The 72,089-nt window shown below is 37.1% G+C and overlaps 2 protein-coding genes across 5 annotated transcripts; one reads left to right on the top strand and one right to left on the bottom strand.

Moving 5' to 3' along the window:
• Positions 1–1,197: 1,197 nt before the first annotated feature.
• LOC145051875 (transcription factor ORG2-like) lies at positions 1,198–3,075 on the top strand. Its single transcript, XM_078999707.1, has 3 exons — positions 1,198–1,608; positions 1,768–2,172; positions 2,415–3,075. Exons 1-3 carry the CDS (start codon positions 1,267–1,269, stop codon positions 2,499–2,501), a joined length of 834 nt encoding a protein of 277 aa, XP_078855833.1. The 5' UTR covers positions 1,198–1,266; the 3' UTR covers positions 2,502–3,075.
• Positions 3,076–29,224: 26,149 nt separating this feature from the next.
• On the bottom strand, positions 29,225–32,883 carry THIC (thiaminC). 4 transcript variants are annotated; one of them, XR_013685065.1, is made up of 5 exons: positions 32,743–32,883; positions 30,663–31,949; positions 29,894–30,576; positions 29,700–29,804; positions 29,225–29,500 (listed from the first exon to the last, which is right to left on the bottom strand). XR_013685065.1 is itself a non-coding variant. In XM_079003312.1 (4 exons), exons 2-3 carry the CDS (start codon positions 31,935–31,937, stop codon positions 29,896–29,898), a joined length of 1,956 nt encoding a protein of 651 aa, XP_078859438.1. In that variant the 5' UTR covers positions 31,938–31,949; positions 32,743–32,883; the 3' UTR covers positions 29,548–29,804; positions 29,894–29,895. The 4 variants fall into 4 exon arrangements, 2 of the variants coding, with proteins under 2 accessions (XP_078859438.1, XP_078859439.1); XR_013685064.1 differs by having other exon boundaries at positions 29,225–29,495; XM_079003312.1 differs by lacking the exon at positions 29,225–29,500 and having other exon boundaries at positions 29,548–29,804.
• Between the last annotated feature and the right edge of the window lie 39,206 nt (positions 32,884–72,089).

The raw sequence follows: 72,089 nt of genomic DNA, 5'->3' as shown, positions 1-72,089 counted from the left end.
TAAAAGAATATAAAATTAAAGTCAAAATCGAGTGTTGGGTTTGGTTGCTCTCACACAGTTGAAAATTTTTATTAAAATAAAATATAATAGATATGAGAGCAGTCAGCGTATATACTTGAAAATAATTAAATACTTAAACTAATAATAGATGGCATCAACTTCGCATAAACAAGTGTCAGGTCGAAACAAAACGCCAGAAGAAGAAAGGGGATGGATGCACTCCGAGAGTGAGGGTGAGTGTGGGAAAGCGAGGATACCACGTGCCATGCGAAACGTGGAGCGGAATCATGAATGGGAAGCCTACTTTGAGCGTGGGCATGGCACGAGCTCCACGGGAATCCTTTCGCTAATAGTGAACTCAAATATACTAATATTATTTCTGTCGATCGTAAACACATATATACAGAACTTGCGCACAAATAGCAATGTTTTGACTATTTTGTATTGTAATTGACCTTATCTCTTCTAAAACAAGAATCTAATACAGCTAGATTTTTTTGTAAAATAGCCTTAAAGCTACGAATATTATATGCAAATTAATGCTAATATTTTATGCTTATAAAAAACTTTAAAAAAAAATGAGCTAAAGGTTAGGATTAAATGAACAAATTGATTACTAACGAAGATTACACATATTGTTCGTTAATTACCCTAGCCTTGACCTTTTGATTTTGGGAAATATGGTTAGTACTACTTAACTGTTTCTATGCACTATACTCCTTAAATCGGAAAATTGAGATTACTTATTAGCTTATTGTATTTTTCTTTAAAATTAAGAAACTTAGAGCTTATTATGGTTTGCAAGAAGGTAAGAAGTAAATATTCAATTGCAAACACCCCATACATTTAGAGGTTAATTTGATTGGTTAAAAAAAAGTTAAAGAGTATTATTTTATGTATTATTCTAACTAGATTGGTTTTACCCAAAGAGTTATACCTTTTACAGTATCAATTAATATTAGATCTGTAATTTTTCCAATTGCAAACCTCTTTTGAAAAAAAGAAAGAAAGAAAGAAAGAATATACTTTCATTACACAGATTCTTCTTTTTTTAGAACAGCATTTGTTATTCATCTAACTTACACCGATTCTTCTAATAATATGTGGACAACTTTGATTCTTAGATGATGTCAAACTAGTTTTATAATGAAAAAAGAATTCACAGTACCATTGTATATATACGAAAATCCATCATCCTCTCCTTTTCATCAAACTTTCTGCACACAAGAAATATCCTTGAGATACAGAAGAAAGAAAGAAAGGAAAATGCTGGCAGTATCCCCTTCTTTGTTTTCACCAACCTATGGATGGCCATTGGAGGATCTCTTTGCCCAAAATCTTCAACATGATTTCCATGATATTTCTAGAGAAGTTGAAACAAATTCATATCATTCCCTTCTTGATATTCGTAGAGATGATCAAAACCAGTATGATTTTGCACCAGAAAATTCCATTTCTTCACAAGGAGGTGTAAATTGCAGTATTCGTGATCCTATGAAGGTCACCAAAAAGCTCAACCATAATGCAAATGAAAGAGATCGTCGTCAGAAGATTAATAACTTGTATGCATTTCTTCGTTCAGTGCTCCCCATGTCAAGTGATCAAAAGGTACTTAAACCACTTAGGTGTTTTTTTTTAAACATGGAAATGTTCAAAAGTCATAATTTTCTGCTTTTTTTCGTTTGAGTACAAATATATTAGTATGATGTTCCCAATATTTTTAAGTACTTCCTGTCATAATGGAAATACACTTGTCATGTGCAACAGAAAAAGGTGAGCATCCCTGGCACTGTATCATGTGCGCTGAAATACTTACCTAAACTACAAACGGAAGTGGAGGCATTGAGAAGAAAAAAAGACAAGCTTTTGTCTTGTTCCTCATCTACCAATCTTATTCGAGGAGATCATCTACAGATCAAAAACCAATGTCCTAAAGAAGCTACAATTCAAAAAATATGTTCAGTGGTTGTGTCTGTGTGTGTCCTTGATGAGAAAGAAGTTGTGATCCAGTTGATTTCTTCAAATGTTCATATGAATAAGAACACTGGGATTGCCTTCTTGTCTATGGTTTTGGAATACTTAGAGGAGGAAGAAGATGGGATTTTTATGCTAAATGCAACTACCTCCAAGTGTCTTGGAGAAGAAAGGTTCTTAAACACTCTTTACCTTCAGGTACATTCCCTTCTTCTATTTTACAAATTCACTTTAACGTGAGTGTACTATAGTAGTGAAGTTCGTAATTTAGTGCTAAGAGTGTACTACTTGGATGAGGCATACTGTATATATATATATATATATATATATATATATATATATATATATATATATATATATATATATATATATATATATATCATATTTGCAATTCTAGTATTGAATGGAAATGATAACAATCATCATATTGTGTTGAACAGGTGCAAAGCGATCTTCAAATAGAAGCTGAAAAGTTGAAGGAGAAGATCTGCTCTCTCTACCAACAATCACGTGAAGTTTTACTCTAACTATCATGTGTACGTTGCAAAAATATCTAACCAGAAATTCGAAGCCTGCAGTTATTTGTAACTTAATCTGTGGTCAAGAAGACACTAAGAGTGTAATGTTATTCATGTAGATACTAGTATCAATGAGGAATGATAGATAGCAAGAACTTTTGTTACTTGAATTGTTTTGTAAACAGCATGCAGAACGTCGGTGATCCATAAGCAAATATTATGGATAAGCGCGATCTGAATCATATATCTGCATAATGATTGAGACTTCAAAGTGGATTTCACTCTAATGGTTGAAACATGATTTTTTCAAAAGAAATTATTTTTTATCTTTAGACAGTATCATTTTTTAGAGAAATGAAGGACAAGAGTGGAATTGTGGAAACGTTTAGGGGATTTAATTGAGTTTTTTTGGATAAACAGAACAAACTCTCCTTAATTATGTTATTTTATATGGTTGTTTTCCAAAAATTAATATTGTACGTGCAAAAAATGCACATATGGCAGATTTCATTAGGGTTTTGGTTCTGTCTAAAGTGAGGACCGAGTAACTTGCCCTTTTCATATATATTATATATATTTACTATTTTTTCATTTATTATATATTATATATATATTTATTATTTTTTCATTTATTTTTAATAATTTATTATTATTAAATAAGACGTGGAGCACACCCCATCGCACCCTATCCCCTTGATAATCTTCTTCGTCTCTCCTCCCTTATAGCATAAATACCCAAACTCCTTAGCCTCTTGGAATCCCAGATAATATCTGATCAATACTTAGCTATAATTTAACTCACAGCACCACTTTAGTGGCAACTCAATCATACTATGACTGGAATTTTTAGTGAAAAATAAACAAAAGCAGTTTGAACGACTCCATGTTGATGCTATATATAGGTTGTCCCGACAACATGTTGAATGTCTTGCTGACATTTTTCTTCGCTTGAGGTTCTTTTTCTTGTAGTGTTTGCATTATTTTGTAATATTCATTTTTCGAATATTCATTGTATTTTTTATGAAAATTCACTTAAGCAATGAGACACCAAATTTCAAAGTCATTATTCATGTCGAGCATACCTAGTTTAGATCAAAAGGACTTGTGTTCCTCTCAGTCATTCATTAATTTCAACGTGTGTTTGTGCTTTCAGCTATGGTTGCAAAAGTTAAAGTCATTGTTGCTACTAATTCACATACGTGATAGAAGGTTGGTGATAACCTCCTCTAATGAGCACTCCGGATTACACGTTGTAAAAGAGAGATGAACACTAGGTTAGAAAGTTATACCGAAGGATGGACGTATTACTCTCTCATGCCTACATAGTTGTCAGTTTGAATCTCATGAGAATAAACTGTAGAAGCTCCATGTTTAGAAAAATGTTACCTTATCATCGTGCCTTCAAAGGCTTTTATAGCATCTTTAATTTCCCTGATACAAGGTTTTACCCGGTAACTTGCATTGACCGGGTAAAGGCAACTAGGTTGTATATACTGCTCTATATTTTTTATTGTCAGGATCTTGTACTTGTGTGACTTCTTGGTATGTCTCATTTCCATCTTTTGTTCGTTGTGCATTGTTGTTGCCCTGCAGGTCAATTGGTTTGAACAGTTGTGTTTTGTAGTTCATTCATCGAACTGCTTATGGCCGGGTCGATGATAATATGATCGGTAAGACAGTTGTGCTTTGTTACTTATAAGTCGTCCTGGTGTGACCAAGTCGTGTTAACCTGATGGGCCAGCTTGAGTACATCATTAGTAATTTTTTTATGAAGTCATAATAATTCTATCGTTTAATTAAGCATGGTACTTTGGTTTTTTATTGGTTTTTTATTTTGTCAAACTATAACCATTTGAAACATAAGATATGATCGCATGATCTCTATAGATTTGACATTGTTAATCCTTTCTACTTTAGCTTAGCGAGGCTATTTTTATTGTACAGAGAATCAAGGCCGGTCCACAAGCATGGACAAGCTGGGCGCCCCGGGCCCCCAAATGTCAGAGAGCCCCATATTTATACCTGTTATGGGGTTATATTAGTGACAACCCATATTCTTTAAGCCTTATGGACTATTTTTGGCCTAATATTATCACTTATCAGGTACCTAAATTTAAGAAGTGGGAGTGACATACTGCTTTCTGAGTTCCGATTTCCAAGGCGCAAACTGCAATTTAACTTCTTCAATCTTCGGCTTCTCTTCAGCTTCGCTTCCACGGAAAATCCAAACAACACCATCCTTCATCTATTCCGATGCCAACACCCTAACGGTTAGTTCTCGATTCTCCTTCTTCTATTTCTATTTCTAGTTCAAGTTAATCAGTTAGACAAATCTTCAATCTCCTCTTTTTTGAATTCTGATTTTCTGAATTCGCGGATTACACAATACTCGTTCTTTCTCTTTTAATTTCTGATTTCATTTTTATGAAATAGTTGATTCTCTTTCAATTTTTCTGAATTGTTTTTGTGATTTCGTCTGTAGTTTGAAATAGAGTACAGTACTTTTTCAGAATCGGAAGTTTTTATCCGTGTAAGTCTAATTTTTTGAATACGTAAACTCGTTTTGTTAGGAATCTGCAATGGAATATGATTTAGCTTAAATAAACTTCTATGATGTCGATTTTGTTATGAATCATTGTTCATTGAAATAAATTTTGTGATTTTTATTTTTGTATGATGCATTGCTTAATTCGATTTCTCTTTTTAACTGTTTTTTATCTTCAGATTTGAGATTTCTTATTTCTGTTTTAGGCTGCTCAAGGATCATTAACAACCAAGACTAAGGTGTTGTTTGTTTTTCCGAAGTGAAATTGTCTTAAGTCTGCGGACCACCTCTGCAGCCCTCTGCAGCAGAAGAGGTGGACCAAAGTGCTGCAGACTTTAATGAGAAGCATGTTTGGTTTTTTAACATCTGCAGACTGCTGCAGATATTAAAATTTTTAAAATAAAGTAATTTAATAAACTGAATAGTTTAAAATAAACATAAACTTGATCTCCATTCAAGAAATACAAGTGATAACAGCAACCAATGAATAACAGCAATCATAGCAACACAACCATTACAATGAATATTTGAATAAAAACGTTTACATCTGTTTGTAACTCAGTTTGAAATACATCCAATGGTTTTGCAAAATAAAAACTTAAAAACTCTAAATGCTTCGGTTCCTCGAAAATTCGGCAAGTACCTGTCTACTGATTTCCTAAGAATACAAGAAGTTTGAATATCAGCATAAAGCTGGTGAGTTCATAAGCAGTAATTTGTAATGAAAACTTATTGATGAGCGAGCCGAAATGATTATGTAGTTTCAAGAAAATCTGATATTTTCTTTAGTGAAAAACGTAGTGTGATCGATTTCGTATACAACCATGAATGTTCGTTTCTGAAAACCGTAGAGATATGCAAAATACTACTTCATGTGACTGGCTAAAGCTAATAATGAAGTATACGTATTTAAATGTAAAACCATAGCATAAATGATTCGGTTTTGAAAACCCTGGCTCGGCCAGTATGCATAGTGTGTTTAGTTCTATTTTGTATAAATAAAACTACTGAAGAAAACCAGGTTGGTAAACTATCGGTGATTTATACATAATGTGAGTCGTATAACCATGCTTGATATGACTAGTGACCTTTCCAACATTCTTCAGGCGTTGATGTTAAAAGACATTTGTACATCTCAGGCATGCCCGCCTAACTGTAGCTAGCAGTCCAGATGTGGGATTGTCAGTCCCGAATAGATCTATTCACAAACCTCACGCTCTCCTTCCAGGGGACTCTGGTTATACAGTGGTAGGATTTATCCCTATACACCTAAGGGTACAATAGTGAAGTAGCACCTCACAGTATCGTACACTCTAGTTTACATGTAATGCAGCAGCGTTCTACCGTAGTAAAAATCCGAATGTATACCGCGTATAGTGATAAGTTACAGTTATGAAAATCATGATAAAATAGTGATATAAACTGTAAACGGTTTCTATTCCAGTGCATATGTTTAGTAGAGAAGTTTCTATGCTTGATAAGTTTTTAGAGAAATCCCGAATTATACCAATTATAGTTTGCCTGTATAACGTAGTGAATAGCGTATCCGTAAAAACTATGCAATTTTTGTGAAAACGTCCCTTATGCTCAACATAGTACAAAAGGGAAATAAAGTATGAAATTTGCATAATTTTTATGTATATTCCTGAAAACATTTATGTTTAGCTTATAAGAAAACATTTGTGTTTAGCTTGTATTCCCCCCTTGAAAACCTTAAAAATACGGAAAAATGTAGGGGTATGAACTCACAGTTGTTGCGTGGAGTTGTTGACTGAAAAGAAGGTTCCCGAGTTGTTGCACGTGACACTTAACGAAATCCTATTATCAAATAAATACGTATATGTACCTAAATTAGCGATTTCGATAAATAAAGTGTCGGAAAAACACTTGAATTTGGTTGAGGAATGTTACCGAGACTTGCTTGAATCGAAGAAATGAGTTTTCAGCCAAAAGTACCACCAAAAAGGGGTGTTTACGGTTTCTGAAGGCTTGATGAGTTTACGGCCGTAAACTCAAGAACAGAGTTTACGGTCTTTGAAGGTTGGACCGTAAACTCAAGAACAGGGTTTACGGTTCTTGAAGGTTGGACCGTAAACTCGTAAAAATGGTGTTTGGATGCTGATTTCGACGGGATGAGTGATTTCAGGCGATCCAAAAGGCTCCAAACGGTATTTTTCAACGTTTCCCGGAGTTTTAAAATGCATTTTTGAGTGTTTACGGTTTGAGATTCTTAGAGAGAGGAGGAGAGAGTGTGGCCAGAAAACGTCCTAATAAAGTCGAAGACATCGTATTTATAGGGTGAGGTGAGTGGTCCACACATCACTGACCGTAAACAGGTTTACGGTCGTAAACGAGTTTACAGCCGTAAACACGTTTACGGTCGTAAACGAGTTTACAGCCGTAAACACGTTTACGGTCGTAAACGAGTTTACGGCTGTAAACACGTTTATGGTCGTAATCCCATTTAGACCAAAAATGTTGATTTTTCGAGATATTCGGGTTTCCACGCGATTTTTGGTTCCGACTTGCAAATAATTTAATTAAATTTGACAAGATTATTTTCTAATCCAAAAAGTTTAACGGAAAGGTTAACGGATCTGAGATTTCATTAACGAAAATACGTAACAGAAACGGAAAAAGTTTCGGGTTGTTACATGTGTGGAGAAGAGGACGGGAAGAGGTTTTTGAGCCCGAAGTCTGTAGAAAAACAAATTGTTGCGAACCTAAAAGTGTTGCGCGTGTGCTGCGCCACGCAGCACTAAGAGGTTAGAAGAGTTTTTTAAAAAAAACAAACACAACCTAAGAGAGCAGCTAAGCATGTTAAAGGTACTCATTTCAAAAAAAAATATTAATCTTTTTTTTGTGATTTTGCTTAATTTAAAATTTATGAATGAAAAAGATGATTTTGTTTTAATTTGATCTCTCTATTTTTTACTCTTCAAATTTCTCATTGTTTTGGGCTCAAACAATTGGGGATATAAACAACCAAGACAAAGCTATTGTTGAGCAGCCACATCAGGTAGTCTCTTTTCCTTTTATTTTGTTAATCTGTAATTTTATGGATATGTGTGATTGAATGTTGATATATTATCTTGATTGTTATTTGTTAAAGATGTCTCCTAGAAAATATGTCTCGGAGTGAAAAACAAAAAACAAAATAAAAAAAAATTGAATAATTTAATGATGCTAAAAAATGATCTATGAATAAGTTTGTAAAAAAGTTAAATTCTTCTAATGTACAAGATAATGTTACACATGAAAATGTTTTAGATGATAAAGTCATACATGAAAATGTTTCAAATGAAAATATCGATATTAATGATGAAATTATTAATGTAAAGATGTTAATGTCACTCATGAACATGTTAATATTACAACGGAGAATGAAAATGAAAATTCCATGAATGATAACAATGAGCAATTTATTACGCCTTTGGATATATATGATCCTAGTAATTGGGATAATCTTGATAATAACTTTAAATATATTTTGATTGAAAATACGCCACTAAGATAATCAAATTTTGTGTTTCTTAAAGATAATCCATCTAGACAATTTTATTATGCTTCTTATACTAAAAAGTTACGTAATAATGAGAAAAGTGACCGAAAATGGCTAATTTACTCAAAACAAGTTGATAGAGTGTTTTGTATTGTTGTAAATTGTTTAAACCCAATAATTATGTTAATAATATTTCTTTAGCGAATAATGGATTTAATGATTGTAAACATCTATTTGATAGACTTAAAAAACATGAAATAGTTTCCAACATCTTTTTTTGTATAGATTCTTGGGATGAACTAAAAGTAAGATTGGATAATAATAAAACATTGATGTTTGATGAGGTGGTGGTTGCAACTATCAAAGAGGCCATACTAGAGATGTTTGAGTCTATTAAGACCACGCTGATTGAGATGTTTGATGAGCGATATGTTGTTGTCACGGAGACTGCTGTTGTCGCAGCCACCGCGGCCATAGTTGTTGCTAGGCCACAGGGAGGCGACTCATTGTTGTTTCGGGAGTTCAGCTACACGAAGCCACCAGAGTTTGATGGGACACAGGACCCGATTGCTGCCATGAGATAGATCTCCGACATTGAGGGGTGTTTTTATACGTGTTCATGTCCGGAGCATCTGAGAGTTCGGTTTGTGTTGAACCAGCTTCGCTTGGGAGCGAAGGAATGGTGGAAGTTTGTGACGACTGAATTTACTCGTGCAGATCATGTCGTAGTGACTTAGGAGAGGTTTACCCAACTGTTCAGAAATGAGTATGTTCCCCCGGTGGAGAGGGAACATTTGGCCCAAGAGTTTCTGTCTCTCAAGCAGAAGACATAATCAATGAAAGAGATTACGAGGATGTTTCATGAGAGGACATTGTTCTGCCCTGAGCACGTGTCTACTGAGCAGGCATGTGTGAGCCGGTATTTGAGCATCTTGAGGAGAGATATACGAGAGTTCGTGGTGAACTCGTCTTATCGGACATTGGCTGAGTTGCAGACCAATGCCAGGAGGAGAGAGATTGAGCTGGAGATTCAGACTAAGGAGGAGGGAGAACATCAGAGGAGGGACAGGAGACCAGTGCAGTCGCATCTGGTGATGAAGCGGGCTAAGATCGCTGATTCGAGAGCATGAGGCCAGAAGAGACACACTTATGGAAAGTACGGCAAGAGCTACGAGGGATCTTGACGAGCAGGGATTTGCTACAAATATGGCAAGGAGGGGCATACGGCGAGGGACTACCCCAAGGGATTTTTGGTTTGCTTTCACTGAAACCAGACGGGCCATCAGAAGGTTAAGTGTCCTTAGCTCACTCAAGGATCAGCCCAGGCTTCTGCTCCTGCTGCTTTACGTGTTACTGATGGTCGGCCAGGGAAGGCAGAGGCTCCGAGAGCTCGTAGGAGAGCATTCCAGTTGATTGCGGAGGAGGTCCGCGCAGCGTCTGATGTTGTAGCTGGTATGTATCTCCTTATTTATGTTATTTTGAGATTTTTTTATGCTTATACTGTGTTGCATATAGGTACTTTTCTTGTGATTTTTGTGCCTGCCTTGGTGTTATTTGACTCAGGTGTGAGTCGATCTTTCGTGTCTTTATCCTTTAGTCGTCACATTAGTATTAGACGTGAGGCGATGAGTCGACCACTGAGGGTTTCTATAGCTGATGAGCATGCGTTTTTTTCCATTGATGTATACCGGGGATGTGTATTAGAGATTTTCGATGTTGTGTTTTCGGTAGATCCGGTGCCGATAGCGATGGGTAAGGTCTGTGTCATAGTGGGCATGGATTGGTTGAGCCTGTTTGGAGCTGTGATTAAATGTGAGCTTTAGATGGTGACCATACGAGACCCTAGTGAGGGAGTACTTACTGTGTATGGAGAGGGGGGCAGATTTGGATCATCTTTCTGCTTTGTCACCAGGGCGAGGCAGAGTCTATAGCAAGGGTGCATGGGCTTTTTAGCTTATGTGATGGATACGGGAGTTGCCACTGAGAGGACGATTTCTATCTCCGATGCTCCACTAGTGTGTGTGAGTTCCCAAATGTTTTCCCTGAGGAATTGTCGGGTGTGCCTCCCGAGAGGCAGGTGGAGTTCCGGATCGATTAGATTCGGGGTACGACGCCTATTGCCAAGGCACCTTCTCGCTTTGCGCCACCCAAGATGCAGGAGTTATCCTCGCAGCTCCAGGAGCTGTTGGGGAAGGGTTTTATTAGACCGAGTAGCTCACCGTGAGGAGCACCGATCCTTTTTTCAAGAAAAATGATGGTTCAGACCAGATGTGCATCGACTACCAGGAGTTGAACAAGTTGACGGTCAAGAACCGTTAACCACTACCTAGGATCGACGATTTATTCGATCAGTTGTAGGAGAGTCTTTCTTGAGTTATTGACTGAATGACCTTATGTGCTTATACTAAGTTCTGTGATATCATGCATTTTGTCTTTGTGATTTATCCAATATATATTATTCTGTGCCTTACCGAGTTAGGACCGGAGGGTCCAAACCGAGTTGTGAGACCGGAGGGTCTTCACTGAGATACAGGACTAGAGGGTCCAACCCGAGCTATAAGAACAGAGGGTCTTCATTGAGACACGTGACTGGAGGCTCCATACCGAGCCATGAGACCGGAGGTTCCTTACTGAGACGCATGACCGGAGGGTCCACGCCGAGCTATAGCCATGAGAGGCTTATTATTTTGTGTATGTAGTATATTGGGAAACTCACTAAGTTTCGTGCTTACAGTGTTGTGTGATATGTGTTTCAGGTACCTCTCAGGATCGCAGGAAGGCGCTGGCTTGATTGTACACACCAGTTAGAGATTATGTTTTTGAGGATTCTGGGATATTATCAAACGTTTTGTTTTCTTGTGTTTTGAACAATTTATACACTTCGGTTTTTGAGAAATGTGATATTGGATTTTATGTGGTTTTAAAAATGAAATTTTTGTTTGAAAATTTAGAGTGTTACATTTTATTTAATATTTAATTATCACTATATAATCTTTTTACTTTATATTTGATAATTAAAATACATTTGTCTAATAATTATCTTTTTGTGTGTGTGTATGAATCTCGTTAATCGGAGTTACGGTTCATGAAATATGATCAAAATACTAAAAGGGGGTCAAAAGCGACGAGCAACATCCTTTAGCTTCATATTTTAGCAATCTATCTTTGTATGATCAATTTGATCGAATGTTTCTTGACCAAAACATCTTCCAAGCATTCCTCAACATCCTCCTTCAGTTCCAACTCCATTTAGGCTCCAAATATGCATACGACTGCTCTCAAACTACTGCTCCACTCGAACTTTCTGAAATTGACGCAAAAATCCTAGCAGTACGGAAATTCTTATAAAATACATGAGTTGAACATTATTTAAACAAATGACATGCAAATGTACAAAATATGATGCTAAATGATAATAAGAACTACCCCAAAAGATGCATAAAATGACATCTATTATGTCCTGAGGACTAGAAGATGAAATTTTCACTGAATCTTCTTTGTTGGGGTGCGAAGGATTAGTGGGAGTTTGTGACCCATGCTTTTTCGCATGCAGAGCGAGTCGCAGTGACGTGGGGACAATTTTTTGAGATGTTATGTGCAGAATATGTTCCTATTGTGGAACGAGAGTGACTGGCACAGGAGTACCTGTCGCTCAAGCAGATGACCGAGTCGGTAACGTAGATCACCAAGAATTTTACTGAGAAAGCACTCTTCTGCCCAGAGTATGTCGCTTCAGAGCACGTGCAAATGTCACGATACTTTTGTATCCTGAAGATGGAGATTCGGGAGTTTTTATCGACTCGTCTGTATCATACATTGACCGAGTTGCAGTCGAGAGCTAAGAGGAAGGAGATCGAGTTTGAGACCTAGATGAAAGAGGAGAGGACAACTCCAGGGCAGTATCAGCCGACGGCCAAGGGGATCAAGTCTATCGACTCAAGCTTAGGATTAGTTAGTAGGAGGAGCTTCGAGTGTGGCAAGTGCGGAAAATTTCACGACAGAAGGTGTCGATCTTTTGCATGTCCCAGGTGCTGCAAAGAAGAACATTTCGGTAGGGATTGCAAGTAGAGTACCTAGGTTTGTTTCCATTGCATCCAGGAGGTTCACATCAGAACTCATTGTCCCTTTCTCGTTTTCGGCGAGGTGTAAAACCCTACACCCCTAGCTTGGCAGTTACCCGACGGTCTTCATGGGGCAATTGGAGTTCTGGAGACCAAGTTTTGAGTTACCAGTTCTTCGATTTAGTTGGTTACTGTCGTATTGGTATCATTTGTATTTTTTTTGTTTATGTTATGGAGTTCAGTTTTAATCTTGAATGATCAGTGGAATGAAATTGTTTTAATTAGCTCCTTTTTTATTGATTTCTTATTATGAATGGATTGATTATTATCCTAGAAGTTTTGAATTCGTATTGGAATCTGTGAATGTTGTTTATGGGTTCAGATTCTCCTGTGTATCTTGTTGTTAGGGTTCGGGACCAAGTAGTAGAGTTCAAGATGGTATGGGATTTCAAGATTGTGAAGTCGTCATAGTCTAGCATATTCCAAGTGGGGGGGAGTGGAGACCTTGTAGCAGGAAGACCTTATGCCAAGGCTCAGTTCTCATTCGGATTTCTCTGGTTCAATACTTTCGTGCAATTGCTAATATTCTAATTTTCATGTTGGGTTCATCATCAGATGTTGAATTTCCTTTCAATTCGTCTTAGTTTAAGTTGTATTTGTAATTTGTACAAAATCCTCACATTTTACACTATAGGGTATTAGGTACTCGGATTGAGGGTTGTGTGGAGGGCTTCCTTGTCTGTTCTTTTTTTTATTGGGGCTTGGAAGTCTGAGACATGGCCCAAAGGCCTGGTAGGGTTAGTTAAGTCTTGTTTGTTTGGTGCGCGTTATGTTTGATGCGAGTGATGTCATTGGATAGTGGATCGGGGGTGAGCCCGAGTATTGTTATTGGATAATAGATCGGGGGTAAGCCCGAGTGCTGTCATTGGTTAGTGGATCGGGGGTGAGCCTGAGTGTTGTTATTGGATAGTGGATCGGGGGTAGACCCGAGTGTTGTTAGTGGTTGGTAGATCGGGGTAAGCTCAAGTTTTTCAGTGGATAGCAGAGCAGGGTTGTTAAAGCCAAGTAGGAGTATGGTCTGGTTTAGTATGTGATTGGTTGGCTTTTGTTCGTTGGTGCATTTTATGCAGGGTTAGCAATGATGGCAGTTGTGTAACGCCCCGTTCCTAAGAGTACTTTATTGTGAGTCCCCAAGATTGAAGAGGAAGGGTATTTTGGTCCTTTTGTGGGAAAAATGGAAGAGTAGGGCCAAATATGAAATTTGGGGACATGCCGAGTACGCCCAGCGTCAGCTGGGATTACGCCCAGCGTAATGGAGTAAGTGATGCAGGTGCAAGGTTGAGTACGCCTAGCGTACTAGAGGTACGCCCAACGTACTCTCAGAGTTCGAGAACCCTAAAATTAGGGTCAGCCACTATATAAGGAACATGTTGGTGCATACCCTAGCCTCCATAAGCTCTCTCTTAACCTTAGAAACCCTAGATAGCCGTTCCACCTTCATTGTTGGGTGTGTTTGGCCTTGGAAAGCTTATTTTGGCAAAGGAGAGACTAGAAGAAGAAAGAGGAGGTTGTCAAAGAAGGAGTTGAGTGGCTGGAGCTTATAGATCTGGAAAGATATCATCCTTTGGAGTCTATTTGAGGTATAAAGCTTCTTGCTTGTCATTTATATTGCATAGATCTATATGTTGTGAAGTTTTGGCATCATTCTTGTCCCAGAAGTCCTCATCTTGATGCATGTTTTGAGTTAGTCGAGATTATCTGTCCTTTCAGACCTTTGGAGAGGTCTTGAGTGAGAAAAATGAGGTCCCAAGGGCTGTGGTTGTTCCATGTGTGAGATATGTAGGTCTTAATGGGTTAAGACCTTGGATTAAGAGCTTTATGGACGTCCCAAGTGATAAAGTTTGAAACTTCATGAATCCTAGGCATATTTGGCCTAAGGATCTGAAGTTTGGGCTTAAGAGCTTAAGCCATTAAGAAGTTATGTGGACTTAATGAGCAGCGAGGTTACGCCTCGCGTAGCATAGGAGTACGCCCCACGTAGCGGGTCAGTGCCCCGATCCCCAGTTGCGAATCAGCGTGTACGCCCCGCGTACCAAGGAGGGTACGCCTAGCGTACTCCCTCTGTTGGGTTTTTCATTTTTGGCATTAGGGATTGCGCTGTTATTGGGCTGCTGGTTTTTGGGCCGTGACTGGACATTATGGATAGAGTATTGTGGACCCATTAGTTGTTATGGACCATGGGTCTAGGCCCATTTGGTGAGGTGGGCCCAATTTAGTAAATTGGGCCAATATTGGGCTTTGCTTTGGACTTTTGGTCTTTGGGCCATTAGTGGGCTTGAGAGCTTATCCAGTGTTGGGTCGGAATGAGTTAAGGGTAAATTGGTCAATTTATCCTTGGAAGGGTATTTTGCTTAGCCTAATTATTATTTGTGCTATGTTGGCTAGTTCGGGATTTTCGGTGAGTCGGTGGTTCGAGAATTTTCTTCTTCAGTTCAGAGTTTCGGCAGTGGCAAGGTGAGTTATCCTCACTATACCAACAGGGTCTAAGGCACCAATGTCACACCCCAAAACCAAGAACGGCGGAAACGTTCTGGGGCGGAGGACGTCATGTACAGTATCACAACAATGAAAAGTAGTAAACAAGCAACAACATCATCCATTGCATTAATAATAGAATTATTATACAAGTGTGTTCTGTCAAATTTTGGTAAACACTAAAGCATAAATCAAAATGAAAGATGAGTCTCGAACAAGCTCCATCTTCCTTTCTCCTTGCATCGGTACCTGTCTATGATGACCTGAGGATACAAGTAATTTTGAAAGCGAGTATCAGCTTTAAAGCTGGTGAGATCATAAGTATTTAGTGTCTTAAATTGTATGTAAGAATTTGTAAGTAAATGAATTGTAAGTATTGAAAATGTTTTTAAATGAACTGTAAGTATGAAACTGTTTGTAAATGAACTGTAAATGTTTTAAAAACCTACAAATCCCTATGATTCCTACTATCATATAAGGGTGTCTTCTACCAAGACCTAACTGTTCTCAATGCAGTCTTCTACCAAGACTTAACTGTTCTAAATGTTCGTGTCATGTAAAAGTGTGTAATTTTCCCAAGTGTAACTATTATTAACAAAATATAGTTTTTACATTTATAGTTTAAGTGAAAAGATCACTAAATATATGTACAAGGAAAATTAATGTAGTACTAAAACGTAGCTCTATAAGAACTACTGCTGTACTAACTACCTTAAACCGGATTTATATTAAGGCATCATGTGATTAATTGCACCATACTATCGACTGGTAACAACGACATAAGAATGGTCGTAATAAGGAATGACGTTTGGCACCCGCAGACCTGCAGGTCCGGCTGTAACTAGCAGCAAGGTGTAGGATAGTCAATCCAGTATAGATCTATACGCAAACTCACGCTCTCCCTTCAAGAGACTCTGGCTACAACTCGGGCCATGACATTTAAGGCATGCTCCGATACAGTGGATCACAATTTTATGAACGTATTAATGTAAGTGTAATGTACAGAAATGTTCGACGTGTGCTGGCTGTAATGTGTGTTCTCTCTCTATCTAGCAAGTATAGTAATGTACTCGTTCTAGTATCGTTGTATATGTTCTCTTCCTAGTATAGTTGTATATGTACTCATAGTAATGAAATGTTCTAGCTGTAATGTATGTGCTCTCTATCTAGCAAGTATAGATTCATGAATGAACTGACTCATTGTATGATATCGCGTTCTAGTAATAGTTCTAGTATCTTCCTAAACTACCCATATGGTAGTTTACTAGTAATCTAACTGGGACGTATGAACATGGATGTATACCCTTGCTACCCAAGGGCATGGGATGAACTGGAGGGACCTTTTATGACTATTTATGTACACATGATATATAACTAATATTTAAACGACCTTCGGACGAGTACCCGATATCCCACCAGACCACATCTCAAGCGCGAAAAGGAAATAGGGTGGATAGCCTTCCTAAGTCTTTTAAACATTTCTTATATAACTATACATATAGAGGCATGCAATTTATAATATAAAAGCATAAATAAGTTTTTTAAAACATTTGAACATAATTATTATTTTCAGAAAAGATCTACTTGATGTCAACCAATAAAACAGTTTAAAGGCATAGGTTTGATAAAACAGTTTAAGTATAAGGAAACTTTTGTTTGGAACACAATTGTAAATAAGTTTGAAATGTGATATACAGAGTAAAATGTACAGTGTAATAAGGAGTTTAAAACATATAAAATGTTTATAAAAATCATTTGAAGGAAACTGTTTGGTAAAACGGCTAATGTGTAGTAAATCATTTGAATGCTGCATATTAATCACATGTGATTGATATAATAACTAGCGTAATTCTACTTATTAATCACATGTGATTGATATAATAACTAGCATAATTCTACTTGTATCCCCCCCCCCCCAATAAAACATTTAAAAATAGTTTAAAATATTATTTAAGGGGTATGAACTCACCTGCAGTAGGTGACTGGAATTGAACGGACTGTTATCGTAAAGAAGGATCGGACAAGTGCTTGGTGTCAAGTGAAGACTTTAGACACACACAATGATCCTAATTACATATGAAGACATATGTATATAAATAATTAGTGATTAAAACACTAATTATACAAGTATAAACATTTAAACGCGAGGAAAACACTTTTGGTCAAGTGCTAGGAGGCTAATGGGTTGCAACAAAGGAGTGTAATGCCCCTAATGGGAGTTTATGGTCTAATGGCCATATGTTTTGGAGTTTACGGCCCAGGGGAGTAAACTCCTGGCCGTAAACTCTCAACCAAGTCTCTAAATGAAGCTTAGAATTATTACAACTCTAGTGGTGAATTGTTTCAAGGCTAAATCAAGTGTTTGGGCTTCCTATTAACTCCTTTGAGGAGTTTACGGCCCTGGGACCATATTCCATGGAGTTTACAGCCGTAAACTCCCTTGGGAGGGTGTTTATGGTGTTTTCAAGTCTCTAACATTTCAAGGTTATGATCTATGTTGGGTTCTAGGCATAAGGAAAGAGTTAGGGTGTCATTTGACCCCTTTATAGGGGTTTACGGCCCAAGAACTTGTCTTGGCCGTAAACTCCTCAACACTTGTGATTCCTTATGTTTTCTAGGCTTTAAACACTTTAGGGTACATGTATAAATTCAAGTCTAAGCCTTAGGTGCCTTAAAAGCACCATTTGAGCATGTTATTTGGAGTTTACGACCTAAGATATTCTTGGGCCGTGAACTCCCAAACTTGGGTGATTCTTGGTTGATTTCATGTCCCTAACACACTCCTATACAAGTCCAAGGTAGTTACAAATCACGGGGAACAATCTAGGCTTGGTTTCGGGAGTTTACCGCCCAAGAACACCTTGGGGAGTAAACTCCTAGATCGGATGATTTAGATATGTAATCTATGTTATGAACACATTTAAAGCTTTCTAACACTACTAGAAAGAGTTACTCACAATTTGGGATAAAAACCCGAAGATCCGTGAGAGAGAATTTTGGCTTTTCTCTAATTGGAATTCAACTAATGAACCAATTTGGTTCAGAATTCTATTTATAGTCCTGAGATATTTTGGCAGAAAATATTTTTATTCCTTAAATGAATTCTAATGTCCTAGAGTATTGGAATAACAGTGTTGCACAAAACCCTAGTGCATCCACTCTCCTAATATCTCCTTAAGTGTAAAATCCTGAAAACTGCCAAACTTATACTCGAAATCTGAGTTTTCACTGTAACTGTTCTACTTCTATTGGCTTCAAATGGTTTGTTCAGAATGGAAATTTCGGGTTGTCACAACCAAGGCCGGCCCTTTATCGGATTGAGATCCGGGTATTTGTTGTTAAGTTATTGCTTTGATATGTTTGCATCCTGGTAGCTAGGATGGTATGTGTTAGAGACCTGGTTAAGGTCGGTATCCTGTTATGTAGGATGATGTTATGCTAGTGACCGGTTAGGTCGGTATCCTGGTTAGGATGATGATATGTTATGTGATCTGCTAGATCGGCTTGTTGACTGTGAATTGTTATATGATTGTATGTTTATGTGCACATGGTTGTTGGACTTGGGTTGGGTTGAGGCGGGTCTTGCTTTGTGCTGTAGGCCAAGATACCCAGGGCGGACCGGTTGTCCCGAAGGCCCAGCGAGCGGTCCGGATATGTTGTAGGCCCCAAGAGGGCGGACCAGACGTGCCGAGGCTCGGAGAGTGGACCAGGCCGACTGAAGGCCCGGTGCGGGCGGACCAGTCATACTGTAGACTCAGAGAGTGGACCAGATGGATTGAAGGCCCGGAGCGGGCGGACCAACCACATTGTAGACTCGATGTATATGGCTAGACTCGGAGGGTGGACCAGGTGGACTGTTAGCCGGTGTGGCGGACCAGTCACACAGTAGACCCGAAGTGCATGGTTGTTCTGTGATCGGATATGATATGGCATGTTATGCGTGTATGGTATATGTGGTTGGTATTTTGGGGATATCTCACTAAGCTTTCGGACTTACAGTTGTGGTTTAATGTTTTTCAGGTTCTTTAGGAGACCGTGGCAAGGCAAAGGTGTGATCGTACCGCTCCTCATGTTTATGTTGTGATGTGATTCTGGGAATACTCTAAATCATTTGTATTGAAAACCTTTTTGTAATAATTTATTGAAATCGGGTTGTTTTTTGAAAAGTTAAAATTGGTTGGAATTTTTCGGTCGTTACAAGTTGGTTGTGAGTTCCGTGCTCCATCTTTCTTAGGGCGGTAGTTGGCTAAGAAGGCCTCAGACCGATTAATCTATAGATTTCGGTCGGCATAGTTATGTGAAGGTTGGTTAGTCACATATACGGGGTTTTGCTAGAATTTTTATTGGTGTGTTGGTATGTGAGGTTGTCGGACATGGCATGGGTGGTGGTTTCCTTCTTTGCCTTTTCAATGGGCGGCGCAAGGTCAGGAGGACTTGGTGGGGTCAGGTTGTGAGTGTTGGTCAGCATGGATGATAAATAGGGTGGCTCTATTTGCTTTGAAGTTAGGTATAACTTTAGGGTCTGCAAGTCATGGAATGAGAAGTAGATTCTTCTTTTATGGATTAAGGAGTTTTGTTTTTTTTGTCAGATCTCTTATTTCTCACTAAGTCTATAGAGGTGGTTGGAGGTGGTCGGTTGTTCAAGAAATGTCACGGTGGACATGATGCAAACCGCTAGAGTCTCTGCTCGAATGGGCTTATGAGCTTGATTTGTAACCTTGGATGTTGGTGGTTGTAGGTGCTAACATTCAAGTGACAGGAGCTCGTGTCGAAGGAGTTAGACTTGAAGGACCCACAAGGGGTTACCTCAAGAATGGAAGCAAGGACTGATTCGAGGATGAAGTCTAAATTAAGTGGGTGGAATTGTAACACCCAGTTTTCAGAATGGATCGGTTTAGGCCATCAAGAAGTCAAATGCATGGTGTTTGAGAAAACACGTGTGTCACAACATGACCATGAGGAGTTCACGACGTGACAAGTGAAAATGAAAGTCATGACGCGACAATATGATGCTCACGTCGTGAGAATGGTTGCAGCCCAAGCCCATAAATTTTTAGGATTCTCTTAATATTTAAGGACTTCTTCTCATGATCTAGGGTATCTTCTTCAGCCTTCATTCCATTCAAACAAACCCCTAGCCCCTTCCATGAGTTCTTGAGTCTTTGATGGTGTTTTGGTGACTTGACGAAGAAGGGACCATATTTGGTGCATAGATCCAGTTTGCAAGCTTCATTAGCATAATCTAGCAACTTCTCTAGACCTATGTAACTATGTAAGTATTCAAGCTTCATGCTTTTTGGTTTCTTGTTGCTAGATATAGAGTTTTATGCATTTTTGTCCATGGTTTGATGACTTAGAGTGTTGGGACTCCATAAAGTTAGCAACTTTATGGGTCCTTAGAGTCCCTTCATAATTATATGTGGTAGATCTAAAGTTTGGGTGATGATTGAAGTCATGCTTGAGGTTTTGACCTCTTTCCTTCATAAGTGACCTAATTTTAGCTCAAGCCTTGCATTAGACATGCAAGACCTTAAAGCATCGATTATTATGGTTTTGGGGCGTAACAAAGCCTTCTAGAGAAGATGTATTAGTGGCTTAATGGATTAAGGGCTTAACTCATCAAGTTACCCTCAGACAGTTCTCACGACGTGAGACGGTGCCTGTCACATCGTGAGAATTGAAGGACCATGATTATTTTGTCTTTTAGTTGGTCACGACATGACCAAGAGAGTGTCACATCGTGAGGAGCAGTTGATCTGTTGACCGTTGACTTTTTCATCGGTTTTACTTTGAGTCAAACTTGAAGGATTTGTGTTGTTGATTAAGTTTTTGCCATATTTTTTATGCTAGAAAGTTAGTAGGAGCAAGCAATGTAGAAAGGGGAGCGTGTTGCAGTGTTTCTGGGTTCTTTGATTCAAGTGAGTTTTCCTCACTGTACCCGTGGGTCGAAGGCACCAGTGTTGGTCCACTAGATTTGGTTAGGTATTATTGTGTATAGGATGTTGTTGTGCTGTAGTGATCATATATATATATATATATATATATATATATATATATATATATATATAGTAGCGCGTTAGGATATATCAATAGTGATATGATGGTTAGAGTATCAGTAGACTGGTCATAGTCTAGAGGAATGTCCTACGGGCTATATGTAGTCATGTAGGATAGATTGAGATCTCTTTATATAGGCTTTATTGTATGTTCCTTGTTTGGTTTTGGCTCTAGAGTAGGACATCTGTCCAGTTGTCTATCTCATCTCTAGTTATATGTGGCTATGCATTCCTTAGAGATTTGTCGGTAGCGGACCAGTGTGTTGTGATGGGCCTAGTAGGTGGTAGTGAACTGTATGACAGGCAGATTGGGAGTTTCCTGGACTTATGTGACTACTTGATTTCTTGTTTGTTTATATTTCGACATATTGTGGCGGGTGAGGTTGAGGCGGTCATGTTGTGTGTTGTATGCCAAGATACTAGGTGTGGGACGGCTATAAGTCGTAGGCACGGAGGCTTAGGAGGAGCGGTTAGGTTGAGGCAGTAGGCCAACAAACATGGGGTAATCCGGTCCGATGACTGTGGACCTAATATACATGATGTACATGTTTTGTAGTGTGTGGAATTTTGGAGGAACTCATTAAGCTTTGTGCTTACCCAACTGTTTATCTTTTTCAGGTTTCATTAGTGATTGTGGGAAGGCGAAGGCATGACTGTACACACTCATCACCAGCATTAAGGATTTTGTGTTTATTATAATACTCTGATTTTTCAACAAATAATATTTGGAACAAACGGTTTTCTTAACATGGATTTTATAATTGTGATGTTTTACCTTAGTAAAAATGAAAATTTTTTATTGTGAAAATAGGACGTTACAAGTTGGTATCAGAGCTGGTTTGAGGAATTTGGAGGAACACTTTTGAAAATGAGACGTTACAAGTTGATATCAGAGTCATGCAATTTTCTTTACATTTCAAAAAAAAATTGTTTGTATATTTTAAGCCAAAAAAAATAAAAAGATAATTTTGTTTTAGTTTAATGTTTAGATTTTCTTGAAAATGTATGATCTTAGTTTGCAATGTTGTATATGATTGTGTAATTTAGTTTCTTCGTTAAGTATGGAGCTAATATAATTACAAGAGTATAAAAATATAGACAATATAGACATACTTTTAAGCATTAATTTCATTTGAAACTCTCACTACAATTCAAGAGTTTCAAAAAAAAAATATTTACACTCACAACTCAAAAGTTTTTGTGTTATGGTTATATTAATTAGTAATGACTAATTACTTTTTAATTTCCTTTAATTTATCTACTTTGTAACATATATTAGTAGTGTATTAGTAATTTTATATATTAGTAGTATATTAGTAATTTTTTGCTCACAAAAAAAATTCATGTGTTGGAAAGGATTATGATTCAAATATGAAGAGTTAAACAAATTAGTTTTTTTGAATCTTTAGATAATAGTGTTTCTATATATTAAATGTATATGTACGATTTGAAGCGTTAAATAAATTTTTTAAATACAAATATTATTATAGATGTTTTTATGTTTTTATGTTTTTATCTAATTAAAAGTTTTAGTATTTAATTTTTTGTACTTTTTATTATTCGTTATAATTATATGTTTGATATATAATTTATACAACTTTAAACAGTCTTTAAAATTAATTAATGGTATACGTCATCAATGATTTAAAACTATGTTGTTTAATAAAACTAATATGTTAACTATAGTTTTGCTTTACTATAGACATTGTTTTTCATGTAGAAATATTAAATAGTAATTTATTAAAAATTATTATTTTAACTATACTATATATTCTTGTGCAACACGCGGGAATTCGTGTAGTTATACATATAACCAAGGGTGCATTCATGCAATCTTAGTTCACCTCTTAAGTGTAGGTGCTTAGTGTCCTTTTTACATTCACTAAATGATTTAAAAAAAGTATTTTAACCCCCAATTTTAAAAAGTTTACATGGTTTTTGAGTTTAAAAAGACAAACTTACGTTAAAATTAATGATGAATTTCAAATCTCTTGATTGATGTTTCTTTTTCTCATTCAGTTGGGATTGACTTGCTTTGGTAGGTTCCTCATCGCATATTCAATAAGTTGGTGGGAGTTGGCCTTCCTTTTATGAAGTCCAAAGTTCTTAAATGAATTGACGGCTCATTAACTTGTTTTTACAAAGTTTCTTAGGTCCCCATCGCCTATTCAACGGGTCTTGGTGGGAGTTGGTTTTTCACCTCACGAAATCCAAATATAGCTTTTTACAAGCTTTTAGATATGAATTGACGGCCTGCATCACCACTTGTCATCATAAGTGCAACCCGAGTTCATCGGGTTCCCCTCCGCTTATTCAACGGGTTAGTAGGAGTTGGTTTTCTTTTTGCGAAAATTTAAAATATAAAATGTTGTGTTTTGCAATTGAATTGACAAATTTTATTTTACTTGTTACTGTAAGTAGAAGCACATGTTCGATCCTTATCGTCTATTCCACAAGTTTTGGTAGGAGTTGGTCTTCTTTTCATAAAGTCCAAATTCTTTTTATAATGAATTGATGGAATTTATTTCACTTGTTAAAGAAAGTGTGACCTATTTTGGTGGGTACCTCATCTCTTATTCGACATGATGATAAGAGTTTGATTTTTTTATGAAGTCTAAAAGTTTTTAAGGAATTGACGATGTGGTGGTGTTCATTTTATGAAGTCCAAATATGTTCAAAATCAAAGGAATTGACGGTTATGGTTCATCCGGGCTTAAAATTCTATTAATGATCTTTTTCATTTTGAAGATATTCGAGTTTCGTTGAAATGCGATCAAGAGATAAATATTTTGCAACCAATTCCTTCACCACATACAATACAAAGTTGAAGTTGCAAGTTTTAGAAGGCTAACAATTAGTCAAGTTTGAGTCCGTTTGGGTGCATCATCTGATTTCTTTTACACACATACAATTGGATTGATTCAAAAGGTCAAAGATCATGTAAAGTTTATAATTCCAAAAAGAAAAGACACGATGTCAAGAAAGTTGAAACAAGTTTCCATTTAGATGATTCATAGATTTCTAGAACAAAAAACTTTTTTGACTTGAACTTCTTTGGAGGACTTCCTACACATACAATTGGATTGATTCAAAAGGTCAAAGATCATGTAAAGTTTATAATTCCAAAAAGAAAAGACACGATGTCAAGAAAGTTGAAACAAGTTTCCATTTAGATGATTCATAGATTTCTAGAACAAAAAACTTTTTTGACTTGAACTTCTTTGGAGGACTTCCTGGAAATAAAGGAACCATCATTGGCACCCCTCATAGGCTAAACTTGCAACTTTTCTTTATCACTTCTCCTTCACGATTCCACCACTCATCTTCTCCAACCTTAACCCCATCATCGAACCACCCACAAACCTCCCTTATTAAGCCAATCCAGCCACCCATCGCCACCCATTACCACCATCTTTACAAATTTCTTACCCATCACCATTAACAACCTTCAAACTCCCAAAAAACATCACTTTCTCCCCTATTTATCCCACCTTCATCACCAATGAATCTACCTTAAATATCCACCTGTGAATAGGGATGAAAATTTGGCCCGGAAACTCAAACCAAACCGAAACCCGAAGCGACCCGAACTGAATTAGGCCCGAATAAGCAAATCGATTCGGGTTTCAGGTATCTATATTATGTTTATTCTGTTCTCGGGTTATTTGGTCCAGGTTACCAAAATAAGATTTTATTCCATTCTAAATACTCGACCCGAAATTGAAAAGTCATTTAATTTTAATCATGATTACTTTCCCTCGTTAGTCGCTAGTAATCCTTATGTGATCGACTGCGAACTCGAAGTCGTGCCTGCATTCCTCGTCCCCTTCTTTGATCGACAGAAATCGAAATCACGATTCACACTTGTGTCCTTGTTCACAACAAAACAAAAAATTAAAAAACCCCTACGATCGTCCTTGTCGTTTCAAAATCGATCAATCTTCTCAACTATTGTCAAACTCGAAATCACTTTTGTCAATCCTTCCTCATGTTTCATACATTCAAAAATCAATCATTCTTATTGTCTCTAAGGATTCACAAATTCCTACTTTGTCTAGTCATGGAAAATTGGGCTCGAACTTAAGGAACTCAAGTAAGCAATTAATTCTTATTATATTAATCTACTCCGTAAATGTTATTCTTTCATGTGTTATTGTGTTATCTTAGTCTTTGAATGTTTTATGTTCATTTATAAAAGTAAATTGTTATTTTATTATTCGGATTATAGAATCCTAATACAGGTTATTCGCTTTTTTTTCAATTATATTAGGTCAATAATCACCGTGTATAAGTTATTCGGGTTATTCGGATAATAACCAAACCGACTAATGCCTAAACCGAACCGAACCCATATTGGTTAATCGGTCCGGTTTTTACAATTACCCTTATTCGGTTTTCAGGTTATTCGGGTTCAGGTCGTTTCGATTCCGACCAAATACCAATGGAAACCACCCTTATTCCTCCCATTGTCTCGTGAAAACTGCCACCACCGAACCACTCAATACCACCTTTATACCACATTCCAGCCACCACCATCGAACCCACCATCACCAAACACCCAACCTTACAACTCCATTAACCTCCGCCAAACCACCAGCATTCATCAATTCTGCCAAGAAAAAAAAATAGAAAAGTGTGGCGCTATTAGAATCAGAAATAGAAGAGGAAAAGGGAGAGAAATACCTGCGATCAATCAGCAAGATTAAGGAGCTGTTAATTTCATCGATCGATTGGAGAAGAGAGAAGGGAGCTGCAATCATTTGGCTTCTGTCGACCGAAGGGAGGAGACGCGAAGAAGAGGAGGTGTCGATCAGATTTAAGAAGTGAAGAAGGAAAAGAACGAGACACGACACAGAGAAGCAATCGATTGTGAGAATCGAAGGGAGAGCTGCGATTTTTTTTCTTTTCTTTGTGTCGTTGGCGATCAAAATCGACAGAAGGAAGAAGGAAACGTCGAGATTCGGTACAAACGCACGCAACAGAACAAGGTCTATGGGTGCAATGGGCTGAAATTGTGAGCCTGATCTTTTGGGTTAAGCGGATTCCCTTATGGGCTTCGAATCTCAAACGCTGGCACGCAAAAGGGGAGTCTATTTCCTTTCTTTTCTATTATTTTTGGTTGACATTCATAATTTATTTTAGAGAAAGTTAAATGCACTTACCTAATATTTTTCTTATTTTCCTATTCGCTAGTTTAATTTCAAGTTTCATAGAGTAATTTTTTTGTGGGTTTAGTTGATTTGGGTTAAATGGTAATTCTAATGCTTTAATTTAATTAATATAAAATTATAAATTGTATGGTAATTGTTTGAATAAAATTATTTGATATTCAAATGTGTGTTTAATTTCAAATTATTTTATGAAATTTAATTAATTAATCGAACGGTTATTATCTAGCCAATAATAGATGTTAGATGTTAATTTGAATTTCATTTTATAATTAATTACAACTTCAGATTTCGAGAGAATCTTTAGTTGGGAAATCGTTTGAACAATAGTGTGTGATTTCGTGATCCCACTTAAAATCAACATAGACGTATTAACGTTTTTTTAATTTTATAAACTGCATAGAGATATGAGTGAATGATTGTAAATCGAAACATAAGACCGAGAGGTAATTAAAAATTTTAGATTGTTTTAACAAATTTATTACCACCACATTTGTGTTAATTACGTAATTGCATTAGATGGATCATTGAACACATAAATATCAATTAAACCTTGTTTTTCTCTTGTCTGTTAAATCCCAATTTTTATGTTTGTCCCTTTTAGTCGCTTTGGTCCTTAGTATTGTGTTAGAGTTTGTTTTAGAAATATTAGTTGCTTTGCTAATTTTTATTTTATCCTAGAGTTAGTTACCTAGTTTAATCAAACCAAATCATTTTTACTAACAACTACCTAATCTTTCATCCTCTAAGATAGATAGTCTTTGTAGGTATGATGTCTTGTCTTACGACTATATTACTTGTACGACCTTGTATATTTGCGAGTACGTGTTTTCGTCAACAGTAGACATATATTGACTTCCAATTTCAAAATGATAATAAACTTATAGAAATTGTTCAATGTTAATTCTCAGTCCAAAACGTACTAGGTCTTAAACGAATCTTTTTAATGAATCTCTTTTTAATGAGTCTCATACTCATTTCCTACGGCGGACCTACTTGGTGTCCCGGAGTGGCACATGCAACCCTCAAAATTTACCGTGAAAAATTTAGTATAAATTATTAAAATCCATCACAAATCCGTTGGAAATCCGTCATGAGTTCGTTGGAAATCCATTACAAAATCCTAATAAGTGTAAATTAGTGTAAATGTTGAGGAAACCCTTTTAATGACGGATTTTATGACGAAAACTATCATCGAAAGTTGATTTTTTTTAGTAAGACAACCCTTAAAAAATTGTGCAACCCTGATATTTCTTTCCGCGTTTGTCACTGTTCATTTCTCTCTTGATCGAAATTCAAAACCTATAAACCCTTCATCATTGTCTATTTTTCAAGAAGTGATACAAGTAATGCCTTGTGGTATTCCCGCAAAGGTTTCCACCGAAAGTACTTGTGTTCTAGTTTTTGACTGTGTTCTTAGTGCATCCGTTGTTCATCATAATATTACATAAGAGATCACATGCATAATAGATTTTGAAGTAGACCAGGGGTACTCAAATGAATGATACTTTTAGAAAGGATCTACGTATATAGGAAGGATCTAGAAGAAAGAAAATGCTAAAATTTGTGTTGCAATTTCTATTTCAAATTATGGATTTCTAAACGGTTGTTTTAAAAACTTTATTAATTTTACAAAAAAAAAGGATACTTTATATAAAATATTTTTGAGTTATGGATTTCTAAACCGGCAAGTGATTTTTTTTTGTTAATTTGAAGTTATATCGATTATTTTGTATAAGGTCAACTTAGTGTTGTTTGATCATATACAAGTTTCGACATCAATATCCAAAGAAAGTTAAAAAAGGTGTTTAGCAATTTCAAAAGTTCTTTTAGAATGACTTTTTGTCAAGAAGAAAAAAAATTGTTTTAAAAGTCAAGAATTTATGAGTTTTGGTGACTTTTGGTTTTTTGGTATTTGTTTCTCAAAGTCATCTAAACACATTTTAAAAACTCTTTTGGAAAAAGCTATAAGTCAAAAAATTCTTTTGTCAAAAAAGATTTTTAAGTTAAAAAGCAATCTCAAACACCTCTTTGAGTACGACCACATAGGAGTGGTTGCAGGGTAATTGTAGAAGCAGCCGTAGAGTGGTTGTACTTATAGTATAAGCATTGCAAGTGTATGGTCGTAATATAAACAATCTAGTCTATACATATAGTGTATGACTATGATGTATGGCTACAATATTCGAGTAAGGGGCCACATGTGTAGATGACTTTTCTTAGGCCCAACCCACAACAAACTCATTTCTATAAATAGAGCCCCCCCTTTAACAAATGTTACCGTAAAGCATAGAGGGTGTGTGTGGGTGACAACTCAAATTTAAATAACTTTCTATAGGTTTTGTATGAGTACATAGCTTGATCTCCTTGATCGAGCAAACTCCTTTAAATCCTTATGTTTATTTTTCCTCGCATATTTAATTGTTGTGTGCTTGTGTTTTGTTTGTTTATCAAAGTCGTTAATCCCAACATTTAGTAATTTAGCATCTTGTTTTGCTTTGTCCTAGTTAATATCAAACGATATACACACAATTAGTTTAGTCATATCCAATTGCAAAGTCTCATTCAGCTAACCTAAAGCCCTTCCAACGTGATTTATGCACTAAAGCATTCCAAAACATGCAAAAAAATATATTCTTGTAGTGCGTTTGGTGAGCTAAGACATGTGTCAATGGGGACGAATAATTACAGCTTTTTGTCCACCAAAAGGCTGAAATAAGATCTCAAATACACAAGACGTGAATGTCTTCTCCATCTTCATCATATATATATATATATATATATATATATATATATATATATATATATATATATATATATATATATATATATATATAAAAAGGATTTGTTCAGTCCAATTAAATCTTATGTAACAAATTCAGTAAGAGATGTCTATTTCCTAGGCATTTTATAAAAGGAATATATAGATATGTTGACAAGAACAACCAGCTTCATCAAGTAAACTCAAGTGTAATATGGAACCGGTTACTCAGGCAGCAACACGAGAGATGAGAGCATGATGCCCGTCCTTGTGTAACTCTACATAAACAAAAAAAAAAAAAAAAAGCACTCTCCCTACGCAGGCATTATCCTGTTCAGGTTCTAAGGGACTTTCTCAGCCTGAAAATGCTTTTTGCTTTGGTGAAGCAAATTCAGACACCCCCGGTGCATAATTTATGTCAATACCATTAAATCAACACAATATTTATATTTATAATAAAAATATTAAACGCACCAGAAATAAACAACTTCTGATACTACCACAATCACAAATCACAGGAGACATTTGTTCGGCCTTTCATTTATTCTTGAAACAAACTAAACACTATGTACTACTCACCTAGCGTTTGAAGTTGAACCTCATTCCACACTAGGCCCATCTTCCAGAATCCATACAATCAAATCCAAGGCCATTCTCCATTTTTTCCCATGCTCCCTTATCAATCTATTCAATTATAATAATTATAATAAATAAATAAATATCTTTGTATTACGAAATAATAATAAATAGAAAAAAAAAAAAAAAGCGCTAACCTTCATTTCTTCAAGGATTTGAAGTAGGACTCAGGCAAATAAATTTCACCACCAGCCTCACCATGTTGTTCACCACTGACAGTCTTCTTAGCAGCGTTAAACTCAGCGCTCATAGCATCCATCCCTTCCTGAACAGCCTCTTCTGCGCTTCCATACCCATGTTCCTCCGCATACTTCCTCACATCCTCAGTAATCTTCATCGAACAAAACTTGGGCCCACACATGGAACAAAAATGAGCCACTTTCGCACCATCAGACGGCATCGTTTCATCGTGAAACGCCGTAGCAGTCATCGGGTCCAACGACAACGCAAACTGATCCAACCACCTGAACTCAAACCTCGCTTTGCTTAAAGCGTCGTCCCAAGCTTGAGCGTGTGGGTGGCCTTTTGCTAGGTCAGCAGCGTGGGCGGCGATTTTGTAGGAGATAACGCCGGTTTTCACATCGTCGCGATTGGGGAGACCGAGGTGTTCTTTGGGGGTGACGTAACAGAGTAGGGCGGTTCCTAGGGCTCCGATGTTGGCGGCGCCGATGGCGGAGGTGATGTGGTCGTAGCCTGGGGCGATGTCGGTGGTTAATGGGCCGAGTGTGTAGAATGGGGCTTCGTTGCACCATTCTAATTGTTTTTGCATGTTTTCAGGGATTTTGTGCATTGGGATATGTCCGGGTCCTTCGTTCATCACCTGTAATATTCGAGATAAGTTATTATGTAAGTATGTAAGAAGATGAAAACTTTAACATGATCCTATCCCTTTTCTTTTCAACATACCTGTACATCCTTCGCCCAAGCTTTTCGAGTCAACTCACCTTGAGTCAATAACTCAGCAAATTGAGCAGTATCATTAGCATCATAAATGGATCCAGGCCTCAACCCATCACCAATAGACAAAGCAATATCATACTGATTACAAATATCAAGAATATCCTCCCAATGTTCATAAGCAAAATTCTCCTTATGATAAGCCAAACACCATTTTGCATGAATCGACCCACCTCGTGAAACAATGCCAGTCATCCGTTTAGCAGTTAACGGAATATACCTTAACAGAACACCCGCATGAATAGTAAAATAGTCAACACCCTGTTCAGCTTGCTCAATCAAAGTCTCCCTAAAAACCTCCCAAGTCAAATTCTCAGCAATTCCGTTGACTTTCTCAAGTGCTTGGTAGATAGGAACAGTCCCAACTGGAACAGATGAGTTACGGAGGATCCATTCACGGGTTTCATGGATATGGCGACCCGTGGATAGATCCATGATCGTATCCGCACCCCACATTGTTGCCCATTGAAGCTTGTGAACTTCTTCTTCAATTGAGCTAACAACAGCTGAGTTTCCGATGTTTGCGTTGACTTTGACCAAGAAATTTCTTCCAACAATCATCGGTTCAAGTTCCAGATGTTTTTTGTTTGAAGGAATGATCGCGCGACCACGTGCAACTTCTGATCGGACGAATTCAGGGTCGAGATTTTCCCGGGTTGCACAGTAAAGCATTTCTTCGGTTATGATCCCCTGCTTCGCGTAGTACATTTGAGTGTACCTTGGTGGACTTGATTTCTCCCTTGAATCAATCCAATTTTTGCGTAGTTTTGGGAGTCCGATTTGGGGGTTTATGTTTTGTGGGCCACTGGTGTCATACGTGTCAAAATGTGGTTCGTCACCTGCCAGGTGGACACGTCGAAATGGAACTTTGAGGACATTACCGGTGTTTTCATGGATAACTTCTTTGTATTCCTTTGTGCTTTGTGGGAAACATTGTTCGAATGATGGAAGAGGAAGAAAGTCAGGGGCAGATGGGTCAATTGTGTTTTTTCTTTGACTAGTCTTCTGCACGTTGGTTGATGGAGGGTCAAAGGTCAAGGTAGCTCGAGGCACCATGATGGAGGAAGTGGAAGAGGAAGAGAGTGATTCTTTCTTCCATAAGTTGGGAGTTTCAGTAGAAACATCAAAAACAGGCAAGAAAGCAGTTTTGGAAATCTTTGAAAGGGAAGAATGGTTGGAGTTTTTGCACATGACTGATGTCAGATTAGCATGAATCGATGCCATCTTCAGATATATCTGTTAAAAAAAGAAGAAAGACAGATTATCAACCATATAGATGGTGATTACAGGAAAAGAATTGAAATTAAATGGTGAAAACTTCCATTGAAATGTTATAATATTGATCTCACCAAAGACGAACAAAAATCAGTGAAATTATTATGTGTTTTCAGATCGGGGGTTTATTAATGCAGAAGGTATCAAAAACAAAAGCGATGTTGGAGAAATTTAAACAAATCATAGAATCCATTTCCAGCAACTTTCATAGGCCATTAGTTCAGATTCTGTTTACATAACAATCCCTTTTCTGTTTCATCGTCTTAAGACCTTCAAGAGTAACCCCAAATCACTAATTACGACTAAACCCCTTGAATTCCATGATCGATCTACCACAAAAAAGTATATCGGACGTAACTATGAACACATCCAGTAAATCTAAGAATATGCGTTGATTAAATTTGTGTATAATTCTGAAAACATGCAATCCGAAAGTAGAATCTATCACGAAAGAATCCATCGCTGCTACTAACACGCAGAAAAAGAAATTGAAACGATCCATTTTTACTCGATCAAAGAATCGATAGTCACATACAGCAAGCACATTAAAGTAATAACCAAAGCACAAAAACGATTGATGTTTGAAGTAAGTGAAAGGGACGCAATTCAATGATTCAAGCATGAATTCAGACGTCAATCGGTGCTACTTACATTCGATCTTTGAAATGTTCCGGCAGATAACTGTGTGCGTGTGTGTGTGCATGAGAGAGAGAGAGAGAGAGAGAGAGAGAGAGAGAGAGAGAGAGATAGTTACCACAAGAATTTGCTTCTTATCTGTAAAAGCAGTAGTGATGGATGAAGGAGCGGAAGTATAAGAAGACGAAGAGGAGTGAAGTGGGTTTTAATGAAAGGCGCTGAAAACCAGTCCCCCTCCTGTTCCTTTGATATTTTATTTTATTTTTCAAAATGAAAATTTATGATTTTGGTATTATTATATTATTTTTTTTATAACAGATTGTTCTTATTTATTCATACTACAAATTACAAAAGACAAAACTACAAAAATAGTCCCTGTGGTTTGCATTTTTTCAGGAAACAAGTCCAAACAGTGACTTTTTTTGATTCGTGGTCCTTTTGGAGTGGTTTGTATGTGAAAATGGTCCCTCCGAAAATTGAAATGACTATAATACCCTTGGGGTATTTATTTTTCATTTTTCTTTCATTATTCTTAAAATTTAATATTTATTTATTTATTTTAGCAATTAAAAAAATAAAAAGGGCCCACCTCTCTCTCTCTCTCTCTCTCTCTCTCTCTCTCTCTCTCTCTCTCGTTTTTCCCCTTCTTCCTGACGAACACCAACTCTTTCTTTGTGTTCTACTGCTGAAGACGAGAAAGGAAATCACGAGGACTCCCCAGAGATCAGCTATACATCTCTACCTCTGCTTATTGATCCATCTTTTTGAAATGGTTGCTTCTGCTCATCTTCTTCCCTTTGGTCAGTCAAGGAATCGAAGACCCATTTTCTTCTTCTTTCGATTGAGTAAACACCACCGAGATCCGCTGCAGCCCCCGTCTAACCCTTCACCCTCGCATATCACTTCCGAGGCAGAAGAAACAATGGATTAGGAACTGCGCGAGCAGCCTTTCTGCATCGCTCATCTCCTTCCTCAAACCAATCAATCATTGAAGAGGGTTGCTTGTTTGCTATCGATTTCGTGCCTCTTTTTCTTCCGATCAGCCATCACCAAATCCCCACCAAAAACGAAATCCACATTCTTCATCTTCTCTATCTCTCGTTCATCTGAAAGGTATCGACTCCAACGATTCTTCCTTAGATGATCTAATCCGGTGGTTGATGTTTATGTAGGGATTCAGAAAAGTGGATCCGGATCGATAGGAGTTTGCGAATGAGTGGTTTGTGATCGATGTTTATGATAAGAGGGGGTTATCCAGCTTCTTCCAAAAACCCTTGGATTGAGGATGATTAGATGGGAAACGATGAGAAAGATTAGGTGTCTGAAATCCTAAAAGTGGAGAAGATACCTTAGAGCAGAAGCATGTGATCGATGGTCAATGATGATGAAGGGAGTATCCATCTTCTTCCATGTTCTTTACCCTGGTTACCAAAGTGATTAATTTCTCGATGCAGTTACCCAAAATCAAACCTCCATTCTCCCATTCCCGGTGATTTGTGTGCCAATGTTCTATGCGATTTTACCTCCATAAATATATTATATGAAAGAGAGGGGAAGGAGACGAGGATGTTGGTAAGAACTGGTGTTTTTTTACCTATAGAAATCCGGTGGGTTTGGATGCCGACGATATGGATGATCGGTGGTGAAGACGATTCCTCCAAGTCCAGAGAAGTGAAAAAAGAGGAGGAAGGTAGCAAAACCATGTATCAGTAATTGTTTGGCTTGCTTGTCATCGAGAAAGAAGAAAGAAACATGGCTGGAACAGAGGGTAACAACCTCCGTTTTCTGCTTGAGTTTGAGAGAGAGAGAGAGAGAGAGAGAGAGAGAGAGAGAGAGAGGTGGGCCCTTTTTATTTTTTTAATTGCTAAAATAAATAAATAAATATTAAATTTTAAGAATAATGAAAGAAAAATGAAAAATAAATACCCCAAGGGTATTATAGTCATTTCAATTTTCGGAGGGACCATTTTCACATACAAACCACTCCAAAAGGACCACGAATCCAAAAAAGTCACTGTTTGGACTAAAACCCCAAAATTTTGCATACCACAGGGACCATTTTTGCAATTTTGTCATTACAAAAAATGATTATAAAGTATGTTTAAATGCTTTAATACCATGCATATAAAACAAAAATACTTTTAATCTTAATATTAAGATATTTATAATAATTTTTATCATATTATTTATTACTACAATTTAAAAAAGTATAGAACTTTCATGATACCTCCTTCCTCAATGATATAACTTTTATCCGAAGATGATGTAATTTGACCCTACTTAGATTTATTATCCAATTTATCATATTCATTTTTTTTATCATCTCTAATTTCTGTAAAGATTATATTATTGTTTTTTCTTTTAACTTTTTATAGAATCTTAATAATGACAAGGTTAATTAATATGATTTCCATTATTTCTGGTTAATATTATTCAACTCTTCTCAGTTATGTAGTTAAATATTAATATTTTTGTTAGTTTCCTTAAGTAGTGTTATAAACAAAATATTACAATTGATAATAATAACAAAACGATGAATTATTTTATCAGTATTCCATAAGAATATATCTCTACGTTATCTAAAAACAATTATTTTACTGTATACGAAAATATTTGATGATAATTACAATATATTTTCGTCAAATATATATTTAAAATATTAATCAGGTACTTCAAATTCAAAATAGGTAATTAAATAATTAAATAACGAAAGTTTTATTTTAAAAATTAGAATATTACCAAAAATAATTTAAAATGCATCAAAAAGTTATTTTGCTTTAATGCGGGCCCAAACTAAAATACAAAATAAAAGTCGCTTTTCTTCTTTACACTGGGGTCCCTCAATCTTTAGATATTTTCATTTGCAACCACAATTATTAATGGTTATATATATATATATATATATATATATATATATATATATATATATATATATATATATATATATATATATATATATATATATATATATATATATATATATATATATATAGATAGATAGATAGATAGAAATGAGTTTTATGAAAAACAAATAACTAGGGTAACATCTACCGGAACCAATAATCAAATGACACGTGTCTATTTCTTTCTTCACAAGTAATGTATTGTGGAAGTTATTGTGAAAGTGATGTGTTGTCATGTTTTCATTGGTTCAAATTTGTGTTGCCCTAATCATTCATTTTCCATATAACTCTTCCCTATATATATATATATATATATATATATATATATATATATATATATATATATAAAGAGAGAGAGAGAGAGAGAAAAAAAATTAGGTTCAAATGTTTCTAGTAATTATTGTGTTCCTAAATGCACCAATTACAAATTAATAAATATATAAATAATTAATTAAATCAAAAATGGCATTTCTGGTTTTTTACACTTGAAATTAAGGAAACAAAATAAATATATGTTGACCTAATATCTCTTCTTTATAACCATCGACCATTCGCAGATATACCTCCATATCCCTCATCTTGTCACTATCATATCTTCTTCTTCCTCCCTCTCCATCGTTGGATTCGTATTCCACCACCGAAATCGGTCTATAGTTGCCGCCATACACCAACATCATAGCCCTGGTATGTTCTGGAACTCAATTTCTAATTTTTAAACCTAATTTCTGATTTTACAATCGAACATCTTCCATCTCCTTCTTCGATTAAACAATTACTTTTTGAAATCTGATTTGAATGCTCATCTAAATGTGTTCAGTACGTATTTATAACCAAATACGAGCAGGTAGACATGGCAAGAGAGAAAAGATATCAAGTCTTTAAAATACATCGATTTCTTTTGATGTTGTTGAAATCATCCAAGGGTTTTGTATTCGTGATTAAGGTTAGTAACATTCGTCGATTAAGCTCCATTCTTTTATCTTTTTAGAATCAATTACACTCAATTTTTCTATTTACTAGTTGTGATTTTGGAAGTGAACGAGAATCAAGAATCAATTTGTTCTGTTATCAATGTTTTTGAATGTTGCTTGTACTGTTGCATTTTTTCAATGTTGATAATAAAACATGTCATCCAGGTGTTTGGTATAATGTCAAAAATAGAAGGTTTTTGTGTAACTGAGGCAAGTTTGATATGTTGGATTTATTGGGAAGATTCTGTTAGAATATGTTAGGCTAAACTACATACTATTTTGTTAGAATTACAATAGCATTTTATACTTGTGTTGAAATATTCTGTCAGAAGTAAAGTAGATAATATTTTGTAAGAGTTTTTAAGGAATTGAAGTCTAAGCAACAAAGGGGAATGAAATATTCTTTTAGAATTGAAGTTAATATGTGTAGTTATGTTATTTTGGTGTATTCAATCATGTAAATTCTTTCAAAATGAGAAAACACAATATTCTTTTAGAATGAGGTTAGTAACACTCATCGATTTGATGCCTATTATTCGTAAAAAATTCGCAAAATGTCCTGTAAAAAAACACAAAATTATGTAATGTATTCTGTCAGAATTTATTTATATAAATGCATTCTGTTAGAATGTTCTTGAGAATGTTTGTTAATAACAAGTATATTTGTTTAACGGGTAATACTAACGAGTAATGTATCTTATTCTTTTCAGAATTGCATGGAAAATGAATTCAATATTGATCATACAAGAGAAATATTTGTAATCGAGTTCAACAACAAGTGTATATGTGAAGATCAAGTGGATATTCTGTTAGAATATGTATAACTATATTAAAATGTATAAGGATATTAATATGTAACAATATGTATGAATTTGTACTTTATTTCGGATGTGTATTAAGAATAAAATCATAGACCCAACTTACTTGGATGTATATGAATAGTATCTAGAATTCTTAAATCGGGTTAATTATCAAAAATATATGCATTGGAAATATATTCTGTAAGAATAAATTCGAAAATATATTTACTAGTTTATGGTTGACGTTCTGTCATTCTGACATAATAAAACCGGATTTTTAAATTTGAATTAATTTAAATATTCATATTTTTAAAAATAATGGAATTAATCATCCCTAAAAATCCGAAAATTTCCTTTTTTATTACAGGCTGATTGACTAAAATGCCCTTATGCTAAAATTTGTATGATTATATGGTATATGTTACCCTATTGTAGTATCATAGACCCTCAGATCATGATATGTGATTCTATTCCGTCCGGTGGTTCAGATCTGTGCATTCTGGCATACAATAGTTAGTAAAAAAATAACCTAAGCACATATATATATATATATATATATATATATATATATATATCACAAACATAAAAAGTTTAATAAACAACCTTTTTAAACCTTGAAACCATGGAACCAATCTTTATTGATAAAAAAAATGATGAAGGGCCAAAAAGAAAAAGGATGTATAATAAAAAGTTTGACGCATATGTACCAGATTATAACAAAAAGTTTTTTTTTTTTTTAACAAATTTAGGTCGAGTTATCATTGAAAAAAAAACAAATATATATTATGTTTCATAATTTTTCATTATCTTTCATTAGAAATCCATATTAATATACAAAAATAAACATATTTTTCCAAAAAAACAAAAACCCACTTCTTTTTGTTAATTTTTAATATTTAGACTTATTTTTTTATCAAAAATAAAATAAAATAAATATATCAAAATTCATAATTTTTTATACTCTTTAAATAGATAGTATAAATATGTTCATAGTTTAAATCTAATTCACAATTGATCAAATTAATGGTTTTTTTTACAATCATATGAATATCTATCTAAATAGTACAAAAAATTATGAATTTTGATATATTTATTTTATTTTTTTTCTATAAAAAACAAGTGTAAATATTTAAAAAAAATAACGAAATGAAGTGAGTTTTTTTTTGAAAAAAAAATATTTTTTATTTATCAATAAGGATCTCTAATGAAAGTGGGTGAAATATTATGAACAATTGTATATTCGGTTTTTGTTTCGATAAAAAACTTGGCAAAAAAAAGTGACGGGTCTTTTTTTATCATATGGTATATGCATCTTTTAACCTTTAAATATACAACCCTTTTTTTATGCTCTTGATCAATTGTTCTCTAATATTCAATATTGATTCTTCGGTTACATAGTTTAAAATGGTTCCTCATTGAACCCAACCCTATATATATATATATATATATATATATATATATATATATATATATATATATATATATATATATATATATATATGGCTATGTTTATGTGTTCATTGCATCAATTGTGTAGTAGAATTGACCAATAATAATAGTAAAAATTAAATTTATTTTTATATATTAAGATGATTTTCATAATTGTATGTATATTAAATAATATCTATAATTATAAATTATTTTTATGGAAACTAATTAAATTCGTCATTAATGTCAGAAATAATATTATTTTCAGAATGAATTCGCATCTAGGTTTCATATATGGGTACGTGTTTTGTTCAGGACCCAGTCACTTAAAATACAACAAAATTGTCTGGAACATGGAGAACGAGAGTGTACTAGAATAAAATTTCGTTCTCTATGTTCCAGACAACTTTGTTGTATTTTGAGTGAGTGAGTTCTGAAACAAAAGACGAACTCATACATGAAAACGTATATGTGAATTCATTTTAAAAGAATATTATTGCTAACAATAATGATGTATTTAATTAGTTTTCATAGAAAAAGGATTATGATTATGAATATCTTTTAATATACATACAATTATGGATATCACTTAATATATATATACATTTATTTGATTAAATAATAATTTAATTTAAATAAATTCTTACTGGTTCATTCTAACATATAATAGATGTGAGGAACACATGAACTTATCTCTCTCTCTCTCTCTATATATATATATATATATATATATATATATATATATATATATATATATATATATGTGTGTGTGTGTGTGTGTGTGTGTTGTGTGTGTATAGTTTAAATGTGGATGACTATTGTGTGGACGTGTTTAAACAATGTTATTCTGTGAGAATACCTAACATAATATGTTGTTTGGTAAAGTGAACGCGATCAACCTTACATAATTATTGTTATTATCATGCATTCTTATTATTTTTTTTTTCACGCATCGTTATTCACTCATTCTCATTTTTACAAAATATGATTATTAAGAACATATTCTGACACCAAGAAATCATTAAAAAAAAAAAAAAAAAAAAAAAAAAAAAAAAAAAACTAAAAGTCAATACATAATACCCTTATAGATGATTTAATTAGTGAGAATGTGTGATAATGACAATAGTTATGTGATGATGATTGTATTTAGATTACCAAACAAGATATTTTATGGGTTTTATAGGTTATCAAAACATGTAAGGAGAAAAATCTTAACACTTAAGTTTACATGCAACCTATAAAAGATCTATGTTCTCTCTAACTGATAGCAGCATAAAATGAGCTTCAAGAACCATAACGGAAGTTTATGAAAATCAAAATTCATGAATTAGGGTTTACATACCTTTAGATTTATTATAGCAAATAAATCTTTGATACTTTCCTTTGTGTATTTAGAAAGTATGCATCAAAAGTATGATGCCTCTAATATCTCACACATAAAACCCTAGAAACCCTATATTAATCACATAATATATTAAAAAATCATTTATTATTTTTTTCTTTCTCTTTCTTTCTCTCTCACCTAATATCATTTCTAGTTATTTTTGGTTATGAGGGCAACCCAAAAAGGACTTTGCTTCTATTTGCAGGTTTATACCAATTTAGTTATGAGCTTAGACACCTTAATCCAATGGTCTCTCACTTGGAAAAGTCTATAACTACATTTGCAAGTATATCCAAACAACAAAGAATGCTTTCCAAAGCCATTGTCGATCTTTGATTCAAAACAAGCATCGGCCCTAATATAAGTGATTAGTTATTCTTTTGTTCTTTAAGATATCTTGTGAATAGAGTCATGGGTTAAATGATCAACCTTAGTTTGTTTTTTTGTTTCTCAGTCTCCGATTTAATGATCAAATTCAGACTACAGAATCGAACATATGAATTTAGTCCGGACTAGGCCTAGTTCTTATAGATCAACTCAAATCTCTGAGGGCCCAAAAATATCGCTTTTCCTTATTCAAGAAAAGGGAATGAATTACGTTGATTGTATGGTCATACATTTTACTCACCAAATCATACATGGAATAACCTTTTATAACATCCAATTACGAGATGTGTTTGAGTAAACCAAAGCACAATTGATTTGTATACTACGAGCTATATATCTATGCTTTAAAAATAGTAGATATTATCATCTTAGAATAATTGTGATTAAATTCATGAAGTAATCTCTAAGAGTAGGTTTATCCAATACTTAAAATCTCCATTTCCAAGTACTCATGAATTTTGCAGCAATCCGCATGCAATGTTTAATCTCTATAGAGAATCCACAAACTATTCATGATAGTCTTAATTCACTACTTACTTCCAAAAGTATGATCGACTGTGGAATTCTGAATAATAAAAATATTTAGTAAGTAAAACTTACAAAGTGAAACACAATAACCAATTAATCAACTATAGCATCAACACTTTGATAATAAATAAATCCTTATTGTTTAATCATCATAACAATTACAAATTTATTCATTGTAAATTGTTTTGTGTAATCAACTAAATACTTGACTTAAGTAACATCAATCATGCCATGTTCTACACACGTATATTATGCCTCTCTATGGTCCTTCATTTGTGAACAAATCGACTAGGCATTACTCCAATGATTCTCATTTCACAGTTCCTAATTTTCAACGCTATCTAAGATGTAATGGAATTTTTTTTACATGCATTGTCCTTCCGAGATTTCGAGGTTCTAGATTCATAGAAACTGAGCCTTCGAGATTAAAGAATATTCCACTAAAACTTGGTATGTATAACAATTCCATGGTTATGAAGTCTCAAATTCAAGGCACGTTCCTTGAACACTTCTCTTGCATTAAATTTTCAACTCACATGTAGATTTTATAACCAACTCTTATTTTGGAAACATTTTCATATACCTATCTCCCATTATGGAATCATTTCCATATTCTCATATGACCATCAGGTCTGACCAAGAATCATCTCAATAAAAAATGTGTCACTATGGCCTTCCAAAACAATACCATACTTTCAACTGTCTACAAGCAACCAATCTTCTGTAAACCTCAGAATGTTCTTGATAGTTTGGTTAATAACTTTAGTCACTTAAAATTCTAGTCATTTTTTCTTATAATGCTCAGAGCATTTGAAAAATTAGAATAAGTGAATATTATAACATATGTAATCAATCATATATTTGAAGCATATGAAACTTGAATGATTATATCTTATATAAGGATTTGATATCTGTTGAATCTCTTGCTATAATATTTCCATATATAATCTTCTATGTTTAAACATTTCAACACACTTTTCATGTATGATTTTTACTAAGTTCTATTAAACTATACGATCTAAACCTTTAGATTCGTAACGAAATATGATTGCCCTTTCCCTTAAGTCCACTATTGCGAAACAATTCCAAAATTTTGCAACTTGCAAACTAGAGACATTGTTCCCTATGAATAGTATTGTCAAAATGCAATATTGGCATAAAAATTAAGCTCCCACTAGCTTTGACATGTGCTCATAAATCAACTACACTTCTAGAAATCAATACCCTTTGACTTTCTCATGGAAGTGTAGATTCTTATTTCACGATGCTTCGTCAAGCCTCTAATTTAGCTTCTTAAGCTTATGCACTTTATCTAGATAGTGTATGTGTTCAAACCATTTCTAGATTTAATAAACATATCTCTTGAAAGTTTAAACAATTCCTTTATGTTCCTCAAAATTCAAAATATGAGGAGGGATGATGTAATCATATTATGAATTTGAGAATGCAGTTAATACAACCAATATTTGTATTGATCTTTTTATCAAATCCTTAAAATCTACTTAGCAAAAGTGTTTCCTCTTAATAATTTTCATGAATTAGAGCGAAACATTTTACCACCTAGATTCGAAGGTGCATACATTCCCATCGATGTATAAATTTCATTTTCAACCTATAGTTATGGTGGAACCTTAAAGTGAACCTCTAGCAATCAATGGGATTGAAGATCTAAGGTCAGCAAGTTCCGAAGTAAAGATGGAGTCCGAAGTAAAGACCAATCCGAGATGGAGCAAAGATTCGAGATTTAGAGTCTGTTTATGCATTTATTATTTCTTGTCTTTTATATGATGTAACGTTTCATAGGACTTAGTCTTTTGTATCAATTAGATAATCTGCTGTTAGAAGCTGTTTATTATCCAGTCCTAGGAACATTTTGTAGTTTGTACAATGTACCTCCTTTTCCTATATAAAGAGTGTGTTTAATGACAAGAAATATACGAATTGTTCCTCTAAAGATAGAAAATATTCCTTTTAACTCTCTTTCACTTTTTTCTCAAGTCAAAACCCTTCACAACATTCTTCTTGTTCATTTATTGTCTTTACATTGATTATACTCATAGTTTCTTCATTCAGTACTTGTGTATTACATCTTTACTTAAGTCTCGACTAGTATTACCAAACTTGACTGGAACATCAATTAAGAGCATATATTGATCTTTAAGATTAACTCAAGGTTTGAGTTTTCAAATCTTTCCCTTGCGCATTGATTCTTGTACTCACAATTGGTATCAGAGCTTGAGTGGCTGTCCTTTGAATCCAAAAGAATAAATTATAGTTGATTCGAAATTACATTGGTATTTCGATCATTTCTGTGTTCAGGATAAACGTTCTTATATATACCGCTTCTGCTCTTATATCTTAGATTCAATGACTACTCCTAATTCTCAACAAATGTATTCAAAGCAAATAGCAAATAGCTTGGGTTGCCATTCTCGTGCCCTATTGCTAGTTGTTTAAGAGTATGATCACTGGAAAGTCAGAATGGAAATGTTCTTACTTGGAAAAGAAAAAGGTGAAGCTATCTAGAGATTCGTTAAAGAAGGTCCATATGTTCCAGTGAGACAAACTGTGAAAGATGCTGATGCAACTCTCATGGGACCTGTTGAACAACGTCAAACACCCATTGTTGCTGATGATATCGAGAAGTTGCATGCAGATGAAGTTGCATTTTCTGAAATGGTGTTTGGTGTTCCTCCTTCTCTCTCTTTGAGCACATTAAGTTTTGCAAATATGCTAAAGAGATTTGGGACACTCTCCAAGACCTGTTCGAGGGATTAGAAAACATGAAGGATAAGCATTTGACTTCCGTCGTCAACGAGTTTGATACTTTCACCACAACTCCCGGTGAATCAATTGCCTCGGCCTCTAACAGATACTGAATCAACGTAAACAACATGACCGCTCATGGGATTGTCTGAACTCCTCTAGATTACAATCTCAAGTTCATTAATAGTCTTGGTAAAGGATGGGGAAATGTTAAATCATGTCTTCAGAGTAATGGATCTCTGGCGAAGCTGAAGCTTTACCAACTATTTGATGAGCTTCAAGATCATATATCATATGTTGCACAAACTTTGAGAGAACTCTTAGGAGGACCACTTTCTCTTGTCACTTCTTATGATACTCAAGTTCTGAACCTCTCTACTTTGGATCCTTTCAAAGCTGTTATCCTATCTATCCCACCTGTTCAACCCTCTCCACCAACCTTACCTGCTCTTGCCAGTTCAAACTATCAGTTTGATGAAGATATCAAACCTTAAGAAATGGACTTTGAACTACGTTTTCAACAAGAGTTTGTTTTACTCTCCATGAAATAAGTTTCCTTTCAATCCCACTCATAAACCATACCACAACCGTTTCCAAGCTCATCATCAAAGTAATCCCCAACCTTATCCTAAACCTTCCGAAAATGCACCTGCATACAAGCCAAACATTCTGATACAAATTCACTCCTTGGAATACCACGAGACTCCGCAGTTTGACAAACCAAAAATTGTTTGTCACAAGTGTGTTCATGTAAACCAATTTTCCAAAGACCGCTTGATTGAAGCTGATAGGTGTTATGCATAAGAACAATCATATGTGCTCATACAAACCCTAATGCTTGGATCTAGGTTTCTCTATTGTACATGCTTTGAATCCAAGACTTACAAACCTAGATCTATCATATATAATTCGAAATTATCATTAACAAAACAGATCTAAGTGTTTTACCTCTTTCAAGTAGCTTGAAATCCTTGTAATCTTCTTGATCTTGAGCTTAGAGTCACAATTGTAACTCCTTTAATGGTTCACAAACCCCACAAGAAAGAAGGCAATACGAGAGAGGATGAGAGATGCTAAAATTGGCCCTAGGGTTCTCTTGGAATCAAGTGTAGCCGATTTCCATAGCTTAGGGGTCTTATTTATACTGCTGGTTGCTAGGGTTTTAGTTTAAACCCTAATGGACAGCTTAATCACCAAGCAGCCCATAGAACCTTCTAGATTAGGGCCTTTTGGACGAAAATATGATGGATCCCCATCATAATTTCGTTCCCCCTTAGTCCATTAGGTTTCCCAGCCCAAAACTCAATTATCATACATTTGACAGTTTATACCCCATTATCCAATTAATCTCTTTTAGTCACCAAATTAATTCCTAATTAATTTATGACTAATACTAATTAAATAAATATGATTTCTCCTTTAATATATTATTCCTATAATATATTAATAAACCATAATATTCTCTCTCTCTCTCTCCTTAAATTACCTTGTCAAGTTGCTTTGGAGAAGGCAACCCAAAAGGACCATGCACAACCGGGTCAAGTACATACCAAATATAGTTATGGGCTTAGACACTAATCCAACAGTCTCCCACTTGCATAAGTCTAGTAACTATATCTCATATATGTCTTCAAAATCCGATCAGCAATCGTAGGTCTTATACTTCACTGTCAACTCTAATCAGCAAATTATCCTTCAGATAAGGGATCGTATAACCCTCTGTTCTAGATATCATGCTGACAATGCTTATCGTCCAACATTTGTTCCTCGATTTCCGATTTTTTTGACATAGAATTTAGTAGAACACATCAACTTCATTCTAAACGGGCCCGAAACATAAGTCAAACCAAATCATCGAGTGGCCAAGATATCACCTTTATTCTCATAGAATAAAAGGAACAGATCAAATTCGACTCATATGCATCCATTATTTACTAATTGAATCATGCACAACAATGTGTTTTATAACATCAAGTTACTGATGCGTTTACACATCATCAATGCATAACCAACCAGCAAACAACAACCATATCTCTAAGTTTTCAGACTATATGATATTATCCCTTTGATATCACTTAAGGCAAAACACCACGAAGTGATACCAGCAAATGCGGGTCTATTGCAATGCTCAAATCATATTCATAAGCACTCATGAACTTTGCAGCAAACCTTTGCGATGCCCAAAACCTTTTAGAAAATCTACAAACAATTCATGACAGTCTTCATTCATATCTACTTCCAAAATATGACTGAATGTGGACTGTTTGAATAATCCTATCATTCAGGAAGTCAAAACATACAAAATTGAAACAATAGATAAATAACCAACACAAGATAGTAGCTTTACTCATAAATAACACAACTTTATTTATTCATCAAATGTCAAGTACAAACTATCTATTACACGTTTCCTATCTAATCCAAACTTATATCATCCTTCAGCCCAATGCTCCTAGCGTGCTGCAAGTGTTTGACCCTACTCAGTCCCTTTGTAAGGTGATCTGCTGGGTTTTCTTCTGATGATACCCTCTTCACAACGAGGAGTCCCTCTTCTACCTGATGTTTGATAAAATGGTATTTTCTGTCGATATGTCGAGATCTACCATGATATCTCGGTTCCTTGGTCAAGGCAACCGCTCCTTCATTATCACAGAAAATTTCCATCGGCTCCTTTATGGATGGCATAACTCCAAGGTCTCTAATGAATTTCTTCAACCATATAGCCTCCTTTGACGCTTCGCTAGCCGCAATGTACTCTGATTCACACGTTGAATCAGCCACAATCTCTTGCTTGGAACTTTTCCAAGTCACTGCTCCGCCATTTAGGGTAAAGACCCAGCCTGACTGCGATCGGTAATTATCCCGGTCCGTCTGAAAACTAGCATCACTGTACCCTCGTACCCTTAAGTCATCACTCCCACCGAGGACTAGAAACCATTCCTTGGTCCTTCGTAGGTACTTAACAATATTCTTAACTGCAATCCAATGGGCTCTACCAGGGTTCCCTTGATATCTGTTGACCATGCTCAAAGCGAAGGCCACATCAGGTCGAGTACAAGTCATAGCGTACATGATAGAGCCTACTGCAGAAGCGTAAGGTAATCGACTCATATCAACTATCTCTGCCTCTGTACTCGGGCTCTGAGTCTTACTCAGATTGGTATTTCTTTGGATTGGCAACTCCCCTTTCTTGGAATTTTCCATACTAAAACGCTTTAGTACCTTATCCAAGTATGTATTCTGACTGAGTCTTATCAGTCTCTTTTCCCTATTTCTTGCTATCCTTATTCCCAGAATATAAGCAACCTCTCCGAGGTCCTTCATAGCGAAACATTTCCCAAGCCAGGACTTGACCTCCTGCAAGGTTAGGACATCGTTTCCTATGAGTAGTATGTCGTCGACATACAATACGAGGAAGGTCACTATACTCCCACTGGCTTTCACATATATACACGATTCATCTTCGCTTCACAGAAAGCCAAACTCTGTAACTTTCTCATCAAAACAAAGATTCCATCTGCGAGACGCTTGTTTCAATCCATAAATGGATTTATCAAGCTTGCATACTCTATTTGGATGCTTCGCATCGACAAAACCCTCTGGCTGATTCATGTAAACATCCTCAGCCAACTTTCCATTAAGGAAAGCGGTTTTTTCGTCCATCTTCCATATTTCATAATCATGAAACGTAGCTATTGCAAGCATTACCCTAATAGACTTTATCTTCGCAACTGGTGAGAAGGTGTCATCATAGTCAATCCGGGAGTTTGAGTAAAGCCCTTTGCAACTAATCGCGCTTTATAAGTATACGCTTTCCCATCCATGTTCGTCTTCTTCTTGAAGATCCACTTACACCCGACTGTCTTACGACACGGTACATTATCAACCAAATTCCAAACTTGGTTGTCGTATATGGACTGAATCTCGTTGTCCATTGCCTCTTTCCATTTAGCAGACTACGGGCCTGCCATGCCTTCCTTGTAGCTGCCAGTTTGTCCAAATTTACTACTGTACTATCACTAATAAATGTATCCCCTTCAGTAGTAATATGAAATCCGTATAACTGGGGTGGAACACTAGCCCTAGTGGAACATCGAAGAGGTAATGACTCGTCAACAGGTTCAACAGGAGTTTCCTCCTCAGGTTGAGTGCCAGTGTCAGAGGTTTTTTCATCGCTTTGCTCTTGAATCTCTTCAAGATCAATTTGCCTCCCACTGTCCTCTTGGCTTATCAATTCCGTTTCTCGAAAAACTCATCTTCTAGCAATGAAGACAACATTGTCACTCGGTTTATAGAAAAGATATCCAAAAGACTTCTGCGGATAGCCGATGAAATAACACTTCTCACTACGAGGTTCGAGCTTGTCGTTAGTCTCTCGTCTTACGAAAGCCTCGCAACCCCAAACCTTAATATGTGCCAACGAGGGAGCTTACCCTGTCCACATCTCTTGAGGAGTCTTGGAAACCTTCTTAGTGGGAACTAAGTTAAGGATATGGGCGGCAGTCTCTAACGCATACCCCCAGAAAGCTATCGATAACGAAGTCCGACTCATCATAGAACGGACCATGTCCAACAAGGTCCGATTACGTCTCTCAGCCACACCATTCAATTTTTTCATCCTCGGAGGCGTCAAGTGCAAAACAATTATGCATTCTTTTAGATAGTCATGAAACCCAAGACTTAAGTACTCTCTTCCTCGGTCTGAATGAAGCATCTTGATTTTCCTGCCCAGCTGATTCTCCACTTCATTCTTAAACTCTTTAAACTTTTCAAAGGTTTCTGACTTTTGCTTGATTAAGTAGATATATCCATATCTGCTATAATCATCCGTAAAAGTCACGTAGAAGCGGCAAACATCCCTTGTGGTGGATCTAAAGGGCCCACACACATCAGTGTGTATGAGATCCAATAGACCCTCACCTCTTTCACAAGTGCCAGTAAAGGGTGACTTGGTCATCTTCCCAAGTAAACAATATTCACACGTGTCATTGTCCCTAAGGTCGAATGACTCCAACACTCCATCCTTTTGGAGTTAGGCTATGCGTTTCTTGTTAACATGGCCAAGGCGACAATGCCACAAGCATGCTTTGTCTAGACTAGTAGACGAATCAATATTCAAAACATCGTTTCCTAAATTATCAACAACCATCATAGATTCATAAATCCCATTACAAGGTAATGCATTGAAGTAAAAGACAACATTCAAATAAACATTAATAGAACCATTACTATTATCAAAAGAATATCTGAAACCTTGTCTAAACAATCCATGAAATGAAATAATGTTTCTAGCCATATCTGGCGAATAACAACAATTGTTTAAATCTATCCCTAACCCATTACTCAACACTAAAGAATAAACACCGACTTTGGTCACATGCGACGATCTTCTGTTTCCCATAATCAGGTTCATCTTTCCATGTTCCACTTCCCTACTTCCTTTAGGCCCTGCATATCCGAACAAATGTGGTAACCACACCCTATATCAAGAACCCATGAAGTAGCAAATGATGAGTTGTTAGATTTAATATAATACGTACCTGCGAAGGTGGGCTTAATCTTCCCATCCTTTATGTCTTGCAGATACTGAGGGCAACTTCGTTTCCAGTGGCCCTTTTGGTGGTAGTAGAAGCACTCTGCTTCTTTGGGATCAGAGGAGGGTTTAGTAGGGCCTGCTTTGGTCCCACTTGAGGATGAACCATCACGGGGCTTCCTTTTTTGGTGGCTCTTACATGGAGCCTTCCTCTTTTTACCTTTTCCTTGACCTATTGCCATCACAGGAGCGGCCACAGCAGGGGAAGATGCAACAGATTTGTCTTTGAGGTTGCTCTCAGCAGTCCTCAAAAGTCCTTGGAGCTTGCTTAAGGAGACCTCTTCCTTGTTCATGTGGTAGCTCATCCTAAACTGGTTGTAGCAGGAGGGCAAGGAGTGGAGGATTATGTCGATAGCCAAATCCTCATCAAACTTAACATTAAGTTTGAGAAGACAATCAACATACCTCTGCATTTTCTGCAAATGAGAGGTTAGGGATTCTTCACTCCCCATCTTAGCGGTGATCATGTTAGTAATGATCTCATAGCGCTCTTGCCTCGCGCTCTGGTGATACCTGTCCAGCAAATACTGATGCATTTCATACGGATACATGTCCTCATAGGACTTTTGGAGTTCGAGGTTCATGGTGGCCAGCATGATGCAGTGAACTTTCGTAGCATCACGCTCGTGGGCCTCAAAGGCGGCCAACTCTTCAGGAGTAGCAACATCTGGGATGATCTTTTCAAGCTTTTCATCGAGGACATATTTTGTGTCCTCGTAGCGTGTGATCATGCGAATGTACCTCATCCACTCGTTGAAGTTTGAACCATCAAATGTTACCTTTTGACATAGGTTCATCAATGAGAATGGCCCAGAAGCGTTGTTGTTGTTTGCAGACATCTGAAAAAGAAAGGAACAAAGTTTGATTAGAAATGAGTCCCTAATTAAACACCCAAATGAGAAATTATGGCTAGGACCCAACAACATTATTTACAACTTAGAAAGGGATGTCGTACTCTAAAAGTAAATAATTTGAAGGTAAGTGAATGGCGATTCACTAATTCTCACCATGAAAAACGAAAAAGAGATTTAGGTTTTAAATGTATTGAAAACTCCTAGATCTTTGAGGTTCATTGAACTTTTCAATGGCATGTTTAAATCTCGATATGCACTTCAAAGTTGTGACTGGGATACCGAGGATCACAAACAAGTTGTGAATAACCATGCAAACCAACATGGTGCACTCAATGTCTCTATCACCTAATCAATGTGTCGGTAAACCACACACGCTCCATTGATCTATGACAAACATTGAGTCACCCTTCACTACCAATGTCATTCCCAAATTAGTGTGTCGGTTAACCACACGCGCTCCACCAACGTTTGACAAGGGTACGAAGTGTGATTCCATGGATTAGCATCATTTTCACATTTTACCCTAAAGTACCTAAGATTGGGAATTTGTAAAACATTTAGTTACTTTGTATATTACATTATACCTTTAATGAGGAGAGGATTGCCCTATCCTACCCGTTTGACTAACGACCCTCCACCAGTCAAGCAAGTGGTGGGTGTGAGTGTACACCCATTAAGCGTCATTTTATAGGCAGCAACCTTATACCCACGTTATAGACTCACTTTGTGAATGAGGCCTACTAACGGTAAGACTAGCATTTTAAGTTATACATATATATTTATTAAGCTTGTAATAATATAATAGTATAGGGTTGAATTTTAAACTTGTAAAATTCTAAGGGTTTGAAATTTAAATTATTCAAAATTAAACTTTTAATCACAAAATTCAAATTTCAAAACTTGAGGGCAAGTTTTGAACTTTTCAAAACAAAAGGGATCAAATAAAAAATAATTTAAATTAAACAATTAATTTCATAATTATCTATATTTGACCTAATCCAATTTTAGTCATAAGATAATTACCAAATAATTTTAAATAATCCATATTTATCATATAAACAACTAATATTCAAAAGATTTGAAATTATCTATTGTTTTGGCATGGATAATCATTTAATAAAAAGTAAAATTCAGATTTTAACTTCAAAAAGCGATTTAGGCATCAAATCCATGACAAAAAAACAACTAAATGTCGAAATATCCTTTGCCTGACGCACAGACTCGCCGAGTTAGACCTGGACTCACCGAGTAGGGCCAACTTGCTGAGTCCAGATACTGACTCGCCGAGTTGAGTCGGGCAGAGGCAAGGAAACTCGTTTTCAGCAAGCAAACAGTTAAAGCATCACATACAGTTGAAACCAATCAAGGCTCTGATACCACTGATGGGTTTTATTCATAAGAACAATCTTATGTGCTCATACAAACCCTAATTCTTGGATCTAGGTTTCTCTGTTGTACATGCTTTGAATCCAAGACTTACAAACCTAGATCTATCATATATAATTCGAAATTATCATTAAGAAAACAGATCTAAGTGTTTTACCTCATTCAAGTAGCTTGAAATCCTTGTAGTCTTCTTGATCTTGAGCTTATAGTCACAATTGTAACTCCTCTAATGGTTCACAAACCCCAAAAGCAAGAAGGAAATATGAGAGAGGATGAGAGATGCTAAAATCATCCCTAGGGTTCTCTTGGAATCAAGTGTAGTCGATTTCCATAGCCTAGGGGTCTTATTTATACTGCTGGCTGCTAGGGTTTCAGTCTAAACCCTAATAGATAGCTTAATCACCAAGCAGCCCATAGAACCTTCTAGATTAGGGCCTTTTGGATGAAAATATGATGGATCCCCATCATAATTTCGTTCCCCCTTAGTTCATTAGGTTTCCCAGCCCAAAACTCAATTATCATACATTTGACAGTTTATACCCCTTTATCCCATTAATCTCTTTTAGTCACCAAATTAATTCCTAATTAATTTATGACTAATACTAATTAAATAAATATGATTTCTCTTTTAATATATTATTCCTATAATATATTAATAAACCATAATATTCTCTCTCTCTCCTTAAATTACCTTGTCAAGTTGCTTTGGAGAAGGCAACCCAAAAGGACCATACACAATCGGGTCAAGTACATATCAAATATAGTTACGGGCTTAGACACTAATCCAACAGAAGCGCCACAAAAACAAAAGATCAAGGACTCTACACACTCTGCACTTTGAGCCCAAGATATGGATGCTAGTGAGAAAGCTTTCGTTATTACTATGTCGAGAGATGTGGAAGGATATTGGTCATCTGGAGATGAAGATGATGTGAGTACTGGTAGAAACATGTGCTATATGGCTAGACAAACCATAAAATATGATGAATGTTACTGTTCATCTGGATCAAAGGAAGATGATGATGATGATGCTGAACCAAACTACTACTACATGGCGACCAATGACCCATCCGGTAGAAGTATCGTTCAACAAGTAAAATTTATGATTACTAATAATAATTTTGATTTGTGTCTTTGTGAACCATATCTAACCCAGATCCAATCAGATATAAACATCATTTACAAAGCCTATGAGTTTGCCATAGAAGTTAGTGAGAAGATGGAGAGTGAATTAAGTCGTCTTAGATTATGTTTCAAGGATAAGAAGCTTAAAATAGAGTCTTTAGAACATGAACTTGTAATGTAAAAAGATGACTGTATCATTCTTAAAGACAAATGTGAAATCACTTATTTTGAAACGAATCCTTTGATTTCTGACAACAAACGTCTTAATTCCAAAAGAGATGCTTTGCATAATTCCATAGACATTCTTGAAGCAAACGAAAGGATGATTCACAATTTTCGTCATCCTTTGTCTAAAGCACCTGGTCTCGGAAACGAGTTTTCTGAAACCTATTGCTCGTCCCTTGAAGGAGTTACAAAATCTAACTTTTATGGGAGACATTTTGAACCACAAACATTCGGATGCCCCTGTCTCACCTTTGTCACCCCTTCATGAGACCTTGGACAATTTTTCTTCCCTAATTCTTGAATTTCAACCAATAGTTGTCAAGTGTCCTGAGTTCACGCCTCTTCCGCCTTTGATACCCCTGGACCTGAATCAGACCTCGTAATTTTCTCCCAGCATTCCCAACACTGTAGTTCTCATTTTGAACCACGGTCGTCCTAAAAATTGCCTTGTTGAGGAAATCATTCCGGAGACAATTGGACCTGACTCTAAAAAATCAATTTTGGTTTGGGCATCCTTAGATAATGATGTTGATGTAGAAACCATAAGTGATAATTCGTCTGATTCGTGTATTTAGGACTCTCAAGTAATTTCTAAAACCACCTTAGTGTCGATCAAACCCATTTTTAACAATCCATCCATTAGCCAAACTTCCAATTCAATATCTGACTCTAGGAAGAAATCTTCATTGAAAAACTAGAAACCCTAATAAAACCTTAAGGCTATTTTCAAAAATAAAGGGAAGGAGGGTAGGTCAAGAAACCCTAGAAAAATTCAAAATTTACAATAGTAAGGGTTTATATTCGATAAACCATAATTAAGACCAATTCATCTCTTAAACTAGTCAATAGAAAACAATGGCTCTGATACTACTAATGGATTTTATAGGTTATCAGAACATGTAAAGCGGAAAATCTTAACTCTTAAGTTCACATGCAACCTATAAAGGATCTACATTTTCTCTAATTGATAGCAACATACAATGAACTTGAAGAACCCTAAAAGAACTCTATGAAAATCTAAATTCATGAATTAGGGTGACCTTTAGATTTAATATAGTAAATAAATCTTTAGTCATTTCTTTTGTGTCCTTAGAAAGAAAGCATCAAAAGTATGATTCCTCTAATGGCTCACACCCAAAACGCTAGAAACCCTAGAATTAAGATGAGAGAGATGAGCGGGATAGAAATTTCGTTCCTAAGTTTGTAGGTAGAGGTATGAACAAAATGTAACATCCTGTTCCAGATTGTTTTGTGGTTTAAGGCTCGTGGGCCTTAATCCGAGTATGAGAAGGTTTTGAGGCTTTGAAGGAGAAAGGTTTAGGCCTTTTCGGGATATGGGTAAGGTAGGTTGTGTGATAAAAGAGTTCGGTTTGTGCTTTAGAGCCCAAATGTATTGTTAAAGGTGTTGGTATGGGATTTTCATGAATTTTGGATCTGAGTTCGAGTGGGGTTCAGGAGGAATAAAGTTAATAGAAGTGTAGGGCTTCTCGTTACCTTTTCGTAGATATAAGGATCGTCGAAAATGGATTTATAACGAAGAAGTTATGGCCTTCAGAAGTTTTGAGGTTTGTAGGCTTAGCTGAGTACGTTGGGCGTACACAAAGAGTACGTTGGGCGTACTGACCAGGGATGGTCACAAATGTTCTTCAAAGTACGTTGCGCATACCATATGAACGTTGGGCGTACGCCAAATAGACCTGAACGCTATTTTAGGGTCTTGGACCCTATTTAAGCTCCTTATCTCATAACCTAACCCTAATATCTTCAACCTCCATCCCTCTAAACCCTAGAAATCGACCCTAAGCCTCCATTTGAGTGATTCTTGAGCATTTTGGTGATTTGGTGATTTTTTTGTGCATATTATAGAAGAAGGAGTTCCTTGAGGAAGCATTGCTTGGCTTGGAGCTTGTGGATCCAAGCCCTAATCATGTTGATCTAGCTCCAGAAAGCATAAACTTTGAATCTTGGTGGCTTTCTCATGTGGATCTAGTGGGATGATCACTTGTTGTGTTTGGCTTTTGAAGGAGAAGGAGCTTTGAAAGAGGATAGCTTGAGCACCTAGCTTTTGGATCTATGTTCTTGTTGGTGCATCATCTAGAGGTATCAGGTTTTGAACTTGCTTATTGTTGTGCTACTTTTTGTTTTGGGTCCATTTTAGGGTTTTTGGTCCCAAAGCTTGAAGCTTTATGAGTTGTTGAACTCCAGAGCATAATATATGTCCCTTTGAGTATATATGTTGGTGTGATGTCATAAAAATCCAATCTTGGATGTTGGAATCAAGCCATGAATGAGATAGGAGGTTTTTGAGATAAGGAAGTGAGTGTTTTGGGTGTTTGTGACCTTTCCAGACATGCAAAGACTTAAAGTCGTTGACTTTATGGAGTAAGTGTCATTAGGGAGTCCAAATCTGGGGGTTGAGGTAATGTCTTAACTATTTAAGACCAAATGAGTAGAAAGAGTGAATCTGGGGAGTACGCTGAGCATAATTCCTATACGCCCTGCGTACTGCCCCAGTGTCCCCGATGGCCAATATGGATTCATAAGTACGCTGAGCGTACTAAGAGAGGTACACCCAGCGTAACTTCACTGTGGACTTTTGGGCTAAGTCTCATTTTGGGCCCTTGAGTGTTGGTCTTGGAGTTTGGACTTGTTGCAGTAGAGTCTTGGACCAGAGGATTATATATATGTGCTTTGGACCCTTGAGTTGGGCTTGCCATTAGATGTGAGAGAGTTGGGCCTCGGGAAAGCCCATTTATTATTGAGCCTTGGTGGGCCCAATGGGTTTTAGGTCAATGATGGGCTGGTTAGTGGACTACCTTTAGACCTAATAAGCAAGAGTTGAGAATTAGTTCCTAATTGGGATAATTGTGGGTTTGGCACAGAGTTAATGGTCGGTGCATAGCAACAACGTTTATAGGGACTGTTCATCATCCTAGGTGAGTCTTATCACTATACTTTACCTAGAGTTGTAATTATGCGTGACCAGAGGGATTTATGTGCTTGCCTGAGATATGCATTTTATGTGTCATATGTGCTGTGTGCTATATTATGTGATATTTAGACCGAACCGAAGGGTCCAACGAACTGTGCTATTTTATGACAGGACCGGAGGGTCCAACGAACTATGAGACCGGAGGGCCCTCCCTTAGACCGGGCCAGAGGGTCCAACGAGTAGTAAGACCGGAGGGTTCTCACCCAGAACGGACCAGAGAGTCCAACGAGCCATGGGACTGGAGGGTCCCACTGAGACACATCGGACCGGAGGGTCCTACAGAGTTATAGCATCGAGTGGCTAATATGTGTATGTGGTATTTTGGGGAACTCACGTGCTTACCGTGTTATGTGTTATGTGTTTCAGGTTCTTATCAGGATCGCGGGAAGGCAGCGGCTCAATTGTACACATAAGAGAAAAGAATCATGAATAAGGATCCTGGATTTTGATAATTACTTTTGAAAACTATTTTGAAATATGTTATGACGTCGACACTTGAGATGTTGCGAATTATTATATGTGATGTTGGTAATTTAAAATTGAAAATATTGGTTGAAAATTTACGGTGTTACACAAAATTTGTTGGTCTTAGGGTCCTATTTATAGTTAATGTAACATACAGACAAAGCCATATTTGAATTAATTAAATAATAGATTTAATCTCAATTCAAATCCTTTCCTAATCCTCCAGAAACCCTAGGAATCAAGCCAAAACCGTCCATATCATGGATGGTTCTAGAATTGCTTCTTTCGTTTAACTATTAAACAATTATAATTCACCCCTTGCACCTTTATTTAATTCTAATTAATTTCAGATTAATTCTGATTAATAATTAATTAATTCTTATTGATATCTCATTAATTTATCAATTAATAAATCAATTAATTAACTATTGATCTCATGATAGTTTATCAATCACATAACAAATTAATATGTCAATTATCAATTTCCAATTAATATATTATAAACTCTAACATTTGTCAAATGTTAATACACTATACATAAGAGCACATCACGCTATAGTTCTTCTACTGTCCTTAAAAAGTTTCTTCCTTCTCAATGCACTTATTCAAAGATGATAAGTGAAAATAAAGTACGAGATTGAAAATGTACGTTACTTCAGTTTTAGCCATTTCCTATCATTCTCAGTGTCCGTTAATGATGTTCTAGTTTCTTGATTCTTGAAAAACACCTCCATTTCCTAGGTTCTCCCTCTTCCCTATTTTCACTTATAGGTACATATTGTTGACCTAAATTTGCTCGTTATTTGAAGTAAAAAACCACTTCCATTTTCTCATATTTTTTATGTTCACATGTTTTTGTTAATTGGGGCTTGGGAAGGAATGATAACCCAAATCGATGTGCTTTATTCTCAGAAAGGAACAAAAACTCAGATCATTCCCTAAAACAGACCCTTGAAAGTTGAATTAGAAAGAAACATCGAGACCAAATGACCTCTTAGATTGATCACCTCTCCAGCTCCCTCTCTCTCTCACTCACTCTCTCTTTCTCTCTCCCTCTCTCTCTCTCTTTCTCTTTTTTTTTCTCTCTCTCTACCTCTCTCTTTCTCTCTCTTACTAATCTTAAATCTAACCATGATCATTTTAGTTTTTAATTCACCAATTTAATGGAAAATAACAAGTTTTGAATTTAACATGTTTTTAGAGGATTTTGAGAATGATTTATTTTTGGTGTTTGATTGAGGTGCTTTTGGGAAATTCAGCATCAAGCATATGTATCATAATATAAAATGATTAAGTTGATTCAAGTTTGATGTTTTATTGAAGTTTAATAAAAAAAATGTTTTGGTTTCCAAATATTTCTCGATTTCCTTTTGCATTCTAGAAAATATAAAAGGATTAAAATTAGTATCAGAATGATAATTTCATATCCATGTTCTAATTATTTTTGTGATTAATGCAATGAAGATTTATGTGGCTGACATTGGTATGCCAAATTGGATTATGGTTCTTGCTGATCCACAGATAGGTAACAATTAACATTATGGTTTTTAAACCAAGTTGATGATGTTGAAACCCTTGGTGAAGCTAGATTCAACTTTTATCATTAATTTACTAATTAAAGTGAGAAATATGAGTCTAGCCATGTTTGTGTTAATGCATGTATGTTTGTGTGTGTGAGTGGGTCTATATGTGAGAGAGTGGTTGTGTGTTGTTATCACATTGCTGCTAGACTTTAGATTCAAAGATTCACCATAACATTCTCCTAGAAAATATACTTTCAAATGTAGGATATATATATATATATATATATATATATATATATATATATATATATATATATATATATATAGAGAGAGAGAGAGAGAGAGAGAGAGAGTCAAGATCAAATAAGAAGGAAATTTTTGGTAGGAAGGTAAGAAGGCTTTTTTCTACATATTTTTTTCACGAACAAACAAAATGAATCATTAGATGATTCACAAGAAAAAATTCTCAAAAAAACATCTCAATGATTCATTTATACAATGATTTTGTTGTTATTCACTAAAATTGTCACAAAAGTGATTTTTTTCTTAATTTACTCAAAAATGAATCATAAAGATGTTTTTTTTGGGAATTTTTTCTTGTGAATCATCTTACAAATGAATCATCTAGTGATTCATTTCTTTTGTTCGTCAAAAAAATATGTAGAAAAAAAACTTCTTACCTTCCTACCAAAAAAAATTTCTTACCGGATCTATATCCTATATATATATATATATATATATATATATATATATATATATATATATATATAACTTGGATAATTAATACTTATCAATTGATAATGTCTGTCTATCCATTTAACCCATTCTTAGGTCTTGACTGTAGAATGTGGTAGATATTAGGAATCTTTCTCTTTCTTACGATCTGGTAGGACACTTGTTTGGACAAGTTTTTTTTCTTCAATTAGATTGTGGTTTTTCATAGTTTACCGACTATTTTGTAATGTCCCAAAAATTCATAGTAAAATTTTCATTTTGAAAACCATAAACAATACAAATGAATTGTTCCAAAACTAGCCAAAGTAATTATATCATTTAAACATCAGAGTAAAAGTCATAAAAGGCTAATGCAGAAAGTGTTGGGATATGTTGTGCAGTTATGTCCCCTTCCCTTTGCAACCGGAAGTACCTTAGCGAGTTCCCCAAAATACTACATACCATACATATCCTTAGGCCTAGCCCGCACATTTGGCCCAATCCATAATAATAGGCCTAGCCTTCCTAAACAATGGGCCCAACCGAACATACAAATGAGCTTAGCATGTCATATAATGGGCCTAGCCCAACATACAATAGGCCCAAACCTACTTTCATGCCAATGGGCCTAACCCAATATACAATGCAAGAGTCACAAAGACAGCTGTTATTGTAACGCTTGTGTTTCCGGTCTTGCCATTTTTAGCAATGTAATGGTCTAGGTTAACCTTTGTAACCCGTTTTGAAATAATAAGATTGTATTATTTAAGTATTGTGTGTTTTGTGCTTAATTGCTTAATTATGTGGTTTGATTAATTAAGAATAAAAATAAGCGTCAAAATTTAAGTGTAAAATAAACTTGATATCTTTGGATAATGTTGTAGTAGTTGAAACGAGGTTTCCGAATATATATAGAACGCCCAAATCTGACTTCGTATGAGGAAGTTATGATTTATCGAAGTTTCGGCTTAGCGGTATGCAACCTGAAATACTCGAATTGAGATCGAGCGGTTTTTAGCCGAAGCAATTTAAACGAGGATCGAAGGTCTCATTGTAGGTATCGAAGCGATAAAAAGTTAGGCGAGAACGGATGTCAAACGAAGAAGTTATGAATTTATAACGAAGTTTTTCTATCCCGGCCTATTAAAAATAAATAATAAAAATAAAGTTAAAATTAGCCAACGAAGTCTAAACGAAAGTTGTAGAGCGTAGTCTCACCTTCGCGTGGATATAAAAAACGTCGAAAACGGAGTTCGTATGAAGAAGATATGGATTTCCGAAGTTTATTAAATATTTTGTATTTAATTTTAAATGGAAAATCCGGCATTATCCGAAGGAGTCACTGATCTGATCCGAAGTACGCCCCGCGTACTCGTGTATGCCCCGCGTACAATGAAGCATGACGACCCTCGCACTCGAGTTCTTCGGATGACGAACGCCATGACGTTTCGGAGCAGTACGCCTCGCGTACTGCTGTACGCCCCGTGTACTCCGAGGCTTCAGCCTCCTATAAATAGGATCCGAAGGCAACCGAGTTCTTTTGCTATTTTCTCTCTTCTCTCTCCCGTTTTGCATTGATTTGCGTGCCAGAAATACCCCGAAGCCCCGATATTATTCTCGAGCCCCGTGGCAAGTCCCGAGATCCCGAAGATCCCGAGAAGTGCGATTCCCGAGCCGAAGCTCTGCCCACGGGAAGTTCGATTTTTGTGAAGATCTTCCAGATCTGCTGAGGATTACTACTTCTACAAGTCGTAGTGCTGTCCGATCATCTTCTGATCAAGTGAGTGTATATTACCTTTCATAAACACGATAATAATACAAGTATGGTTCGAGTGTATTAAGTATATTGTTGTTTATAGGTGTGAGTGTGTGGTCACTTTCTTCTAACGCATAATTATGAAGTATTTCATACGAAATACGTGTTATGTGTATATTTTGTGTTATATGTGTGAATGTATATTCACTCTCTTCTATCTCATAGATCTGATTTGTTTTCTATGAAATACGTGTTATGTGTGTGTGCCTCATCTGTTATGTGGAATATGTATTGATCAAAGCATGCTATACAGGTTTTTATTCTTGTATAAAAATGTATATTTTTATCTACTAATATGTTGGGTAGAACATGGGTAGATAGTTGGTGTGTAATAAACAGATGAGAGGCCTCGTTGTTGTTTGATTTAGTCATCTAGTGGAGTTTAGATGACGACCACGGACTTTTCTAGACAGTCTTGTGGAAACATTAGCAGGTTCGCCACCTGTAGGTGTTAATGAACTTGGGTGTTCATTCGCTGTACTCCATCCCCCTCATGGTTGCCTTATTTGACTTATATTGCTGAGGAACCCCCGAAGCATGTGTTGTCGCCCCGATGAAATATTCTGAGACTAGGTCCCTTATGTTAGTTGTCTTAGGGACATAAAGTGAGAATAACGGGAATGGGTAATTGGGTTATTGTTGGTTGGTGAAAATTAAATATGATTATTTATTGTGGGTTGAAAACCCTATATGCTCACCAGGCTCCCAAGCCTGACCCACTCAATTTTATTTGTATTACAGGAAGTGGCGCGAGGGATAAGATGGATGAATCATCAAGTTGTTTTGTTTACAAGTCTGTATATGTATATATTTGTTGAATGACTTGTAATGTTATCGTTGATGCTTATTGGTCTATATCGGAACATGACACCCCGAGTTTTGATTATATAATGAAAACACATTTCTTTTATGAAATGCTTTGGTAAACATTGTTTTATCATGTTTTGTTTTTGGGAACAAATTTCGCAACTCTTTCAAATCAAAAGGATTTACTCTGAAATTATTTTAAAAGCATAAATGAAAATCGGTCTTTTCTGGCCGAGATTTTAGGGATGTCACAGTTGGTATCAGAGCATTAGTTTAAGCGAACTAGGAATTTGTAGGATTTCTAGACTTAAACTTAGAATGCTAAGTGAAGTTTTGAGATGTGTGTCTGTTATGTTTAAGACACGAGCACTAGTTTATTTTAGGAAAGTTGCCTAAAATGTTTTATGTGCTAAATGTTATATGTTGCCATATATGATATTATTTGTTCGGATCTATGGTCTGTTGCCGACTGGATCTAGAAACCTTATGTGTGTAGGATTGTAAGCGTACGTCTACGATATTAGAACTAGCATGTAAACGTTTCGGAGTGATAAGGATGATTTGAATATCTATCGTGATCGAGGATCTAATTTCACCTTATTTGGTGTGTAGATCAAAATGGTGAGGACAAGAGGTGGAGTTGGAAATGCTGACGAAAACAGGAATCAACCACCAGTGATTGAACAAATACCTGTCGTAGCAGCAGCACCTGAGCCAATAACCATGGCTGGTGTGCAATTGATGATTCAGAAGATGTTGGATCGTCAGATAGATGAAACTAGACGGTTGCTTCAACAGAATCGTGAAGAACTGTCAATTCGTGTGGAAGAGCCCGAATTAAATGAAGGGCACTCGGAAGGTGGAAACTTCAGTGGGTCTATTGGTCAAGCCAACCCACCGATAGTTAGGCAAGATAACCATGATGGAAGGAATGATGGAATGGGATGCAAGTACAAGGACTTTCTAACTTGCAAACCATCGACCTTCAATGGAAAGGAGGATCCGATTGGGGTTATGGATTGGATCTCCGAAATGGAGCTAGCCTTCATGACTTGTGGCTGCAGAGGCAAGTTACAGACTATCTGTGCAGTGCGTTAGTTCTGAGGTGGAGCCATTCGTTGGTGGAACACTGTAGGGAAGACCTTAAGCCCTAATGAGCCACTGCAATTGACATGGGCAGAATTCTTGGTGCAGTTCAAGCACAAGTTCTGCTCGGCTCAAAATCTGTTGGAACTAGAGAACAAGTTTCTGACATTGACGAAAGGCAACATGTCAGTTGATGAATACACCAATAACTTCACCGATAAGATGGAGTTTGCCTTGCGTATCGTCCCAGACGAGTTGACAAAGGTGGACCGATATGCAAAGGGACTTCCATGGGAGTACGAGGTGCCAGTACGTCAGGCACATACTCTAGAGGCAGCTATGTAGGCTGCCAAGTCTGTTGAGAACATGATTAAGGGGAGAACCACCATCAAGGTTGAGGTTGGTGAGAAAAGAAAGTTTGAGGGAACATCTGGTTCCGGTCAGAAAGGCAAATTTTCGAAATCTGATTCGAAAAAGTTTGGAGGAAAAGGAGGCGAAGCAAAGTGGTGTGATAAGTGTAAGAAAAAGCACTTTGGGAAATGTAGCGAGGATGTAACCTGCTACAAGTGTGGAAAGGTTGGACATTTTGCCAATGAATGTCCGAACAACAAAAGGATGTGTTTTGGTTGTAATGAAGAAGGGCACATTTTGAAAGACTATCCGAAGAAGAAGGAGGCAGCGAGGCCCAACATTCCACCAAAGCCGAAGGCAAGAGCCTTCCAGATGACACTTGAGGCCGCGAAAGATGAAGTTGATGTCGCTTCAGGTACCTTTCTCGTAAACGAATTACCTGCTCAAATTTTGTTTGATTTTGGAGCCAACTACTCCTTTATTTCGCATGAGTTTGGTAGAAAGCTAGCTTTGCCTGTTGATAGACTAGATAATGCTTTATTAGTCGAAGTAGCTAGTGGCAAGTTTGTACCTGTTAGCCATCGTATGAAAAACATCTTAATTGATCTTAATAGGAATAAGTTCCACGAGGAATTATTGCCTATCGAGCTAAATGGTTTCGACATCGTGTTGGGAATGGATTGGCTTACCGCCAATGATGCCGAAATTTTATGCAAGAAGAAGATAGTTAAAGTAAACCCGCCTGGGAAAGATTCATTTATGGTGTATGGGGACAAACGCAGAGTAAATTTTGGAATCATTTCCCTAATGAAAGCCAGAAAGTGTTTGACCAAGGGATGTACATCATATTTAGCATTCGTGATTGATGCTAAGAAAGAAAAGAAGGTGATGCAGAGTATTCCAGTGGTGTGTGAGTATCTGGAAGTATTTCCCGAAGATCTTCCTGGATTACCACCTGATAGACAAGTGGAGTTCAGAATAGACTTGTTACCAGGATCCACGCCAATAGCAAAAACACCTTATCGATTAGCACCGACGGAGATGAAGGAGCTGATGATGCAACTTCAGGAGTTATTGGACAAAGGTTTCATTAGACCTAGTTCATCGCCCTAGGGAGCTCCGGTGTTATTCGTGAAGAAGAAAGATGAAAGTATGAGAATGTGCATTGATTACAGAGAGCTGAACAAGGCAACAATAAAGAATAGATATCCGTTGCCGAGGATTGATGACCTATTTGATCAATTGCAAGGTTCGAGCTATTTCTCGAAGATCGATCTAAGGTCAGGATATCATCAGCTAAAAGTAAGAGAGCAGGATATCGAGAAGACTGCATTTAGAACTAGATATGGACACTACGAGTTCTTGGTTATGTCGTTTGGACTAACCAATGCTCCGGCAGCATTCATGGATTTAATGAATAGGGTTTGTAATCCTTTCCTTGATAAATCCCCGATAGTGTTCATAGATGACATTCTGATTTACTCGAAAAGCCAGGAGGAGCATGGAAGACACTTGTGAGAAGTGTTGGAAGTTTTGAAGAAGGAGAAGCTGTATGCAAAGTTCTCCAAATGTGATTTTTGGATTCGTGAAGTCCAATTCTTGGGTCACATGGTCAACCAAGAAGGGATAATGGTTGATCCAGCAAAGATTGAAGTTGTAATGAAGTGGGAACAACCAAAAAGTCCCACGGAGATTCGAAGCTTTTTAGGATTAGCCGGATATTACCGAAGGTTTATCCAAGGATTTTCTTCAATTGCTACTCCATTAACAACTTTGACCCACAAAGGAGCTACTTATTCTTGGAGTGATAATCATAGAGAAGCATTCGAGAAACTAAAGAAGAAGCTATGCGAGGCACCGATACTTTTTTTACCCGATGGAGTTGAAGACTTCGCTGTTTATAGCGATGTGTCTGGGGTTGGATTGGGTTGTGTTTTGACCCAAAGAGAAAAGGTGATAGCATATGCGTCTCCACAGCTGAAGGAGCATGAAAAGAATTACGCGACTCATGATTTGGAGTTGGCAGCGGTAGTTTTTGCTCTGAAAATATGGAGGCATTACCTCTATGGCACGAAGTGCAGACTTTTCACTGATCATAAGAGTCTCCAATATCTCTTTAATCAGAAAGAATTGAATATGAGGCAACGACGCTGGCTAGAGTTACTCAAGGACTACGACTGTGAGATACTTTACCATCCCGGTAAAGCTAATGTTGTTGCTGATGCTCTCAGTCGGAAAGTCAATCTTGAAAGGAAAAGGCCAAGAGCGTTGAGAATTGAAGTTGTCTCGACCATTTTGGAAAGTATAAAGAAAGCTCAAGAGGAAGCTTCTGAGAAAAATGACCGAAAGGAGGAACGTTTGGGTAAAACATTGGTGTTTGGTACAAACGGTCATGGACTGAAGGTATTCCAAGATCGTATTTGGGTACCTAATTCAGGAGGAATTAGGGATCTTCTGATGGAAGAAGCTCACAAGACCATGTACTCGATTCATCCGGGTAGCACTCAAATGTATAGGGACCTGAAACCCTACTACTGGTGGCCGACGATGAAGCTTGATGTTGCAAAGTATGTGGCCGAGTGTGTGACTTGTGCGAGAGTCAAGACACAACATCAGAAACCTTACGGGAGTTTAGAACCATTGTCTGTGCCTATGGGTAAGTGGGAAGACATTGCTATGGATTTTGTCACTAAACTGCCCAGAACAAAGAATGGTCACGACATGATTTGGGTGGTCGTTGATCGATTCACTAAGAGTGCGCATTTCATAGCAGCCAAGGAGAAATGGTCTATGGAAAAGCTTGCGAATTCTTATGTGAAGGAAATTGTGAGGCTTCACGGTGTTCTGTTAACGATTGTATCGGATCGTGATAGCCGTTTCACCTCAAGGTTTTGGAAAAGTCTACAAGAGGAAATGGGTACCAAGTTATGCTTAAGCACAACTTACCATCCACAGACTGATGGTCAGAGTGAAAGAACGATACAAACACTTGAAGATATGCTAAGAGCATGTACCTTGGAATTCCTAGGTAATTGGGATGAACATTTACCATTGGTAGAATTTTCCTATAATAATAGTTTCCACTCGAGCATTAAGATGGCACCTTATCAAGCTTGGTATGGACAGAAATGTCGTACACCGTCTTGTTGGCTTGAGGCTGGGGAAAATCAGTTTATGGGACCGGAGATGGTTCATCAAACTGCTGAAAAGTTGAAAATAATTAGGGAAAGAATGTTAGCGGCTCAGGATCGTCAAAAGAGCTATGCTGACAAAAAGCGAAGACCGATGACTTTTGAGGTTGAAGATTCGGTTTTGCTTAAAGTCTCGCAGTGGAAGGGACTTATAAGATTTGGTAAAAGGGGAAAGTTAAGTCCAAGGTTTATTGGACCGTTTAAAGTTCTTCAGAGGGTTGGGAACCAAGCTTACAAGCTCGAATTACCCGAAGAACTGAATGGAATTCACAACACTTTTCATGTGTGTTATTTGAGGAAGTTCATGGGAGAAGTTCCCGATATAATTCCAATTTCTGAATTGAGAATTGATGCGAACAAAAGGTTGATTGAAGAACTAGAGGCAATTGTTGACCGAAAGACTAAGAAGTTGCGACCCAAAATGGTTGGGTTAGTGCTTGTCCGATGGAAACACACGAATGGGCCGAATCTCACCTAGGAGACGGAGAGTGACATGTTGAGTCGCTATCCGCATTTGTTTGTTGATGTGTGATTACGGGGACGGAATCATTCTAAGGTGGAGAGAATTGTAACGCCTGTGTTTCCGGGCTTGCTATTTTTAGCAATGTAATGGTCTAGGTTAACCTTTGTAACCCGTTTTGAAATAATAAGATTGTATTATTTAAGTATTGTGTGTTTTGTGCTTAATTGCTTAATTATGTGGTTTGATTAATTAAGAATAAAAATAAGCGTCAAAATTTAAGTGTAAAATAAACTTGATATCTTTGGATAATGTTGTAGTAGTTGAAACGAGGTTTCCGAATATATATAGAACGCCCAAATCTGACTTCGTATGAGGAAGTTATGATTTATCGAAGTTTCGGCTTAGCGGTATGCAGCCTGAAATACTCGAATTGAGATCGAGCGGTTTTTAGCCGAAGCAATTTAAACGAGGATCGAAGGTCTCGTTATTGGTATCGAAGCGATAAAAAGTTAGGCGAGAACGGACGTCAAACGAAGAAGTTATGAATTTATAACGAAGTTTTTCTATCCTGGCCTATTAAAAATAAATAATAAAAATAAAGTTAAAATTAGCCGACGAAGTCTAAACGAAAGTTGTAGAGCGTAGTCTTACCTTCGCGTGGATATAAAAAACGTCGAAAACGGAGTTCGTATGAAGAAGATATGGATTTCCGAAGTTTATTAAATATTTTGTATTTAATTTTAAATGGAAAATCCGGCATTATCCGAAGGAGTCACTGATCTGATCCGAAGTACGCCCCGCGTACTCGTGTATGCCCCGCGTACAGCGAAGCATGACGACCCTCGCACTCGAGTTCTTCGGATGACGAACGCCATGACGTTTCGGAGCAGTACACCTCGCGTACTGCTGTACGCCCCGCGTACTCCGAGGCTCCAGCCTCCTATAAATAGGATCTGAAGGCAGCCGAGTTCTTTTGCTATTTTCTCTCTTCTCTCTCCCGTTTTGCATCAATTTGCGTGCCAGAAATACCCCGAAGCCCCGATATTATTCTCGAGCCCCGAGGCAAGTCCCGAGATCCCGAAGATCCCGACAAGTGCGGTTCCCGAGCCAAAGCTCTGTCCGCGGGAAGTTCGATTTTTGTGAAGATCTTCCAGATTTGCTGAGGATTACTACTTCTGCAAGTTGTAGTGCTGTCCGATCATCTTCTGATCAAGTGAGTGTATACTACCTTTCATAAACACGATAATAATACAAGTATGGTTCGAGTGTATTAAGTATATTGTTGTTTATAGGTGTGAGTGTGTGGTCACTTTCTTCTAACGCATAATTATGAAGTATTTCATACGAAATACGTGTTATGTGTATATTTTGTGTTATATGTGTGAATCTATATTCACTCTCTTCTATCTCATAGATCTGATTTGTTTTCTATGATATACGTGTTATGTGTGTGTGCCTCATCTGTTATGTGGAATATGTATTGATCAAAGCAGGCTATACAGGTTTTTATTCTTGTATAAAAATGTATATTTTTATCTACTAATATGTTGGGTAGAACATGGATAGATAGTTGGTGTGTAATAAACAGATGAGAGGCCTCGTTGTTGTTTGATTTAGTCATCTAGTGGAGTTTAGATGACGACCACGAACTTTTCTAGACAGTCTTGTGGAAACATTAGCAGGTTCGCCACCTGTAGGTGTTAATGAACTTGGGTGTTCATTCGCTGTACTCCATCCCCCTCATGGTTGCCTTATTTGACTTATATTGCTGAGGAACCCCCGAAGCATGTGTTGTCGCCCCGATGAAATATTCTTAGACTAGGTCCCTTATGTTAGTTGTCTTAGGGACATAAAGTGAGAATAAAGGGAATGGGTAATTGGGTTATTGTTGGTTGGTGAAAATTAAAGATGATTATTTATTGTGGGTTGAAAACCCTATATGCTCACCAGGCTCCCAAGCCTGACCCACTTAGTTTTATTTGTATTACAGGAAGTGGTGTGTAACGACCCGTCTCCGGTATGATAATTCCTTGGTATTTATTTTGAAGTTTTATAGGAGGGACTCGGCGAGTTCATAGCCTGACTCGCCGAGTAGAGTCGGGATTTCGAGCACGTGTTAGCTGGCGACTCGGCGAGTCCATATTCTGGACTCGGCGAGTGTGTCCGTCTGGGAGAAACCCTAAATCTCCGGGTTGCCCACTATTTAAGCCACCTTATAGCCCCCAATCTCGCCTCCTTCACCCTCTAAAGCTGTGAGAAAACCCTAATTCGTTCTTGAGTGATTCTAAGTGATTTTGTGTGCTATTGTGAAGGCTTGAAGAAGGAGAAGAAGAAAGGAGCAAGGAAAAGGATTGTAGAGCAGAGATTCAAGGGAAAGCAAGAGCTCTTTGAGGTATTTTTCAGTTTTCCTTCTCTTTTATGCCTTAAAACCCTTTCTAGATCTTGTTAATGCCTTTCTCAAAGCCTTATGTTGATATGGAAGCTCTCTTATGCTGAGATAACCTTAGATCTGTTCATTTAGGAGTTGTAGAGCCCAGATGTATTGCCTTTATGGAGTTATTTTGCATATTAACCCTAGATCTACCCCTTTTAAGCATCTTTTAGCCTTTATTCCCTTGTTCATGTGTTTGTACACGTAAAGTTGGAAACTTTACGTGGTAAATCAGCTTATTGGACTCAGATCTATCATTTGTATGTATTGGATTCGAGCAGAATTGGACGCCATGACCTGGGTTGATTTCTCTACCAGGTTCAGGGCGGAGTTTGCACCGGTCATTGAGGTGCAGCAGTTAGCTAGGGAGTTTCAGGACCTCACCCAGACTACAGAGACAGTGGCGGAGATCACCGCCAAGTTCAGGGAGAGGGCTCTTCTCGTTCCTCAGTACGTAGCTGATGAGGAAATGAAGAAGGCCCGTTATCATGAGATGTTGCGGAGCGATATCCGCCAGTTTGTGAGCCGGTCCAGCTGTAAAACGCTGGAAAATATGATTGCTAGGGCTCGGGAGAGGGAGATTGATCTCGAGATGGAGAAGAAGAGGAAACCGGAGGCGGTTTCAGGTACAGGCGGTTCGGACAGAAAGCCCAAGGTTTCGGATCACAGATCTAGGAGTCAGCAGAGCCACGGTCGATGTGGCAAGTGTGGGAGATTGCACGAGGGAGCGTGCAAGGCAGGGAGTTCCGGCTGCTACAAGTGCGGTCGGATTGGGCATTTGAGTAGGGATTACACGGCCCCTGCTACTGCCGTGGCAGCATCAGATCTGATTTGCTTTCAGTGCAATCAGAGGGGACATAAAAAGTCCCAGTGTTCGAGTTTAGCTGCAGCAGGGAAGGTGGCTGCACCTGCCCCTGCTACCATGAGGATTACAGATGGCCGGCAGGGCCGAGCCGAGACGCCGGTGGCGAAGAGCAGGGCATTCCAGATGACAGCAGAGGAGGCGCGGGCGACTCCTGATGTGGTGACGGGTATGTATCTTCCCTTCATCTCTTATTTGTTATTATTGATTGAATATTGCTTATGATTGTATGTTTTATTTAGGGTCGTTCTCTATGAACGACATTTCGGCTTTGGTATTGTTCGATTCGGGGGCTACCCGATCATTTGTATCGCTTGCGCTTAGCAAGAGATTTAGTAGAGCTCCTGGGGAGCTGGATTGTCCATTAGAGGTTGAGATAGCAGATGATAGGACTGTGAGGGTCGGCAGAGTGCATAGAGGGTGTTCTCTTCAGTTATTTGATGAGCAGTTTTCAGTGGATCTAGTACCTATTCCCCTGCGAGGGAATAAGGTTATTGTGGGTATGGATTGGCTAAGCCCCAATGGGGCGGTGATTGATTGTGAGCTTCAGCTAGTGAGGGTTCGCACTCCCAGTGGGGGAGAGTTAGTGATTCAGGGCGATAGGCCACAGCGAGGACCGACCTTTTGTTCCGCCGCAAGGGCGAGGCGCTATGTTCAGCAGGGTTGCGCCGGTTTTGTAGCTTACGTCTTGGATGCCCGGGAGAAGGGCAAGACGACAGTTGATGATGTTCTTATTGTTCGAGACTACTCGGACGTGTTTCCCGAGGATTTGCCGGGGATACCTCCTGAGAGACAGGTCGAGTTCAGGATCGACCTAATTCCTGGTGCGGCTCCGATAGCCAAAGCACCGTATCGACTAGCTCCCCCTGAGATGCAGGAGTTGTCTACACAGCTGCAGGAGCTGTTAGACAAGGGTTTCATTCGGCTGAGCAGTTCGCCTTGGGGAGCGCCGATCCTGTTTGTGAGGAAGAAGGATGGGTCGCATCGTATGTGTATAGATTATCGGGAGTTGAATAAGGTAACGGTGAAGAACCGTTACCCACTCCCGAGGATAGATGATTTGTTTGATCAGCTTCAGGGAGCGTCTTGGTTCTCCAAGATCGATCTACGCTCCGGTTATCATCAGATGCGGGTTAGAGATGAGAATGTACAGAAGACTGCTTTCAGGACCAGGTATGGTCATTATGAGTTTGTGGTGATGCCATTTGGGCTCACCAATGCTCCAGCCGCGTTCATGGATCTCATGAACCGCGTGTGTAGGCCGATGTTGGATCGGTCAGTGATAGTGTTCATAGATGATATCTTGGTATATTCCAAGACGCAGGAGCAGCATGAGGAGCACCTGAGGGAGGTGCTGGAGGCTTTGAGGAGGGAGAGACTTTTCGCAAAGTTCTCCAACTGTGAGTTCTGGTTGCGCGAGGTGCAGTTCCTTGGTCATCTCGTCAACCAGAAGGGTATTCTGGTAGATCCGGCCAAGATAGAGGCCGTGATGCAGTGGGAGGTCCCGAAGTCTCCATCTGAGATTCGAAGCTTCCTAGGGTTGGCAGGGTATTATCGGAGATTTATTCAGGATTTCTCCAAGATAGCAGTGCCGCTCACCCGATTGACCAAGAAGTCAGTGGTATTTCGTTGGGGTCCGGAGCAGCAGACAGCGTTCGAGACCCTCAGGCAGAGGTTGTGCGAGGCTCCGATCCTTACCTTGCCAGAGGGAGTAGAGGACTTCGTAGTCTATTGTGATGCCTCGATCACAGGTATGGGAGCAGTTTTGATGCAGCGAGGTCATGTGATAGCTTATGCCTCGAGACAGTTGAAGCCTCACGAGGCTAATTATCCTACCCATGATTTGGAGCTGGGGGCAATTGTGTTTGCCCTCAAGATTTGGAGGCATTACCTTTATGGGGTCCGTTGTACTATTTACACGGATCACAAGAGTTTGAGGTACCTTATGGATCAGCCGATTCTGAACATGAGGCAAAGGAGGTGGTTGGATGTGCTAAAGGATTACGACTGTGAGATCCTTTACCATCCAGGGAAGGCCAACGTGGTGGCCGATGCCCTGAGCCGCAAAGTGTCGGCGGCCCCTATCAGAGATCTATGTTTGAGGATGACAGTGATCACTCCGTTGTTGGAGCGGATCAAGGAGGCTCAGGTGGAGGGCCTCAAGGAGGAGAGACAGAAGTGCGAGAGGATCGTGGGCCGAGTAGCCTCGTTTGATTATGATAGTCGTGGTTTGCTGACGCTTCACGGGAGAGTGTGGGTACCGTACTGGGTTGGAGTATGGCAAGTGTTGATGGATGAGGCTCATAAGTCTCGTTTTTCTATCCACCCAGGGGCGACGAAGATGTATCGAGATCTTCGACCTGATTATTGGTGGCCCTGCATGAAGCGGGACGTCGCCTGGTACGTCGAGAGAT

The sequence above is a fragment of the Lactuca serriola genome, chromosome 5 (assembly GCF_051521515.1).
Source record: "Lactuca serriola cultivar US96UC23 chromosome 5, Lser_US96UC23_V15, whole genome shotgun sequence".
In the NCBI taxonomy this organism is placed as follows: Eukaryota; Viridiplantae; Streptophyta; class Magnoliopsida; order Asterales; family Asteraceae; genus Lactuca; species Lactuca serriola.
This window is presented reverse-complemented; position numbering and strand designations above follow the sequence as displayed.

Excerpts from the sequence above, each read along its gene's own strand:
- LOC145051875 (XM_078999707.1), top strand. The coding sequence starts at position 1,267 with ATGCTGGCAGTATCCCCTTCTTTGTTTTCACCAACCTATGGATGGCCA. Across the intron at positions 1,609-1,767 it reads CCATGTCAAGTGATCAAAAG|AAAAAGGTGAGCATCCCTGG; the intron begins GTACTTAAACCA and ends CATGTGCAACAG. Across the intron at positions 2,173-2,414 it reads TAAACACTCTTTACCTTCAG|GTGCAAAGCGATCTTCAAAT; the intron begins GTACATTCCCTT and ends TGTGTTGAACAG.
- THIC (XM_079003312.1), bottom strand. The coding sequence starts at position 31,937 with ATGGCATCGATTCATGCTAATCTGACATCAGTCATGTGCAAAAACTCC. Across the intron at positions 30,577-30,662 it reads CTTGGGCGAAGGATGTACAG|GTGATGAACGAAGGACCCGG; the intron begins GTATGTTGAAAA and ends CGAATATTACAG.